At 36.4% G+C, this 70,113-nt stretch overlaps 7 protein-coding genes and 1 long non-coding RNA gene across 47 annotated transcripts; 3 read left to right on the forward strand and 5 right to left on the reverse strand.

Moving 5' to 3' along the window:
* The first annotated feature begins 5,560 nt into the window (after positions 1-5,560).
* On the forward strand, positions 5,561-9,678 carry LOC112287057 (uncharacterized). Of its 3 annotated transcripts, none has more exons than XM_090253195.1 (4): positions 5,589-6,249; positions 6,805-7,201; positions 7,735-7,810; positions 8,472-9,678. In XM_090253195.1, exons 2-4 carry the CDS (start codon positions 7,178-7,180, stop codon positions 9,494-9,496), a joined length of 1,125 nt encoding a protein of 374 aa, XP_090109321.1. In that variant the 5' UTR covers positions 5,589-6,249; positions 6,805-7,177; the 3' UTR covers positions 9,497-9,678. The 3 variants fall into 3 exon arrangements, with proteins under 3 accessions (XP_024385448.1, XP_090109321.1, XP_090109319.1); XM_090253193.1 differs by having other exon boundaries at positions 5,650-6,249; positions 7,020-7,201; XM_024529680.3 differs by lacking the exon at positions 6,805-7,201 and having other exon boundaries at positions 5,561-6,249.
* An 804-nt stretch (positions 9,679-10,482) lies between these two features.
* LOC112287066 (uncharacterized) lies at positions 10,483-14,227 on the reverse strand. Its single transcript, XM_024529700.3, has 10 exons — positions 13,629-14,227; positions 13,434-13,505; positions 13,212-13,304; positions 12,805-12,886; positions 12,458-12,514; positions 12,125-12,189; positions 11,707-11,802; positions 11,510-11,596; positions 11,293-11,373; positions 10,483-11,074 (listed from the first exon to the last, which is right to left on the reverse strand). Exons 1-10 carry the CDS (start codon positions 13,728-13,730, stop codon positions 10,556-10,558), a joined length of 1,254 nt encoding a protein of 417 aa, XP_024385468.1. The 5' UTR covers positions 13,731-14,227; the 3' UTR covers positions 10,483-10,555.
* Positions 14,228-14,305: 78 nt separating this feature from the next.
* Positions 14,306-18,748, forward strand: LOC112287077 (uncharacterized). The gene is made up of 11 exons (XM_024529721.2): positions 14,306-14,702; positions 15,053-15,083; positions 15,521-15,534; positions 15,724-15,774; positions 15,926-15,995; positions 16,323-16,389; positions 16,586-16,653; positions 16,949-17,072; positions 17,296-17,335; positions 17,655-17,722; positions 18,143-18,748. The coding sequence occupies exons 1-11, from the start codon at positions 14,445-14,447 to the stop codon at positions 18,156-18,158; spliced, it is 807 nt and encodes a 268-aa protein (XP_024385489.1). The 5' UTR covers positions 14,306-14,444; the 3' UTR covers positions 18,159-18,748.
* Positions 18,749-20,446: 1,698 nt separating this feature from the next.
* LOC112287084 (protein yippee-like At5g53940) lies at positions 20,447-23,442 on the reverse strand. 2 transcript variants are annotated; one of them, XM_024529751.3, is made up of 6 exons: positions 23,307-23,442; positions 21,979-22,203; positions 21,765-21,808; positions 21,299-21,407; positions 21,023-21,078; positions 20,447-20,845 (listed from the first exon to the last, which is right to left on the reverse strand). In XM_024529751.3, the coding sequence occupies exons 2-6, from the start codon at positions 22,072-22,074 to the stop codon at positions 20,767-20,769; spliced, it is 384 nt and encodes a 127-aa protein (XP_024385519.1). In that variant the 5' UTR covers positions 22,075-22,203; positions 23,307-23,442; the 3' UTR covers positions 20,447-20,766. The 2 variants fall into 2 exon arrangements, with proteins under 2 accessions (XP_024385519.1, XP_024385511.1); XM_024529743.3 differs by having other exon boundaries at positions 21,973-22,203.
* Positions 23,443-25,277: 1,835 nt separating this feature from the next.
* LOC112283865 (uncharacterized) lies at positions 25,278-37,377 on the reverse strand. Of its 36 annotated transcripts, XR_016504854.1 has the most exons (22): positions 37,046-37,377; positions 35,577-35,712; positions 35,227-35,344; positions 34,707-34,793; positions 34,418-34,542; positions 33,982-34,062; positions 33,451-33,627; positions 33,144-33,213; positions 32,657-32,829; positions 32,285-32,449; positions 32,037-32,108; positions 31,813-31,875; positions 31,219-31,588; positions 30,940-31,014; positions 30,433-30,536; positions 29,838-30,164; positions 28,815-29,309; positions 28,410-28,532; positions 27,943-28,107; positions 26,571-26,692; positions 25,995-26,102; positions 25,278-25,568 (listed from the first exon to the last, which is right to left on the reverse strand). XR_016504854.1 is itself a non-coding variant. In XM_090253271.1 (21 exons), exons 1-21 carry the CDS (start codon positions 37,048-37,050, stop codon positions 26,576-26,578), a joined length of 2,838 nt encoding a protein of 945 aa, XP_090109397.1. In that variant the 5' UTR covers positions 37,051-37,377; the 3' UTR covers positions 26,239-26,575. The 36 variants fall into 36 exon arrangements, 31 of the variants coding, with proteins under 31 accessions (XP_090109345.1, XP_090109397.1, XP_090109396.1 ...); XR_012218285.2 differs by having other exon boundaries at positions 29,838-30,167; positions 30,940-31,588; XR_016504811.1 differs by having other exon boundaries at positions 25,995-26,124; positions 29,838-30,167; positions 30,940-31,588.
* Positions 37,378-38,396: 1,019 nt separating this feature from the next.
* Positions 38,397-40,084, reverse strand: LOC112283922 (uncharacterized). The gene is made up of 3 exons (XM_024523329.3): positions 39,791-40,084; positions 38,933-39,151; positions 38,397-38,720 (listed from the first exon to the last, which is right to left on the reverse strand). The coding sequence occupies exons 1-3, from the start codon at positions 39,969-39,971 to the stop codon at positions 38,584-38,586; spliced, it is 537 nt and encodes a 178-aa protein (XP_024379097.1). The 5' UTR covers positions 39,972-40,084; the 3' UTR covers positions 38,397-38,583.
* Positions 40,085-40,722: 638 nt separating this feature from the next.
* Positions 40,723-42,091, forward strand: LOC112283918 (uncharacterized). Its single transcript, XM_024523316.3, has one exon. The coding sequence runs from the start codon at positions 40,949-40,951 to the stop codon at positions 41,891-41,893; it is 945 nt and encodes a 314-aa protein (XP_024379084.1). The 5' UTR covers positions 40,723-40,948; the 3' UTR covers positions 41,894-42,091.
* A 6,317-nt stretch (positions 42,092-48,408) lies between these two features.
* On the reverse strand, positions 48,409-52,197 carry LOC112278874 (uncharacterized). 2 transcript variants are annotated; one of them, XR_002968813.3, is made up of 3 exons: positions 50,182-50,481; positions 49,726-49,859; positions 48,409-49,507 (listed from the first exon to the last, which is right to left on the reverse strand). It is a non-coding gene; the product is annotated as an uncharacterized LOC112278874 (long non-coding RNA). The 2 variants fall into 2 exon arrangements; XR_002968812.3 differs by having other exon boundaries at positions 48,409-49,859; positions 50,182-52,197.
* Between the last annotated feature and the right edge of the window lie 17,916 nt (positions 52,198-70,113).

Consider the following 70,113-nt stretch of genomic DNA (forward strand, 5'->3'; position numbering starts at 1 on the left):
AAGGTAAAATAAGCCATTTAAAATATCCATAGTGCGTACAAAAGGCTATTTTTTTTATATCTTCTTTTGTAATAGGTCTTTGCCAATAGTCACTCCAAAGGTCCAATTTGCTAAAAATGATTGCATCTCAAAGTTGGTCAAAAAGAACATCTATGCATGAAAGTCAATATATATTTTTAATATTTTGTTTATTGAAGCCTTAATAGTCAATACAAAGCCAAAGTCTACCATTCTTTTTGAATACAAAAAGTACAAGTGCTCTTTTTGGTGATGTACTTTCTCAAATGAGGCCTTTTTTTAAGAATTCATCCAATGTCTTTTTTAGCTCTTTTAATTTACTTGATACTAGGTAATAAATTAGCAAACTTTTCAGTTTAGCTCCAAGCAATAATTGTATTTGGAAGGAAGTACCTCAATCAAGTTGCATATCGTGAAGTAAGTCGATTGGAAAGATATTTTAATATTCATGTATGGCTTGCTTTACTTTTTCTACTCTTTTGGTTGACTTTTCTACCATTGATGCAAGATTTGGAATGACCATATACATATATATCAATTGCTTATGTTGTATTTGCTTCTTTATAAAGGTCATTCTTATAAATAAGCCTTTAACTATAGATTATTTTTCTACCTCACTTGATGTAGAGGTACAAAAAGTCACCTTGCGTTTACCATCTTTGAAGGATATTGTCCTTGCTAGCTAATCAATTTGCTTATTTTCCACCTCTAGCCATAGCATATCAATGATACATTGTATCTGAGCTTTATTATCTTGAACTTCGCTCTTAATGCATAGGTGTCATTCAATCTCAAGATTTCTTCCTTACATGTCTCATTTAATATGTTCTCTTAGTCATCTACTAGATATATACTCTTTCCTTGGATCACCTTGATTTTAATTCCAAATCGATTGGCAATCCTAGTTGAGATGCAATTTTTTGTAGACGTGCAATCTATAAGTACTCGACATGGCTATCATCTTATTTGACATATTAGATATACAAGTCAATCCTTTTAATAGTTATCTAAAACTATACCATTTGTCTTTAACTTATAACTTTTATTCCTATTATTAGCCCTTGGTGTTTTTATTGGAAAGCCCTATTTCCTTGCTTCATTTTGTTATCAACTTGGTGAGTCTTGAGATTATGAATCTGCTTTGATTTATTTGCCTTTATAAAGTAGCTATGTGGCCTAAAAAGTACTATATCTGAGTCTCTATCTAAAATTTTTTTGTTATATCTTCCATGCTTCAATTTCTTTATTAAACGTTGCTATTGTAATGCCTTCTCTCCTTCAAGTAGATTTCTTAAAAATAGCTTGTAGTAGCGCCAAAACAATACTTAATGTGACTACAACAATTAATCTCAAATTAATGATAGCTATCAACATACTACCAAAGAATAGACTAACACTTACTTTGATATTAATCAAACAAGGCTAGATTATCTCTAAGATGTAATATTCTTCTAATCTATAGCAATATGAATCCTGTCATAATATAGGACAGTATAAATCAGAGCAAAGTTAATTAAATTGAAACATAAAAGGTAGAATAGAACAAAAGAAAATAGAACAAAATTGAACAAAAAAGTACAAAATCAAACTTTACTAAAAAAAGGAATTGAAGCCATACTTGATCCAATATTCAAATGGCCCTAGCTAGTCCTATTTATACTTTATTCAACCATCTTGGAACTTTCTAGAATATCCTTAATGATGGATCCCACTTAAATAACTGCCCTAAGCCCTTTTTAGAATGTTCTATGATTGATCTCATATAAACCACCAACTTAGTCCCAATTCTAGAAACTTCTAGAAAGTTCTCAAACATGGCTCTAAGTATCTATCTCTATATGTCAGCAATACAAATATCCTATCTATATTTCGTTACACCAATGCTTGGTTGAAGCAACATTTATTTTGACACAATATTCATATCCTTCAAATTACATTTTAACTTCTGGAAGGAAGAAATTTTTTTCTATTGAAATAATTGCACCTTTTAAATTACAAATTGTCCAAAATTTGGGTGTATTACAAATATTGAATGTTTGTCTTTTAATATTTGAGCAAATTCACAATTTATTTGCCAACACCACCTAAGTAAGAGCATTGATCTTTAAAACCTCTATTATTCGATCATCTCACATCTTAGTCCTTCTCTTGATTCATCTCACATCCACAATCTTGTCATATCAATATTACCTTTATAATTGCTATGCACTCTATAATACATGGATTTGTTAATATTCAATTCACACATCTATATGGTCAATATTCAATTTCATACTATGTTATTCCATCTCGATACTTCTACTTCTAAAGAGGTGCATTATTTATAACATTGGATTAATAAAGATGCTTTGCGCTATTCGTGATGTCCTACTATATTTTTTATATAAATGCCCAATATCATAGCAAGAACTATTGGCATATCATTCAAATCATACTACATATTCTATATGCCCTTGGATACCATACATAGGCAAATTAATTTTGCTTCATTTATCTAAAATTTGGAACTGCTCTCAAAAATCCTTCTTCTATTAATATTCTTTTGAATAATTCAAAGTCATTAGTTGGAGAACTAGCAAAATCTTACCATCCAATAGCATGCAACTCAAAAGATGTAAGTATTGTAGCAAAGAAAGCATGGCTTTAACCAAGTACTGGAATGCTATTCTAAGAAATAACTTTTTAAATGACAAAAATCAATGAAACAAAATCTATAATGTAAAATGCCAAAAAGGCGAGCGAAGATATAATTGTAAGTGATATCATTAAAGCACACAATTTATATTCTATATGAAGATAAAATAAGTAATGGAATCTATGAAAATTGATGTATCTTTGTCATATTAGTAATATCTTATTATATTTGGGGATATATTTGCTATTATAAAAAATATAAAGAATATATTTGTTATTATCAAGAATGCAAAGATATTTTAAATATTTTAGTATATTTAATATATATATATATATATAATAGTTTATGAAACATGACTAATCTATCTCAAGTGTCCAAGATCCTTCTAATCCACAATAATATAAAACTTCATCATAAGGTAGGACAAATTGGATCAAAATAAAACTAAACAAAACTAAACAGAATGAGATATGGAAGACAAAATTGAACAACCAAAATTAGAACAAAACATAACAAAACAAGAAGATACAAAATCCAATTGTATTAAGAAAAAAGTTCAAAGCCATACCTAACCAGATGCCTCCAAAAAGCCCTGGCTAGTCTTATTTATACTTTGTTCTATCACCTAGGACTTTCTAGAATGTTCCTAGGTGGTGGATTTTACTTAGATAAATGTCTTAAATTCCTTCTAGAAGATTCTATGGTAGTTCCCACCTTGATAACTATCCTAAGCTTTTTCTAAAAGATTCTATGGTGGACCCTATATAAATAACCGCCCTAAATTCTTTCTAAAATATTCTACAATGCATCCTGCCTAGTCTACTAACCTAATCTCAATTCTAAAAACTTCTACAGTTCTAACTATCTATCCCTATGTGTCAATAATACAAATATCTTATCTATACCTTGTTACAATTTATCTTAATTTTAATACAAGATAAAATTATTATATTTCTATTCTTACAAACAATAATATAATTATCTCTTTTTATGTCTTCTCAAGCTTATTTGTAGGATGTTGCCAATGCTATTATCAAGCCTTCAAATAACTTGTACTTGTTGTTTGTGACTATTAGATATAAGACTTTAAATTTTTTATATCAAAAATAATATATTATATATAACATCTTTTTTATCAAGAACATATGAAAATGCTTCAAAGTCTTATAAGATAGAGATAAAATTTATAATGTTTTCAAATTCTATCAAATATTATGCCATGAAACAAATAAAATGTTTAAATTATGATATAGAACTTTTAGAAAATAATATTGTTTAAGATTCTAGCTACATTATCTTAAATGTATTTTAGTTTCTTCTTTTGATGTAGTTCCTTCTTTTGTAATTAAAATCTTTGTTATGAGACTAAATCCTTATCATTTGATAGGCCAACAAACTATTATAATTATAAAATAAGATTATAAATCTTTAATTTATTGATATTTCTATGAATCAACATTTAAATGGCTCATACACACTACACTTGAAAGTCTTAATTAATATTAATCTTAAAATGCATATTAAAGAAGAAATTATAACTTTGATTATTATATTTTATGGTATAATCAATACAAAAAAAAATTGTCAAACAATTTAAATTATAATTACATCAAATTATCCATGTAAGTGCAAACAAGAATAAAACAATGCAAAGAAATAAATTATGGTATAAAAAAAGTTGACAACTTTGCTAAACTATCAAAACTTCAAAAAAATTATATAAAAAAATAATAATATTCAACAACTTTTTATGTAAATGATTTGGTAGATGGACAAAGACAAAGTAAGTAATAGGCCATAAACAACAAAGAAGAACTTAAAGAGTTACTTTTTACAATGACAAGTGAGCATAATAATGAATCATAAGGTTGGCTTACAGAAAAAGGGTGTGCAAACATAATATCCATTTTAAATGTAACATTGAAAAAAAATACATATTTAGATTTTGGCATAGAAGATATTTGAAGGCAGACAAATATAGAGGTATTAGCTATTGGCCTTCAATTTTGAAACATTTAATATTTTTAATGGAACCATTTAATAATATAATAATAACTAGTTTATTATAAATAATATTAGTTTATTAGATAAAACAACTATTTTTGTGTTTTATAAATTAAGTAATATAAGTTATTTGCTCATGTACTAAGTATATGTATATAATAATAAAACACACATATATTAATTGTAAGCTAAATCTATCAAATCTTTTGTCAAACTTTTATTGTATAATATTTTAATAAGCCACAAGTTAATAATAATAATATTAATTATTCATTAAATATATGTCTATATTAGATTATCATATTTATTTAATTAAAAAAATGATGTTATATTTTTTTATCAAAATATAAATATATCTTATATATATGACATTCGAAATAATATTAATTTTTATTTTTATTTATTTTTCTTGATTTTTATAAAGTAAAAAAATACAAAATAAATTATTAACTTATATTTATGTTGTTAAATAATGTATTATTTTATTTACTTTGCAATATGTATTAAGTGTATACTTATAGAGTATTAATTCTCTCTATATACAATTGTATTATAGTATTTATTACATAAGTTTCAACCAATTTGTTAGGAACTATTCCTATAGTTGAATTTTTGTATATAGCCAAAAATCCTAAGATAAGTTTGAGTTGATTCTCACAAAAAAAAATAAAAAATAAAAAATAAACAAAAAAAAGAAGCAATAAAACAAAATAAAACAAACAAACAAACAATATAATAAAATAAATTCCCAACAAATAATATTATTTTGAATAAATTTTTTACTGGATCACTTTTATTGTTTGGAATTGGTGGCCCAATGATGTAACAATAGAGGCATTTTACGGGTTATTCTATCAAGCCCTAGAAATATGTTGCATGTGGCCACATAGAAAACCCTAAGTTGTTGCATGTGGCCACATAGAAAACCCTAAGTTGTTGCATGTGGCTACAAAGAAGGCATGGAGAGGTGGTTTAGCGTGGATATGTTAAAGAGCGGGCTCCCTCCGTTTGCTTTTCAGGTTTGCAAATATAAACGTGGAGAGAGCGAGCGGGAGGCGTGGGAGCGTCGTTGTAGATTTAGATTCTAGGGTTTCGTCGAAACCCAGAAAACACCGTGAGCTTCTTGCTAAATTCCGTGGTGGGTGCGATGCATCTACCGACTCTGTCGCGATCCATCGACTGATCGTTGCTTTTACAGCTGTTATTGTGGTGGGTTTTATTTGTTGAAAGCACTGCGAGTGAGCGGAAGAGGCGGGCGGAAAGTAAAGCATAGCAACGGAGATGGGGAAAGAGTTGTATTTCATCGGAGCAGAGTAGGAGATTGGGGAGCAGAATTCTTTAGGATTACTGCGGTGGAATGTGTTTTTGAGATGGCTGCTTCAAACTCGCTTTCGAATGGGCGCGCCGTGCACCGTCGCAATGGATTTGGCGCTGGTGGTGCGAGCCAGAACCACAAGGCCATGTCATTGTTTCAGTGTCAACCGGAGTATCATCAGGACTGTGCGCGATTGTATAGCAACGATAACTGCGGGGATGTCAAGCAGTTTCGGGGGAACTTTATGAACTCTAAAGATGCCAGTCGTCGGAAGAGGGTACGTTGGTCTATTCTCTGTATTGGTGGTAGTGGCATCTACTGTGGCATTGTTTGTTCGACATGCGGTGAGTAGTCGAGATCTATTCGGTGGTGGCCCGGGTTGGCCACTTCAGGGTGTCTAAGTGGCGTTGATGTATTGATCTACTCGTTCTCGGAACATTTGGTGTACATTGGCTTTCTAGTTCGCATGTCTTGGAACTAGGTGTGGATTCTTAATTCTACGTGATTCACTCGTCATGTAGAAAATTTTGGAGCCTCTGTTTGTGTGTGTCACCGAATTTGACCTCGTCCGCTAACAGTAGTTTGTGTTTTGAATGGTGTTGGCAAGGGTCAGTGTGTGAATGGTCTAGTATATGTGTGCACATGCACTTGCATCTGCATTTGTTCTGGATGAAAAATTTGCGTTGGATTTCGAGTTGGTTTCCATATTACTGTGTGGTGTCTAGTGTGACTTCCACTAAAGTCCCTCGCTAGTACCCTTCCACGTGGACGTGGAAACTTTTTTGACAGATTTTCACCAAGGTACTCGTGAACTTGTACCTGTCTGTAGCAGATATGCGTAACGTGAGGGTTTTCTCGAAGTCACGATTCTGGAGATCTTTCCTGTGGGTTTCCGTTTGTTAATCATGTACATAATGTACGGAATTTACCAGAGAAAGAAAGCCGTGTTAAGAATAATTAAGCCAACATGGTTATTTACAGTCCAATGAATATTGAGGCTTACTGAAGTGTTTGGTGCGCCCATATTTTTGGCTGTCCGTCCTTTAGGAGTTGTGGTAGCCATTTCTATCAGCAACATGGTGTGCTTCACGAAGTGCGCAAGCATACGAAGACGCGGATTGGAGGAAGGGTACGGATATGAGGAGACGTAGGTGTCTTGCTCCGTCCTCCTCACGTTCGCTCAGGATCAAGTATAGCGGCGTGATATGTGTTTTAAGTTTCATGACGAGGTAGGAAGTACATCGAGCTTTTTAAGTCCGGTCTAAGTTTTCGCGGCTTATTTTCAATTTTACTGATTTTGACTTGAATAGATATTATTTTCTATTCGCATGTTTTGTTCTTCGTGCATTGTCCTTTTTTCCAGCTAATCTCGGCCTCTAGTTAGGTCGTAATACGTGGGTAGTTTTTTCTATATTCTTGTCCCTTGATCGATTGCGATGACATGTCGATTGGTATGTGCACGGTTCAGTCTGGTTTGGGGTTGTATTCCCTTAAGCACCACAGGATCTACCTGAAACTGCAATAAACACTTTTAAGGTTATTTTCTTGGGAGCTGAGAAAGAGGATGACTTAATTCGACTCTCAATTGGAACTTCACTAGTATCTTTTTCTGGATTCCCAGTCTTCGGTAGTTCTTGCGACAGCAGAGTTAGAAGTTGGTGAACGTAGGCGTGTCGGCCTCAGTAGAATGATTTGATAAGGTTTATCCCCTCCGAGCTCTTCAAGTCTTAAGACGATACTGAGAGATGATGCATGTGTTCAGGGAAATCGGTCCCCCAAATTGAAGCAGTGTAAGCTGGACGCCCGCAGGGAACAGTGGTTGTCACAGTGTTCACAAGGTAGCTCTTTTTGCATGTAGAGCTATTCAAGAGTGCATTTCGAAACTAAAAAGATATGATTGATAGTGTTTTTTGCTTGGTCTTGTGGATCAGTCTTGTTTTTTCGACTTAGGAGTATTGTGCGTGGAATATGTCTTTTCTCTTGTCACGTCGTAGACGGTCTGTGCTTCTCAATAATCGTGTCTTCAATTTATATCTGCTCACTTTTCGCTGTGTCTGTAGCCATGAAGTTTTAGAGCTAGACATGTTCATTATTCTATTTATATGCCTGGCACCGGTAGAAGCGGCCGTTCAAATAAACCACCTTGTCTCTTACTTCAGTCTGTTGAGCAAATCACATGTACACTTAACCTACCTTCAGATATCTTACATCCCAGATATCAGTAGTAGGTTATGCATGAATGTATGGATTGTTCAATAAATTACACTACAAGAATCATCCGTTTGGTTATGTCTTCGGCAGGTCGTTTGTGCATGGTGATGCCTTCGCTTTTAATAATGGGAACAATACCTTCAAACGTCGAGGATCACTATGAGTGGCTTACTTAGCAATGTTGCTAATATTTTCATGTTTTTCATGTAACGGCAGGCTAGCAAACTGGCCGTGAGTTTTCTGCTTTACTGAACTATGACTTGGATATATCCTTGATGCTTATATCAGAGAGGCAAGGGAAGGCCGGAAAGCAGCAACAAAATGATCTATCACATTATCGAAATTGCGTGCACCATCCCAAGGCAGAGGATGGAGAGTGCATGGCGCAAGAAAGGGCGTGTCCATCAGGACATTCCCGAAGCCAAAGCTTAGGTTCGATTGGATCTGTGAGTGAACGAACACTTACTGGTTCACTTGTCACGCACTCGCGGACTTCAATCATTGGTTTGATAAACGAAGTCAAGGATCTTAAAGAGGTTCCGGCAAGGAGGAATGGTGTTTCGTGCAGGTCATCACAGCATTTTGGAGACGAAGAACTGGATGAAGGAATTGGACATAAGCAGAGCCTAAAGTATCGGCGTTCAAGTAGTGATGCAAGCAAGTTAAGATCGAATAGCTCGTGTGCAAGTAACAGCTGCACAGGAAGTGACTCCGAAGACAATGACGAGTCACATGATGTGAACGATGCCTGGGAGTCTGCTTTTGACGCGTTGCATATACAGAGTTCCCTATATCGATCTGAAGGATCCCACAAATGTCCTGGTTCTGATCGAACTCTGCGTAGTGAAGGAAAAGAGCAGCATGACAGAAAGCAAAATGGTGCTTATCATTACCACACGCAGCATGGCCAATCAAAACATGAGTACAAGTACAAAAATTCCAGTCTGGGAAGTAGGAGAGGGAATGGAGGAAGGGCTTGGCGTTCTGATGATGTTTCTCGACCCCCAACTTTGCCGACGCTTGCCGAGCGGCATAAGCACCCAACACACGCTAACAACCACCACCAAGGATGGGGTAATGGGAACAAGTGGGGGAATCGACCAGCGTCGCCATCTTATTGCCCTATATGTACAGAGGAACTTGATATGACTGACTCATCATACATGCCCTGCCCTTGTGGCTTTCAATTGTGCCTGTTCTGCTACCACAGAATCGCATCTGATGATGGGCGTTGCCCGGGCTGTAGAAAGGCCTATAACACTGATGTGGCTGTTCAGGTGTCACGGTCTTCTGCTGTTTGGCTACATGTTTGATTAATGCAGTAGGGTACATTCTTCTCTCATAGAATGACAGAAGGATTAAATAATGTTTTAGGTCCCTATCATATAATGATACTAGTGTGCTCATATCGGTGTAGCAAAGGTTTCTGTGGTAAGAAGCATTGCATATGCGAATATGGTATATACTTGTCCGGCTAGTTGCCTTGAACAAATAATTTTTGTTTGTCTGTTTGTTTTTGTTTTGTTTGTTTTTGTTTTTGTTTTGTTTTGTTTTGTTTTTTTTTCGCGAACTGGAGCTGCTTTCTGTCAGAATAGCGTAAGGCATGCAGCTGATTTGGAAAGTATACCCTAAGTACATCGACATATTCAAACCATGAGTAAACATGTTTGCCTTAAATATTTAACAGTTTTTGTTTTGAAGTTATTTTCACAAATCTCTTCAAGAAAAATGGGAGATATACCAAGTTTTGTTTAAGGGTCAGATTACAACTTTCAATAGTAGGCGTACATGAGTACTTCTTTATTGTACTGCCGCCGGTGAGTATGTAACCACCACACGCGACCAATCAGACTAATTCAGCTAACATCTGCAGTTATCCAATTCACAGCATGCAACTTATGGAATGACACTCAACCCACTGAAATGCTGTGAAAAAATACAAAAGGAAAGAGAGAAACGTGATAAAGCTCTGTCAACAGGTAGTTTTCAATCACAACCGTATGGGGTAAGTACCCTGCACACTCCCACACTCACTCTAATATGTCGTGGCTAATCGAGGGTGCACTGATACGAAATACTGAAAAAATAGTACACAACCCAGGTCCAGTCTACTTGAAAGCTGTAAAGAACCTGTTGTACATTACCAGGAAAAAGAAAAACGCATATATGATCAAATACCTAAACTTGCATGAGGGCTAAAGAATTACCTGGACGTATACTCGAACACAAGCTTAAAAATGCCTAATACTAGAAGCTGAGCTACGAAACACCACATGGTAATGCAAAGTTATATCAAGGATGCGAATGAAAAAATCCGATTCCACCAGGAAATCCTCGTTAATATGTTTAGTGCTCGTGTGACAAGAGATAACCTATTTCTTTTTCAATGCCCATCTGGAATAAGATGCGGATAGCTGCTTGACTACTGGAGCTTCGACTGTTACATTAGGCGTGTCCCAGCTTGAGGGACCTCCTGTTCCAATCTCGGGCTCCTTCAACAGAGTCAAAGCCTCAATTCCCCGTTTCCTCTTCCACACACCCACCGGCGCTTTCTTGGCCTCTATGACGGCAATCACACCGGAGTCTTGATGAGTATCTGATGCTTTTTTCGTCTCTATGGGATATGTCTGGATCAACTCTACAAATGATTTGCCTGGTGAATCTTCATCTTGCATCTCTTTTTGTGCTCGTGACTCTTGCTCTTTAGGTTTGACTTCAGTGGGTTTCATCTTCTTTGCTTTGGTTTGATTTGTAATCGTCGTTAAATTGGCTTTTGCAACAGGTTCATCGCTTGCCTTTGAGGTCTTCTCTTCTCCGTATTTCCGTCTCACTTTTCCAGGGACAAGAGGGTGTCCATCTAAAATTTGCAGAGTTGGAACAAGATTTTTCAACTGTGCCACATACAGGGCTCAGTCTTTAAGACGTAATCCAAAGCAGAAAGTTTGATATAATTATGTAAATGAACAGGGTATTCAATATCCTCAGTGAAACGCTTACTGTCCCAGGCCAAATAGAAAGAAGCAACAGTAAACATACAAAAATTCCAAAAAGCAGGGCCCTTAAAAATTGGATGACATCCTTTGGAACAAAAAACAAAGATCAACTTTACCTCTTGCTCATAATCCGGTACAGAGCAGATAGGGCTTCCACGTAGATTTAAGTTGGATAGACTATGCAAAGATTTGAGTACCTGCTTCCATGTAAGGGCCAAACGTTAAGTGCTTTTACGCTATTGCTGTGTACAGCCGTGCAAGGTCAACATCAGGGGAAGCCTGGTCTAGGAGGTAACAAATAGTCAAAAAGCTCATCGTCAAATTCTATAATACCTGAAGGCTTTGCCAATTTTGCAAGTTGTTGTTGCCAAGGTCGAGTATACGAAGCCTACCGTTCCTTTCTATCTCCTTGGGCAGATCCTGATGAGCAAGAGATTGTCCAGAAAAATGACTTCCGGCGTATATTCAGGGCCAGCATAATCAAAGATCGTAATTAAAAGCTTTTCCTACCATTCAAAAAATAGGCATACCGATAGTTGATTATGAGCAAGCCGCAGTTCTTCCAGTGCAACACATCGCTTCAACGATGCTCCTAGCACCTGAATTTTACAATGCGATACCGAAAGCTGGAGACAGGAAACATAACAATCTTCAAATTAGAGTCCATATAAACTTAGCATCATCAACATGCAATCAACTACTTTCAATAATCACTGAGAATGTCAGAACCCTACATGTATAGACAAAATTATAACCAGAATAACCATATGCAGCGAAGAGACCATCATCCCTAATCAAGTTTAGATATGAAATTTGCATACGAAAGTTCGATCACTGCCAAGAAAGATACAACCGAATTATCTCATAAAATACTAGCATACATTCTGCATGTCTAACTTTGGACACCTAAATGCAATCACAGGAAGGATGTAGCAGATCCATGATTACCTTCGTCAACTCTAATTGCTTGTTCAAGGATTTCCCCAATTCTCGGATCGGGTTATGTGACAACACTGTCCAATAAACAATGCAACTCATCAGTCATTGCATTGTTGACTACTCTGTTGCCTATGACATCTCATTTCACCAGAAGAGCCATTTAGCAAAGAAAATTAGTTGACTTGAGCGCTAGGATATCATTGGTTTATTCGTTGTTGAATATTAAATCAAGTTATACAATTATTTAATGTACTCTGAGTAAGCTCGAGCAAAGGAAGACGCCATTGAGTAATATACTTTGATAGAAAAAATAGAGGGCGTCACGACACAGCAAGGTCGCACCTATGGTATTCAACTTGACAAGGTTATCGAAACGAGTGACACGTGTAATCTCGTTGTCTGCATCACAAACGTAATAATAATTAGAAATACGGATAATAACTACAAGCACAAATATGACTGATCTTCGTTCTACGATCGAACGCACGCATTTAGACATATACAAAACTAGTTCATTAGTCCTTTATTTGGACAAAGCAGCGCACAGTTAGAAGAGCTATGATCATTTAACATCAAGGAAAAGACTATCTTTTAAACCCACTGCTCTCCCCCCTACAATTCTAAGTTTCCCTGAGCCCAGATTTGCGAACACTCACGACCCAGATATGTTGTAGAGATAGGAAACTCACTATTCAGAATAAGTGCCCGCAATTCTACGAGGTTCAAAATCTCAGAGACAGAAGTAAGAGCATTGCGGCTGGCATTTAGCACCTTCACCCATCCATCAGTACACACATGATAACCAGCAGAATTTCGAAATTATGAAAAGTCTAGCCACACTAAGCCATCATTTGTGAAATAAGAGTAAGAGTTTGAGTGAATAGCAACGGCATGATGTTACTCAATATGTCACTTCCAACATGCTACATTCCTCAAAACTATATCACCAAACCCAAGCTTTCAATGCTAAATGGATCAGGCACAGAAATTCGAGCTCTCGTATAGTTCTTAACATTGCCCCAAGAAAGAAGTATCGACATACTAGACTAGAGTCCAAGAAAACGAACAACTTGGAAGATAGAGAAAGAGAACATACTGTAAGTTTAGAGAGGGTCTCGACCCCCTTCAGACTAGTCAGTCCATTGCCTGCAACTGACAACCATTTCAAATTGGTGCACATGGATATACTCTGCACCGCCCCAAGCGATGTGCACATCAGGTTAGACTTCGGTAAAACCGCGATTAGCTACAGCTGTTTTAACGACACAATGAGCGCAATGGAGTTGTGGAAAAAACAGAAAAGGCAAACATCACTCACCTCAAGATTGGTGATGCTGTTTCCCGAGATATCCAACCGCGATAACTTCTCGCAAGCATCAATACCTGATATCTGATACGATAAGGATCCAGTAAGCTTCTTGTCGCAGAATGATACCGAAAAAGACACTAGGAAAACTAACTTCCGTAACCACCAAGACCTTCCGCAATGAGACTCCACTCCCAAATCAATTACCTCATGAAAATAGCGATTCGGAACAGTAAGCGTCTCGATGGTGGCTAAGTCGCGACCGTCATTGAGGGCAGAAATTAACGCAGCTGTGAGGCGCACCATCATGACAATGGTAGACGCAATGAAGAAAGTCCACCCTAAAACCTAAAAATCAAAACCCAAAACCCTAAGCTCTAAACCCACACCATCGAACCAACTTCTTAGCCAGCTTCAAGTCGGTAGTTAACTCTGTAACGTCTATAAAGTGGCCACGTCCAGCGATCCCAGCATTCTGCAACAACAAATCTCCCAAAGACGTGCTGCTTCAATGTACTAACCTACAGTTACACGTTACACGCCGTCGCCTCTTCCAACAAAGATGGATAACAGTCCAAAATTAATCGCCGAACCATCGCCGAACGATCAAGCACCAAAATCACGAACTGTATAAAAACTCCTGGTGAATGCCTTCAGTGATAAAACAAAAATCAAACATCGAGACGCAGCTTTCACATGTGTGTCACACTTGATTGAATATGAATGCCTTCACTGGGCAATCCTTGCAAGTCCACAGTGAAACCAAGAGATACGGAACACAGATGATACACCTCAGAAATCCGTGAGAAGGAACGAGTGGGAGGTCAAGCTGAGGGATGAAAATCGTTTAAAGGGCACAAGCTGCGAAAAGCTGCGGGACCCTAAACCCTCTCATGAAACTGAGCTGGGCAGCGGGCAGCCCTCGACGGTGCCGGAGCGATTTCCGACTGGTGCATTGTCGGGGACACAAGACAGCGGCATTGCATTTGTCTCTGGTACGTGGGTGTTAACTAGGTCAAGAAGATGATGCAGCGCTACAGATTGTTGGCGCGGGCTGTACAACGAGGTGCGCGAGAGTATGGGCTACCTCCCTCGTCGTCTCCGCAGATTGCACCAGGATTTTTGCGATCTCCATCCAATTTGCAATTATGGCGGGCGCTTTGGAGTCTTGTGAGGGACGGTATGTCAGAATCGAGGAATTGTTTTGCTATCTGCAGCGACGCTTTGAGGGGCGGAGGCTTGAGGCAGCAAGTTCGACACGCGAAAGTGAACGGCTCAGAGGTACAATCATGTTATCTTATTTTATTTTATTTGTATGTTTTTGAACGCGAAGATGAAGAGGCTCCTTGAATGTGTTCTTGTTACTCCTTGTTGAGGATTTCATGAAGGTACCCAAACGAATCCTCACCAAATCAATGCATTTGGGTCTACATTGTTGTTCTTGTGTTAGCTTGCACCTTCAAATGCCACTCTTCTTCCTTCATATTTGTCATTGAACATTTTGAAAGACCTAGGTAGTAGTTATGCGTTGAGGCCTTAGAAATTGAAATTCAGTGAGCCAAGCATATATATTCAATTCCCTGAAAGTCATTTATATATCCCGCTGTGACAAAACTGTGGTATGCACTCAGGTCAAGCAAGGGAATGTCATTGAGCGCAAAGGTGAGCAGGTTTTCGTTTCCAATCTGGTGATTGATCTCCTGAACGCCCAGCATGGTTTCCTATGAAGTGATCTGACTTCCTTGATAGTTTTGAGTCCAGAGCTAGGGGTTTAAGAAATTCTGGGCTTAAAAGTGTACGTGCTTGTGAGGATTTATTCGGTTACCTAAGGTTTTTGATAAATAAGTCCTACGTAACTCTGATATCCTCTAAGCGCACCTAAATATTTACTTCTTAGTATAGTCCTCCCATATTTGTCACACATTCGCATGTCCCCACTGAATGAAGCATGCCATGCTGTTCTTTGCAAATCATGTGATGCATTGGAATTGCTCCTTGTGTTTGCTCCATATGCACGTGATTATTTGGTTCTCGTCGTTTCTGGGCTTGTTGAGCAAGGCTGATGGACATATCCTTATGGTGTTTTACTATCTTGGCAGGACGCATTTATCAGGTATGACTCTCCTCACTGAAATTTGAAGTCGTTTAGCCAGTTTGAGCACAGCCTATAATCTTCTGTTTAGATTTCCTGACCCCATGGTTCCAAGATCAGTATGCAATGTATTTCTTCTTCTGTGTCTCCCGCATTAATAGATTTAAGGTATTTTGAAGGCGACTGGTAAAAGGTGTGACTTGTATATAGGTACTGAAAACTCAACATACCCAACAAGGTCGAGGTGGAGCAACTATCCAGGTGAAACGTGCTCTAAGGTTTTGGGTCCTGTTCTTTTGCTGACATCATATCTGGTTTAGGGGGACGTGTAATTGATACTCGCAGTTGTTTTCCATTAATAAAGCCATAGCGTGTACTTTGTCGGCCCTCGTCACTTACTGTTTTCAAACAGGTGGAGCTTCGGGACGTGCAAAGTGGGCTGAAATTAACTGAAAGATTCCGAACATCAGAATCTATTGAAAGTACGTGAATGTTCTAATCTCTTTAAAATCAAATAGTCATCAAATGTTTCTTCCAATGATTAGGGTTAGACATTGACGATGAAAAAAGAATACTTTGGAACCACATTGTGTGTTAAATTTGGTTGGTTTGTCGAGATTACTTCGGTGGTTTACTGAGTGTTTTATTTAGTTGCTTCCATTGTTTAACAATGTCAGGCTATTACATCATTAGAGTTGGTGAAATGTGCTCTTAGTTTGCCGTACTAAGGTCAATAAAGACGTTTCAAGCTTAGTTTCACATTGCTGGTTTTTTACTGAATTATTCAATCTTCTTTTATTGTGGTGCAGGAGTGTTCGTGGACGAGAAAGCCTACACTTTCTTGTACATGGAAGGTTCTAGTGTTGTTTTGATGGAGTGAGTCTACCATTTCTCATCTGAAAGAAATTGCATTTTCCTGAACAAAGAAATGGACGCTCAATTTTTTGAATAGAGATATTTCTGTCCAGTCAATTTTACGTATTTACATTATTTTTGTGCTTTGTAACCATGCTTAGTAGGAGTCGATACATTGCTATTTACCCATCTGATTGCAACTTGTTGCAATTTGCAGCCCAAAAACTTTTGATCAATTAGAACTCTCGAAGGACATGCTAGGTAGTGGAGCTGCCTACCTATCTGGTACGTATTGGTCGCTTTTGATAACAATTTCGTTTTCGTAAGTTCTCTATTTTGAATGATTGCAGTTAAAGCTTCGGTTGCAGAAGTAGCCTGCTGCGCTGAAATAGGTTTGAGATCTAAGGAGATCGTTTTGTGGTATTCCTACTCAATTGCTGGGATTGATATAGATGAGTCTGGAAAGTGTTAGCTATGTGGTTATCAATTAGAAGTTTCTGGACAGATAGCTTCGGATGTTTCTTGTTTTCACCATCACATTGCAATTTTGTCTGAGCATAATGTATTCCTTGCGGAGCAGATGGAATGGAGGTGATGGTTCAGCAATACAACGGCCAGCCTTTTTCCGCGACTGTTCCACCGAAGGTCACTTGCACTGTTGCAGAAGCAGAGCCATACTTCAAAGGCCAATCCGCAACACCTACGTGAGCAAATTTAGGCCTACCTGTTTTTTAAGCATTCTTTGACCATGAAAATGCAACCAAATTTTTTACGGCTTCTCTAACAGAATAATTATCTTATTTTATTATCAAGAATTTACTGAGCCTAAAATTTGAAACATATACACAGAAGGGTTATGCAGTCTTGTTTTGCCTCTTCGGGTTGAGGTTTTGACATGTCTTAATAATCTTACTACAATTGTTACAGGTACAAGCGCATTATATTGGAGAATGGTCAGACGATTCTGGTAAGCCATTACTACCCGTACTCACTTTCCTTCTTTTTAGTGGTATTCTGAGTGCTATTAAGTGATTGGATATTCTGAGTGCTATTAAAGGAGCTTTATATAAGATGTACAGTACGATGTAATTAATCCATGTCAATTGCATATCGCTAGACATCAAGTGGCCTAGTTTAATGCATCTCAGGTTGCAGTCATCGTGCCCATTCATTTAGGCGGATTATATCTCTCTCAAAAACTACAGTTTTTGTTCAAGTGGAGTAGAATATATGGCGGTAGTGCTCAAAGAACTTCTTTGTTTATGGCGTGTTTACGTAATTTGCAGGCACCGTCATTTATTACTGCAGGAGATCAAGTAGTTATTGATACAGCGGAGAATACCTACATAACTAGGTGCGTGTTCAGGCCATCCATTCTGCGCTAAATTATTTTGTGGTTGAAGATCTTGACTCTTCCTTGGTTTTGTACTCTCTTAGCCTTAGCCGGCAACTTCTGATGTCATGGTGAAGAATAAGATTCATTTTATCACGAGTCTAGTCTGTGTCTTGTATACATTGAATGCACGGAAATACTATCCAATTCCTGAGATCTTTTATGTGATTGAATTTTTCTTTGGAATCCTGTATATATAATTTTTTGCTTCAAACTAGTAAAAGAACATTTCATTTCTAATTCCTTATTAATTCATTTCAAATTCTGAGTCCGATAATGCACTATGTGACCCTAATGTAACCATGCTTGCTTTTATACCTTCAATTGTCTAATCCCAAAACAAAACGTCAAGATCATAACATATTCTTTTGTGTAAAACAGAAGCAAGGAAAAATAGAGAAGTGCAAAACAGCGAAGAGTAGCACATGATCTAACAAGAGTGTTGCACCGGAAACGGTAGAAATAGGTCCATTACGTGTTTCAGGTATTTGACCCCTGAGAACCTTTTCGAGTACGCTGACAATTCATCGTCCTTGCTGGGAACTAGAGAAATCAAACCTTGGTGAATACTATACACCTAAGTGAGTCGATCCTTTTCCATTGCATCAATGATTGGAGCACAGGGGTTTGGTAGCTGTTACTTATACGAGGTGTCTAAAACGTTGTCTTCTTACATATGTGTAGCGTCTCGTTGAAAGCTAGGCGTTCATGCATAGGATACGTCGAGGCCATTTTAGACTTGATAGCCTGGATCCTTACTAGCACGGTCATTAAATTTTCATAGTCAGCAGGTCGATGGTTTATTTTAGGTTGTGCTTTCGAATTTCGCTTCTACGATTTTCCTCCACCTCCATAAAAGAAAAATGAAAATAAAACCGGCCACCCTTCTCGGAGAAGTAGCTTTGGGTGCTTCGAGTTTTACGTCAAGCCTCGTATGTTAGGCTGGTTTAATAATTTATACAATGCCTCCGGTTATTGCCTGGTCAACCATCTTTTGGTAATGTTTGAGCATTTTGGAGACTTGACACAACTGAACCAAAATACCTGGAAATGCCATCTCAGGGGTTCAAATATTGGATAAGTAAAGAACAGCATTGGTAATCCTGATGTGGATTTAATGGAGTAATTGTTTTGTATCTTCACCCTGTTAAGGATGGGGTCTCTGTTGAAGGGAAGTTCCATTACAAAAAATGTGTATTTGAATATCTTCTGTATGAAGTTTGTGTCTAAACAGAGGTTTCTGGGTGTGCTTTTAAAGTAGCACTGATGTGGTAAAGAACCACAAACGTGTTTTGAAATTTCGTTTAATGGGTTTTGATATTCCTACAAAATGTAACCAAATCATTGTTTGTACACAAATTTGGGGAAGTTGGAATAAAAATTCAATTCCATTAAATGTTAAAGTTGGGAAATCAATGCATTTTGTTAATCTAAATGTTACGACTGATTGTTAACTGAACTAAATTTTGATGTACCAATAAATTTGGGCCATATTCTATTTCGGAGTGTAAAAGAAAATTATTAATAATCAAAAATTCTCTCACTAAAATGGCTTAAATATCTGAAACTAATTTGCAAATTTAAGGTTATTTTCTTTTTTTTCTTTTTATTTTTTTCTTTTCTTAACATCCTTAATTCATGAATTGAATTTAACTCTTTACACATTTCTCAGACAGATGCAAATTAGAACAGACTGTTTTAAAACCACATGAAAAATAATACACTTTTAAGATGGGAGAAATTGTACTCAAATCATGTTTCATTCAGTTTTTGCTGTTACACAAGTGACAAATTTCAAAATCACTTGTTTAAAGCAGTTTGGGTCTTAGTCAAGGAGTTCAACCAAGAGACACAGGGTGGTGCTACAAGCCTCCCGGAGCAACATCGTGCAGAGGTGCGGTGCCGAGGGGAATTCTGGACGTAGGACAGTAAGTGTAATACTTTTTTACCATAATAATACTACTAAAAATGCTGATTTTAAATTTAAAACAAATTCTTTTGTACATTTATAAGAAATTGTTCGTTAAGGTGGAAGATTTTATTTATTTTGGAGTTTCAGTTACAATTTTAATTTGGTTCAATTGGTGACTCTACTCACTTTTACTAGCTCCAAATGCGAAGACTTCGAAACAGTGCATTCAGGAAGAGGTCACTGGTGTTTAACTTTTGTACAGTTACCGTTTAAAATGGGCTTCTAAGTATAATAATCCACTTATAAATGATGCTCAAGATATGCTTGTCTCTAACATAAAAACATGAAGTCAGGTTTGAAATTCATTAGAACAACACATTAACCTCTTGTACCCATAACACACATCTGTACTGAGAGGAAGTGACAAATGTTAGTGGAAATGACCTACACCTCATGGACGGATGGGTAAACACACAAATTGTTTGGTACTTGATGATCACACCTCAGAAAAGTCTACAAATGACATTGATAGAATCTTTGCACTAAGTCAATATGACACTCGGAAGCTTTGAAGCCAACACTAATGCATGTCCAAAGAAAATATTCATACGTCACGAGGGTCGATAATCAGAAACAAGCTCTGTAAATTCTGGAAACACAATCATGGATCCGAGGTCACATGCTGTGTCACTATTGCACCCATTCGGGAGTACCAGAACATCGACACAGAAATTCAGAGCAAGTCGAGACTTGCCTTCAACACTCTATAACAGTTATAAGTAAAAAATTAGAAAATATTTACATTAATTTTAAAGGAGTAGCTCCAGTGAATAGGACACATAGGCTCTCGGGAGTTTGTACATGACACACCAAACCAAAAAAAGCTAGTAAACCGATCTAGTATTTGTAGACTCTGGGAACAGGCATGCTGCAACCAGAGGATAAAGAAGACGGAAATAGGGGACCAGTGTAGAGACTTTAAGACAAGTAAAACTAAAACATGCTAAAACCACCAAGCTGAAGCCACCATCCACCCACTGCAAAGTATTCACACCTTTAACCTAAGCCATTGGCTGGATAAGCAGAACATTTTCTACTCATTGTCTGCATCACTGTCCACTTCGTGGGCATCCAAATAGAAGCTGGCTCCATCCCCATCGATCATCTTAGCCCTGGATGACCACCACTTCATTGTTAAACAAAAGCAACAACTGAGTCTACTAAATCTTTGCGGAAATAAGATGTGCAACATGCCACTGCGGATGTAAAGCGAAAGACGTCATGATATACAAATATGCGATGTACAAAATAAGACCTCCAGAAACATATAATAAGGTTAGAAGTTATACCGTTCCAGAATGAATTTGCCCTCTTTATATTTCTGACTTTTTTCGAAGGCTGATTCCTGCTCATATCAAATATCCACATACATGAACTAAAACAGAACTGCCAAGCGCGCTCTCGGTTCTATAGAAATAAATAATTAAACTCATTTTATACCAATTTAACCAACATTTGTTTAACCGTGGAAATCCTAGTAGGAGCAGATTGAGGTACAACAGAATCAATAAGATTTTGGAGTATGTGGTAACAGGTGTTCAAATATTGATTACATAGTTACTTACATATTTCCAGCCCACGACCTGCTGACAACAATTGCAGCAGATGTCTGCCACAGTGTGTTTGCCTGTGGTCATCAGGCGATCTTCTTGTGGCCCGAGTGAAACATTCACCCTGTACATCATGACACACCATCAGGCTTTAGAAAATTTCACAATGAGCCAGCAATCAAAGTGTGACCAAACAAAGGAAGTCAAAAAAATAAATCTTGAAACGATTCCTTCATCAATGAGGAATCAAAGTTATCCAATCAAAACTGCAGCGTGTCAACATGTTTGCCCCGACCAAACCGCTTGCTCAACACATTAATCATCGCTCCCCTCTACAGTTCCTCTATTGTCCAAGTGGGATTCAGTAAGCATTTCAAATGGTATCCGAACTAGAAGGCAATCGTATTCAGGAGACGGAAGCTCAGTTGTTCAATGCAACAACCTCACCAAAGTCGATTTTCAGTCAGGGTGAGACAATTACACTGTATTGAAGAGGTAGGCCTTCCCATGTCGACAGTGGAATGACTACACAGGATAAGAAACAAGGGGGTTTTTAATTAGCTGAATCGCCTAAATACTCATTTGTTAATCACGTCGAAACCAAACGCGTATCTTTCGGTTGCGTGCCATACCACAAAGACAAACAAACTATGATTGGCTGCACTTAGGTTGCGATGCTTGAAATTTACCATTACCTTCGAGACCAGCTCGTCGCATTGGGCCAAGTGACTGCGGCAATACCGGCAACTATAGACGCGGCCGTCGAGCTGAATCAAGTATAGCCTACCCATACTCAAATCCTCTGGTTTTGATTTCTACAATTATAGAACAAATGAACTTAACCTCGTCGTGTTATATTCCGTGAGGAATTCATCCAGTCGCACTTTAATCACCTTGCCATCCCTAATTCATGCATTCACCTGCATTCACGAAGACCAGTTTAAAAGTACTTCCAAACATACTTCCACAACAAATACAGGCACTACTTGTCAAGTACATCCCCACGAAGAGGTGGAAATAGAATCCTTTGACATCTGGAATACGTTACGGATAGTTGATGATACGTCACAGTCAATTTAAGTACAAGAAGCCACAGCAGAAATCACCACATAGTCAAATATGGATTCTAAAACACTATTGAAATTTCTCGCCCTTAGTGAACCAAATCCCCGGCCCTGGTCTTAAACCATGTTAATTTCGCCAGAATACACAATTTCCAACCCTATAAGCTTATTCTACCAGATCATTCATGATCTACGAGAGTCTTCAATTTCAACCATTTTCAAACCATCCGTTCCTTCACAAAACTGTTTGAAATTCGGGAATAACTCAACATAGACAATGATAATAATGTGACGAGGTTTGGTTCTAAACATCACTGAAGTTGAACTCAGCAAACGAGAACACCTTACAACCAGCAAAGAAAATTAAATTTTCTAACCATCGAGAATGACAAACTTGACACCACCGGCATTGCAAAAGATGCAGCCAAGGACTAATGATGGCACTACAACAGAGAAGACCGTAAAAAGCACATTCCAGTAGAATAAACCCTCGGGATCAACCAACCCAAGGACGGGGCCTTAACCCAGCACATCCTCAAACAACCCACCGAATTGACAATAGCCTCAGCCATACCGCACAAAAGAAACAACACAGAAAAATCCCCCTCGCCATTTATCGCAATCCATCTCACAGAGAAAACAGCAACTCCTCAAAAATGCATGCAACTAAACTACAAATCCGACCAACAAAAGCACACAAGGACACGCACAACAACACAAATTAGAAAAAAGATTTTTTTTCAAAAACACTAAAAACAAATTGGCAATTCGATCCGGAGGCCAAGTTATACACCCCAACACAGTCCCAAACTCAACCTTCTCACCCGGAAGCGCCAAATTCAAGTCCGAAAACGCAATACAGCCACACTTAACCTTCATATAACCACCAGAAACCAACGCACCAAACAGAAAACCACCCCAACAAAGGCGAGAAAAAACAGTGACATCATCGCGCCAACCTGACCACAGCAGGTAGGAAAGAAGGCTCCGAAGCAACCCTGCTCGCAATTGCGTCAAATTCCGAAGCCCCCCAACTGCAACGAAATCGAAAGCCTGTGAAGCCCAATCTTCCTCCGATGCCGAATCCTCTTCTACTCCTCCCTCTCTCTCTGACTTGCCCCGCCCCCCGCTGGCTATAGCATGCGGCTCTTCTATCATCCATCCAGAGGAGGTTTGTTCATATTATGGATGGATGTCTTGAGGATGAGCATGAGGGCAGCGGATTAAGGAGGGGCGAAACGTGGGTGGGGGTAGCCGTGGGGAAACGTGACCGTGTCTATTTCCGTGTCGTATCCCAGGGGGTCGAGGATAGACTTCGCCCGCACCCGCGCCCGGTCCGGCCCGGCCCGGGCGGGTTTTGTGGTTTGGGTTTCTGGATGAATTGAACAGGAATGTGGAAAAGTTCTTCATAAGAATAAAAGTTGAAGTAAAATTTTATAAGGGGGTAGAAGTAAAAAGAAGAAGAAGGTTGTGTTTGATAACCGAGCTATTTTTACTCTCATCCTTTTTCTAGCCCTTGCCCCTCATTGTAGCATTATTTTATGTTTTTTTTTTTTTTGTTTGATTTTATTTTTTTTCTAACTATGTGGGTTTAAATAATATTTTTACTTCATAATGTAGAATAATATTAATATATTTAAATAATATTATTATTACTATTAATAATTGAAACAAAAGATTTCAAATTTCTATAAAAAAACCATCTTTTTAGTGGGACTTATTGCAAATTCTATAAATAAAACATTATTTATACTCTCACAATAAAATAAACTCTTTTATCTTTTTTTCTCACAATCTTTTCTTAACTTCATCAAACTCCTTGATTAGCTTCCTCAAATATAAATCTAACCAAGTAATATTTTTTTAATTTCAACTAATCACAAGTTTTAATAATTGTGACCTCTTTCCTACTCCCCTAAGTGTAAAGACCTCATAAATTACATATATTTTGACCTTTAAAAGACATGATTGTATGAAAAAATTATATTAGTATTAATAATATACCAACAAGCAATTTTTGATTAAAATGTTTTGGAATAAATCATCTCAATACATTAACAATGGACTAATTGACACAGACATACACAGATACTCTAATAAATACCTACATGATTAGGTAGAAGTAAATAAAAGTAGATAAAAGTAGATTAATTTCATAAGACCTTCTAAAATAGATTCCTAAAAGCTTCATAGATGTTTCTTTGACTTTATAGATATATATATATATATATATATATATTTGTAGTTGATTTGTAGGTTAGAAACTTGGTCAACAAGTTAACCATGTATTGGTAGCTTGTGGAAGAAGTTTATTAAACGGCACACACATAAAAAAACTTGCCTTGTAAGTTTAGATATGTGTCTTGCAAAGTCAATACATTTTTGAGGTCTTATAGGACATTGCTACATAGCTGTTAGTTAAGAGTATATATGGAGGCAAGAGTGAAGCCTTCTTTACTCTTATCAATACTTTTCTAGTCCTTAGTCATGTTCCAAAACTTTCTAGTTTTTAAATTTTTGGCAATAGCCATTCTAATTCAATATTATTTCATTTTTGAATAACTTTCTAGTTCTTTTTAATGACTCAAAAATGTATTGAGGATTTCCTTTTTTTGAGATTGATGTCCTTGACACTAATTTTGCATCACATATCTGCAAAATAACATCCAATAATAGATTCAACTAAGTAGATTTTTTGTTCTAAGATCCTAAACTAAATTGCACAAAAAAGTTCTAACTCAACTCATCTCTTAAGTATGTAATTAAATTGCATGCCATTTTGGTATTAGTCAAAATGCAATATAAAAATTGTAGAGATAGTGTTGGTGATGAAAGTACACTCCACTTTTAAAGTAGATATAGGATAGCAGAAATATAGGATAGCAGAAATATAGGATAGCAGAAATAAGCATTCCAGAACTAGAACAGAGTTCAAAAAGTGTACTAAGGTTGCACTATTAGAAGGTTGTACAATTTTAGGCAAAAATCTAATGAAGAATTTCCTGTCATATGAAGACGTTACTCTTACAACTAAAAGTTGGCATAACCCCTCTGATGAACATCATGATCAAAAGCATCCTAAAATCCAAGTTTGATGTTTCAGACGAAGATGTGTCTGGATGTTGGAACAAATACGGTATCTTCTCAAGAGCTGAAAGGAACGGATCTACAATGACGTCCTAAATGGGTGGCGGAGCCATCAAATGTTCTTCCTTGGTATCCTGTCACAACCATTGAACACAGCAAAAATGTCTTGACAGTGGCAATACATGCACTAGAAATCACAAAACTAACTGCAAAAGTGTCAGGAATTTATTCGTGGTGTGAAACAAAGTCATGACGCAGGAGTTGCAGCGAAATCTTACGACGAAAACTTAAGATTCTTAGTTAATTTCATTGTCAGCATGTTTGCTAAGCACAAAGTTGCCTCCAACCTCCCTTGAAATGACCTACAGACTGCCCATATCATGAGAACATGGCTTATCCTTAAGGTTATGATTCGCAAGTTCTGCACGTTGCTTGGGTACAAGGTGTTGAAGTTGTTTGCAACAACACACTTCCACATCACAAAAGATCCGATTCTGATCCGATTGTCTCCAGCAAAGCCCAAGAACTATACTAATCATCACCATTCGGCATGCGCTTACTTGAGGCTGAAGCTGGAGCTGATGGAAGACCTAAATCTCCTAGAACTGGAGATTTGTCCATGAAATGCACGTAACACCAATGTCAGGCATCCTCGACAAGTCCATGACCTGAAATACCACCTCAGTAAATCTGCACAGTTTGTGAAAAATCAACAAACCTTCTGATGGAGTTCAAGGAAGCGCTACATCACAAACAAGAATTGTAAATTATTGTACGGGTACTGGGGGCGATAAAATTTACGTATTTCGTAGTAAAATTGTGGTGAAAGTATATAATGTAGCACTGATACATGTAAACCAAAACACCAAACTCCATGAGCACTATCCATTTAGTTTGTTGTTACCTACAAATTTTAACAAGTTGGAAATGGTTCGTATTGCACTCTATCGAAATAAACAAAGTCTGGTCTTGGATGGAACTGTAGGCTCATAAGAACCAAAGCCTAAACTAATCTGAGGAGCATAATTATAAAGGAATCACATGAAAACGTCTAATCCACCCCCTTGGAATTAATAGAACATGAAGAAAACGCCTACAACCCACATGAGAAATTTCTTGTGGTTAACATCTACAACCTGCATTAAGAATGTTGCATACAATCAGATTCACTCTCCATCTGGCTCCGCTGGCGTCTGCGAGGATTGGCCGAAGATTCGGGCAGAATGTGGGAAGCGGGAGCCATCGCCAAAATCCGGGTCTGCTGCCACGCGTGCAGCCAGGTCATTGAACAGCACAACCAAGTAGGCCTGCCATCAGCAGGACGCACCCATCCATTAGGGTATACCAGCCTATAACCGGACGAGAGACTAATACTGACAGGATCTATGCTGCTTTACTACAGTAAGTTCAAGTTGCGAGTACATAGTCTTAGCATTTTGATAACAGGGCACCAGAATTTTCCATCTCAAGAATTCTTCAAAACGTCTGAATAATGGTCATGTGATCAAGTCATATAAGTATTATATCTCATCCCATTCTCTATGCATATCAATGATAAAAGGCTTCAAACTACTGTCCGGATATAGGCCAATATACCCACAATTGTTCACACAAAACAGAAGAAACGAGTGCACCATAAAACAAGTACGTCTTACGAAAACCAAGCAACAAGCTCCAATATTCCTCTAAGCATGTGCGTCATAAGACTACGCAGGTTTCAGCAAACCCTGTGATAGCCAAATTCATACTGAAAAAAATGGTGTGTTCGCTTAAGACAAAGACAGCAAAACGAAGCATCTAGGCATGCTGGTGCTAAGATAAGCAGTTCATGCGACATTTTATTTCACTACTTCGTTACAAAATCAAAACCGTTCTATACCATACAGTCTACAAATTTAGGTCTCATGGTAAATCCGAGAAAACAGGAAAGTGGGGAAACATTCTCTTCCTCGATTAATAAAATATTCCTCGTATGGTAAGAATAAATCGTGCTTTTAATGGAAGAGCGATTGCCAACAAGGTTGTTTACGTTATTGACTGTTCACGTCCTACACCTTAAAACCCAAACAAAAATCGACAGAAAAACGATTGACAAGCATTCGCGTTCACGTTCAATAGAAAAAGAAATAAAATAGCTGCAGGTTGTATCACTCCACCTAGCTTTACGATGCAGGTTAAGAGTGCAGAGTGCAGCATGCAGACCGTACTGTCGTTTCATCGACATCATTAACAACTCGCAGACATTATTCAAACATACATACTCAAAGCTATCTCACCATTTAACCTCAAGGACAGACTATCCAATTAAGGGAAATGAAGCATTCGTTCTTCATCACGTCACACAATCAATTTTCAGAACTTTGCTGCTAGAGTATGGGGCAAAGCATGATGCAACACTCTAGCTGCTCGTTCATGTACCAGAATGTGAACGTGCAAACCAATCGCATTTTAACCGTAAGCCGAATGATTTGACTACGGTTCCTCGTCCAAGATGAAGATTTGACGTACCTCAGCAAGCCCGTCAACTCTTACTACTTGTTGAGCTAGATCATCTGCACCGACAGTTCCATTATTGCCTGAAATCTCTGCACTTGCAGCACCAGCCAGATCTCGAAGAAGAATTTCTGCCGATCCTCCATCCTCAAGATTTTCTGCTGCTGACTCCACTGCAGTCTGCATAACATCTCTCCAAAACATGTTACTAAATCATATAACCACTGTGTTTCACAATAATCAGTGACAAGATTGCGATAAATTTCAAGACGGCGGTTTTGACCGCTGAATATTAAGTAAAATTTCAAGCTAGCCACCTATATCATATAGATCTCAATTTCGGACACCGATTTCAACCTCTGCTGAAACGAAATATCATACGCAGTAAATGAACATAGCACATAATAGATAAGACATGAATCAGCTGAGCATCTCTAAATCTTGGTTAATTGAGAAAAGTCGGCTTCAGATAAGTCACAAACTTTTTGCCGTTTTGCAGCAGGCGTCCCACGACGGTAAACATCACTAAATGGACGCTGAGGAGGCATTGACTGTTGAGCCTCTTCATCAGCTGCAATTGTCTCAGTCCAATCAGCTACTTCCTCCTGCGATTACGTAACGAAAAAAGTGTTAAATACTTGGCTGTATTATGATAAAAAGACTTAGGCGGTTAACTTCCCACTAATTTCCACCCTTGGCTAGGTAGACAACCACGACTCACTATTCACTTATTGTGATTGCAGTGATCGGGTTTTACTCGGCAGTGGATTGAGCAAGGAAAACCGGGGACCTCGGTCGTGCAATGCTTATTACTACTGTAAAGTCACAGCTATGTTAAAGATAGTGAAGACACAAATTAACACTCATTGATGAGCATTATCGATTACCTGTGATAGAGCATCTTGCCATCTTTCAGTCTCAGATGGCTGAGAAGTGGTCCCCCTAGCTCCACCATCACTTGTTCTAGTACTAGTGCCTGCTACAGACCCAGGAAAAGATGCTGAAGATCCTCCGCCCAGCATTTGGGTAACTACAGGCATCATGTGTTGCAACATCCCTGACAAATCTAGGCCACCAGTTGCAGGTCCACGGTGTGCTCCATCCCCTCCATCACCATCACCAACCCCCTGCATGACTTGTTGGACAAGATTCTCCACGACAGGGCTCCTCATAAGTTGTCCTATAATACCTGGGCCCCCTTGCAGCCGATCACCACCTCCTACTGCTCTCACCAGATTGCCAAGGGAAGGCAAAGCGATGTTATTTCTTTGGTTTATTTCATCTGCCAAATCTCTTTGTGCTAAAAGGTTCTGCAAAGCGTCCTGCCCTGCTTGTCGCTGTTCATCTTGACTGGACTGTTGTGCCTGCCGCCGCCTTCTAACCTGCATACATCATGTGCTACTTGTCAGTTAGATAGAAAAAACTAAACCTATGAAAAGGTTTGCGCACGGCAGCAAAACTGTGCATGATTGGACAAACAACTCAGTTACAATGAGATTGAATTTGGAATAGTAAAGTTGTTGAAATCATCACGATCATCTGCTTCATTCTATGCTGATCCTAAAGATCATGCTACGCAAAAGAATCTCAAATCTCTTCGTATGAACACATTTTCCCGCGTTCGACCTCTCAGAATTTGACTTTCCTCCTTTCAACTCACGTAGACGTGAAAACTAACATATAGTGCAATTCTCTATCAAATCATCTAAGCTTCAGAACGGATCAACACTAGCTCACAAAGAAAAGCACCAGAGATATAAGAAACCGAGCGAGGAACTTTGTCACAGTCACTATTAACATAACTTTTCTATCAGAGTTCACGCTGGCGCGCACTGATCTGAAATTGCAGCACATGGCTACAAAAAACCATCACCTCCACATCAAACAACCAGAAATATGTGTTCACTCACCCTTGCAAGAGGCTGAAGACCCCCAAGCCCAAGTCCAATCGGTGCAGAGGCGGGTACATCCGAAGATCCCCCGCCAGGGCCACCACTAACACTCGCTCTTAACGCCTGTCCTTGAGGAGCAGAATGATCACTCGACCCTGGTCTCTCATCATCGCCGCTCACCTGATCAGTCACCATGCTCGTCACTCCAGATTCAAGAGTTGGCTCAACAACCCTCCCATTTGACAACTCTCTCTCAGCCTGGGTATCTTCTGTGAGCCCAGCATCAGTATCTGTTTCTCTTTCGGTTGCATCTGGTCTTTGCTGCTGCTGAGTTTCGGAATTGGGCTGCTAAACAAATCACGTCAAATTACTTCAAGTTTTTTCTCATCTACCACGTCATGAGCACCAGCAATCATGTAATCTTTGAAACTGTAGTGCACTACCCCACTCATATCTAGTAGCTGTGTCACTAGTCCATCATGCTTACGAGGTGCCTTTACCTTTAGTATCGAGCTCAAGGCTTTGCAATTAGTAACAACCATCGAGCGAGTCACTTCATAAACCACATAAACATAAGTTTTTGCATCCTCAACAAGGGGTGTAAGGATTGAACCTGCTGAAGTGATGTTGAAGCCCCTGGCTGTTGTAGTGCACCAGCTAAATGTTGCAACAGAGGTCCCAAAGAATTCATAAGATCTACAGCATCACCTTCACTTCCTGTTAACAAGCGAAAGGATCCCATGAAGATCTCAAGAGCCCATCTAGCCTGATCTTAGGCTACGTTCGTAGCTTAGACACGGAATAAACTAGTCAAAGGGACCAACTTAGAAGTATGTTAACTCCCGTTAACTTACCTTCCAAAGCCAATGAATTGAGACGTAAAAGAAGCTGATTATGTTGTTAATGTTAGAACTAGGTCTGTTTGACTTAAATATGTACAAATCACACAAGAGTAAAGCCTTAGATAAATACTGAAGGGAACAACAGAACCTTGGCGAGGCATGTCCAGAAAAGAAATTGCAAATAAAGGCAATTATTACCTTAACAGACCATATCACAAAGCTATATCGCAAAACTACATGTAAGCAGACACTAGAATCAAAGAAAAGGAAGAGCATACCTGGTGTATTGCGACTTGCTTGATCCGTTTGCCTGGACTGATCAGTGGATGTTGGTGGTACAGGATTCGCTGCAGCTGGAACAGGTGTATCATTTGGAGAATTAGAAACTGGCCGGACAAAAAATTGTTGTTGAAACCTCGAAACCAATGGATCCACAGTATTGCCAGAAGGAGGATGAACACCCCCACGAAAGCGAACAGGAACCACTCGCACAGCTCCAGTCTCATCAACAGTCATAAGAGCGCCTTGCATTCCAGAGGGGCCAGGAGGCGCGCTACCTGGAGCTTGATTGGCCCCGTCAGCAGCTTCATTTCTGGGGCGGTTCGGACGAGCAGATCCGCCCACATCATTAGGTGCCGCACCGCTTTGAGGTGCAATCAAATGGTCTGCCCGCTCTAAAAATTGCCGCAGAGTAGAGCCAGCGCCACCAGCAGGTATGCGAACAAGTTCTTCATGTGAGAATTGTCTCGGAGCAGAGTTAAGGGAGGAAGAGGGAACAGCAATAAGAGCTCCAGGATCGCTTGTATGGATATGTACGTGAATACTTCTAGAGACCCCAGGTACACCAGGTGATGGACCTAACGTACCAGGAGGTGATGGAAGAGCTGTTCCAACGGCCAATCCACCTGCTGTCTGTGGTGGTAAAGCCTGCAAAAGATGAACTAGTCAGATAAAAAAACTTTGTCTATAAACTAAGCCAGTATCCCATTGTCCTTATCCTTTCGCTCGATCCTTGAAACAAATCATCACTTACATTAATGAAATATAAACACACCAAATTCGTCGATTGAACAATCCCTTCCAGGATCTTTTAGTCATCACTTTAAAATGCAGTACAATTTCTTTTCCCATTCTTCGAATCCATGACTTACAAAATTGTGACGATGTGTGCGAGACAGATCAAAGACTTGTCGAAAAGAAGCAAGATTTGAACCCTGCAAGTTATACATTATTTAAGAAAAAAACAAGAAAAAACAGCCAAAGGCATGATAGTCCAAATAAGATGCTTCTGTGTCCGTATAGACTTCATAATGGCCATTTCAGCCACGAAAAGAACACAACTCAAATGGTAATCTCAAGCGGTAGATGTACAAACCTGAACCATCATCGGATTGGGTCCTGTGGGGGAGATGAAAATAGCTGGCCCGGAATTGACTACAGACTCGCTCTGGAACACAAAAGCAGAAGAGCCTCAACATTGCATCCAACCTTGGAACAGTTACCGATTTGCGAATAGAGACAGATCATACACGACAGTCTAGAAGACGCCTGTTCATACTGACTAAGAACAGATAAGACTACTCGAGTAAAAATATGTGCCGTAAGAATGTGAAGAAAACTTACAGGAGATTGACCCATACGGAGGGACAACGTAGCCCGGCCCAGCTCTAAAAGGAGAGCCCCTATCTGCTGCATTAAATTACCATCATGATATGCTGTGTGTTGTACATCTTCTCGTGCGGCAGCGTCCAACATCGTTGGCTCGTTTTCCAATCGACTGGCAAGACGCTGGCAAGAATAGTTTCAAGCAACTGAGAATCCGTAATTTTTATCGTAAAACATTCTAGAAAATACAAACGTGAAGATGTTAGTACACAAAAATTAATCAAAAGTAGACTACAGATCTAAGCAAATTTTACTAATCTAAACCGAAGGACATACGTCAACAGCAATGATGCAAGGAAAGTAATGAGTAAATAAAATGACAAGACTTACAGAAAGCGCAGAGCTAGCCTGGTCACGCAATAAATTATCCACTCGATTCACAAGGGCTCCTAAGGCAGCAGGTGAAGCTCCTCGTTGAGGTTCCTCTCCACTACGACGAACATCGGTAGCAGCCCTCACTTCCGTGCCGCCATTGTCACTAACATTGGAAGTTCGCGCCGACTCTGCGGCATTGCAAAAGAGTTCCGAAATTCTATCTCAAATAACCCAAAAGTCACAAATTCACGCAGATTAAAGGGTTTTCGCAAATACAAGTATATATACGTCAAATATACTAAAGACAACTGCAGCTACCGACCTGCACGTACAATCAAATTTCTCAAAACCCCAAAAGAATGAGCACATGATTTTAAAGATTTTAGTATAAACAAGCCCGATAAATCTTATATCCGGCAGTGGAAATAAAGTGTTCTCAAAATGCCTATGGATCTGATTACGAATACTGTAAGGACTGTTCAGGAACTGCAAAAGGGATTACCTTCTGAAGCAAAAGACTGCTCCAAACGGTCCAAGTACTGGGACATGGTTGTCAAAGCGTCAGGGACAACCTGAAAATAATTTAGAAGTAACAACGTACAAGGAATTATTGACTGCACCCAATCCCAACATGACAAGGTTTAATTGTCCAGAACAATAGACTCATAATTCCTCAGACTTCAAAGTGACTAATAATTATACGAAAAGGAATGCCACACGCATCTACTCCAACTACATTCCGGTCAAGCGAAACATATTAAATGGGCATATAAATGAAAAATGACACAGTTACAAAATGGATAGCTTACCACAGGAGCCTGAACCACACGAATAGGAGTTAGACCAGCACCTCCAGTAGTATTAGAAGGGATTCCATACAATGCGTCAATCTGCAATTCTAGCTCACGGACACCCGTGTCCTGGTCACTCGCACCATTTCTGTCGGGTGCACCGGCATGAACTCCTGTTGGGGTTGGTAACACCCCCTGCGATAGCACGCAGAAAAAAGTAAAAGCTAACGATTAAAAAATCACCCGAACTATAACAATCTACTCATCTTCAAATGTGGCTACAAAAATTAAGTCTATATGTTATACCCTGTATGGGCAGAAAATCGACGGCTTACATTTATCGACTACAAACACGAGCTGTCATTCATAAATGACAGTTACTGTGTTTAGCACGGTGTGAAACTTTCCAACGTTAAATCAGAAAAGGACCCGCAAGAAGTATGTCATTGTTCATCACAATCTTGTTGTCTAGCAAAGGACCACAGGTCTAAGAGGGAAGGACTTGAAAATTATGTGTTGACATCCTGAAAGCCACATGAAAAAACTTACTGTGGAAGAGTTGTTTCCTGTGCTGCCTTGCGAAGGAACATTACCGTGTAATCCGATTGAACTGATGACTGCATTTAAAATCTGCATTTAAGATCCAAAACTGTAAGCTTATCACCTCTTTGAAACACGATAACATAAAAAATTATGAAAATATTAACGTCTTTGGTGCTTCCAAAGCGAGAATCCGATCAGAAGGAGTGAAAAAGTACGAATAATGCAGAGACAGCCTTCAAGATGAAATACAATGAATAAAAACACCAGTTCTTGGACAGGAGAAAGTAAACTTATACAACCCCATTAGATTAAGCCAGTTCGAATATAGAAAACAAGAGCCCACAGCGGAGTGCATTAAAAAAAATAGATTAGTTTTTTTTAATAATTTAATTAGTTTAAACAGTAAAAGTAAAAAATAAAAACCATCATTCTTACGACCTACCCGATTCAAGTCAGGTAATTGCCCTTCACCATTATCTGGAAAGTTGATAGTTCCCATTAGAAGACTGTGTGAAACGTGACCAGACCTGTTCCCTGATGATGGCAAACCTGTTTCTCCCTGACCACCTGTAAGAAGAGCATTACTTGCATCAGCTTCCATCAACATATGGGCAGGAAATGAGGCTCGCTTCGTACTCTATTTCCCTGACATCCAGTATGCTGCAGTCCTGAAGTAGCAAGAAACTCCTACAACAACGGCTACAATGAATAAAGAATGAATAGGGGCTAACCTTCATTGCTAGCACTGCTTTGTCCAACTCCAGAAGAAGGTGGAGGTTGCCTAGCCACCAGATGTAACGTATGTCCATCCTCAACATCTGCAAATTTGAATTAGGGAAAATACTGTTGTACTGTACAGAACACCCCAATGACAATCTAGATGACGCTCATCATCATCATATCAGGTAGGAATCAATAAAAATTTAACCTAATGCTTCTACATGACCGAACACTTGACTAAGTGCCACGATTGAACAATAGTTTAGTACGGAGGTTACTTTAATAATGCTCAGAGGATGGAAGCGGAGTTCAATTTCTGGCCTGTGGTGCCTCTAGTGATAAGCCCTAAAAAGTTAAAGAGAAATCAATTTCTTTTTGATCAAAGTGGAATCATTCGCCAGCATAGCTGGCTTCTAATTAAAAAAATTGAGATGCCCAATGTAAGAAAATAGCACTCTAATATCACCATTGTAATTATAATACTAAAAATTTGACGAAGCTGCTACACTTTTGACTAGTAAACAAGGATACTGTAGGCGGATAACAACTGGTCGTCTTTCAAGACCTTTCCTCGGCAAATCAACCGTTGATTCTCCACGGGCACTCCAGAAACAGTGGCCAGCTGTTCCTTCAATGCAGGGACTGCCACCTGCAGTTCAATGAGGATCAAAATTACATCTCAAGAAGAAAAATAATCAGACATACGGGAGCAGGAAGCGGATAAATAAAAACGTCTTCTTTCACTGCCATAACACAGAGAATACGGGTATACGTTCCGTAGCAAAGAAAGAAGTAAACCCAATAAAACTGAACACGAACTTTGAACTGAGAACTTATTGGAAACAGAAAGTAGCCTAGAACAGCTCTTTTAGAGGACTCACATTTTTGTCCACACGCAACGTATAACTTTGTGAATCCAAAGTTTTGATTCTAATCTCCACAGTTTCTCCTACGCCAGCCTCCGACTCGGGGACTGCTCCTGAACCACTGCTGCCTTCATGGTTCGCCTCCATGGCTCTTTAACGCAATCACCAACAGAGGAAAGGCAAGTCAAGTGAAACAGTTGATTGTGTGAGTAGACACCATAATAGGATGAAAAATCCAATTATGTAGACTAACCTGATTCATCAACCAAGTTTTGCGAAAGTAACTCCTGTGTCCAATGTATTGGACATTCCCTACGTAAGTAAACTGACTGAAATTAGGTAAAGCAGAAGCTATATTTTGAGAACTGAGGAGTTACATATCAGTGACGTGGACAATCCAAAGGTCACCAGTCGCAACGAAGAAAACTCCTAGAAAAACGCCTTGTAATACTCTAACACGACTTTACGTACGACTTTCCTCCTCGCAAATCATAAACATGGAGAAAAACTACCAAATTAAAGAGCAAAAGACTCAAAAATAAATTGCAGGTGAACTCAGTGGAATAGAGGAATCCAACACGGTTGCTGAAGTTTAATTATTAGATTCGTCATTTTTTCTAAGCTCAACCTTACTTTGTTGTTCTGAAGTAACGCATAAACCAATATAATCCAAACCAAGGTAACAAGAAGCATTACGGTTGCCTTTGATCTTCAACCCCGAGTCAGAAAATTCGGGATACGAGGAGTTAAAGCAATCGCCTGCCTCTCACAAGCAAATTGAAGCTGAAAATGCTGTAAAGCTGATTGAATAGGAATGATTCGGTACACTGCTCAATTTTTATTAAATTAACCCTGTGAGGAAGCCACCTGAGATGTTCTTGTGTCTTCACGATCAGCGGGCACCGTCGCCCTGAACAAAACTTCCAGCAAGAACCGACCCCTCTCAAATTCGTGGACACTTTCACCGGGCGAAATCTCAAACCCTAGGTTGACAAAAAAGAAACTAACTAGGCAACACAAATAAATCCAACGATTTGACGTTCGGCTGGTTCCCACTGACACGCCAATGACTTAACCTAAATTGAGCCCTACATAACTGGAAAGACAAGGAGTCTACAGGCTATGAAGATGGAGCCATTTCTTAAACCATCCGACGCCCGAGTGGGGAAAGAAACAATTCTGAACAATTCTGAAGTACATTATCCGTCTGTTCGCACACGGTGTAGTGCGTGCAAACCGAGACCTCCCAGAAGTAAAATCGCCCGAGGCTTAACTTAACCCACTACATGGAACGCCACGCCAGCAAGCCAATTCGCAATTACGAAGCGCAAACACTCAGCCCTAAATAAATACGACAATCTCTCACAGTCTAGATCACACAGCATGTGACTTGATCCGAATCACGTCGGTGCCAGACAAGTCCCAGAAAACAAAAAAAACAAAAAAACAAACCCAAACACAAACAAAACGACCAGGAGACATACCTCATACCTGCTTCCTACATGCAACGTGAGAGGCGATGGTGTAGAGCTGTTCGTTCAAAGCGGAATCCTCCTCCGACAGGGAAAGAAGTAAGAGGGATGGAGGGAAAGGGGAGGGAGCACCGCAGTATAAAAATCGGGTGTTCTAGAAGCAAGGAGGAGGACGAAGAAGAAGAAGAGGTGCCGAGGTGAGGACGAAACACGGAAGGAAGGAAAGCAGGAGGGTGTTGTTGCATCCCTGTCATCCAGTCTCCCTACTGTGAGACAGAACCCACAACGTCGAGGAGCACACCAACCAACGAACCAGCCAACGAACGTGAGCCTGGTTCTGCGGATCTGTGTGTTCTTCTCTCTAGTTCCGGCAGCTTCTGGAATATATATGTTGCACGCTTCGTCATAAATAGTATTGTTGACTTGGATCTAATGAAGGGAGCTTGTCATCAGTGCCAGCTATCCTCTTTCGATGTGGACTTCAGATTGACTTAGACGAATTCAGGGTTCGTGGCCTCAAAAATTTGTCATTCCAAACCTGTTGAGTTTTACATTCAAGGAGATTTGAAGCTATGAAGTTACTCCGCTAATGTACAAAATCAACATGTTGCAAATTGTGGATATGCAAAGCAGACGTCTCTGACAAGTTAAAAATCATTTTTATCTCATTTTCGTTACAAAAATCATCATTTTTACATTCTTCGACCGTGCCATTTTTTTTTTAATACATGTAGTTCACAACTATCATATTTAAAAAAAAAAAATTAAAAAATAATGTTTGTGAAAAAACTTTTTTTTTCCCTTCCCAACTTGAAGAAAAAGCCTGAATACGTCTACCGTATCGGAATAAAACAAGTAGATTTTAGCATCGTTGGTTTCTCAACAAAATGTTTTTCAGATTCACAAATTTCTCAACAACAGTCTCTTATGATCCACCCATTGGATGGTGCTTACTTTTGGTTCAATTATGACAAGCTCCGGGTTCAGTACATTTAATAGTCATTCTCACGACCCCCCCCCCCTCGTAGTTCAATCCTCTCCTGTACTTCAATTTGCTACTCCACTAACAGACGCCACAGGACGTCACAAGACGTAAATGGGAAAGATGAGCTCGTTTGAGGTTGTCCGGGATCAAGGCTATGAGACACTTAAGCACCAAGGGTAGCAATATAAAATGCACAGTATCTTCCGCAATAAATAATATCAAACTGATTGTTCCTTCTACAGGAACTGCTGTGGTTTCAAGCAAGATGCACACAATATCCTCCAATATCTCAAAACATTCGGAAAACCATACTAACGCATGCACAATCACAACAAAGCTGAGCAACACACGCAACTCCCAAACAACTACGAGGGGAAAGGACAAGAAAAAACGCCCAGGTCTACTTGGAAGGAAAGAAAAACCTTCCCACATTACATGTGATACACCTTACGTGCACCTGTTTGTGCACAGAGTTTAATTATTTGAGATCTGCACTTCAATAAATAAATCTCTTAATGGCGATAAGGAAATATACCTGCATTCTATTTACTATGAACACAATGACCTAAGCCGCAAATGATTTTCCGCAACCACAGGTTGATGATGCATTCGGATTACTAAAAGCGAAGCCTCCTCCAATTAGAGCGTCGCTGTAGTCCAACTGCATCCCATACAGGAACAACAGGCTCTTGGGATCGCATACTGAAAAACAGCAACACAGACGTCAGTATCCATGTGATTTCGTTTAAACAACACGTAAAAACACGCGATTCCAAAAACAGGAGAATGTACGCTACAGCACACATTTAATCCTAAAATGTTTCAAAGTTTGGATGAATATCTGCTCAAGAACAAGCAGTGGGACTTTATCTGAAAGAGGGAATAGCGGTGATCCAAGGAGCAACAAGGCATACCCATTTTAAAACTCTCGTAATCGATAATTGAATCATCTGATCGAACGTTAGAAGTCTCTTCAAAGTCCATCACGTACGACATCCCTGAGCAACCACCCTGTCGAACTCCCACACGTAGACACAATTCCTTGTCTTGACTGGCCCTTAATTTCTTCAGATGACTCAATGCTTTCTCGGTAAGCGTGATTGCAGGCGCAACACCAGACAGTGAGGCAGTCCCTGCGAGCAAATGATGATATGAGCAATCGTGTAACTGGTTAGCAAGGTGGAAGAAACTATCACTGCCATATGACCATGAAATGTGTGCACCAACCCACTAAGATTGAAAACACAAGAAAAAACCTGAATAAAAATTATTCCAAACTCATAAACAGATCAGATTGTATTTACAATGCCAACAAACTACACATTCCACTACAATACGTAACTCATTGATAATCCTACAAAACCCTAAATGTATGTATCATCGATGTTAAGGAACTGAAGGTCCACGGAGGCGTACATATTTACTCGTACACTTTCCCCAAACCATGTCACAACACAATCCTTATTAACTTTTCCAACACATTCTTTCCTAGTGGTTGGTGTGTCAACGCCAACTCCAAAACAATTGGTAGCTTGAAACTCCAACAAATCTATCGACTCTCCTCCATTTTCCAAACCAGTACGTGGGACACCAAGAAAAAAGACAATCCACACCTCAATTGTGATCAAACCCGGACAGGAAACCTGACCTAACCAGAACTGGCTCCCCACCAAATCCAACCATGCGAATCCAAACCCACGAAAGGCGTTCGACCTACAAATTGAACACACCCAGAAAATAAATAAATAAAATAAAATAAAATAAAAACTAACCAGGTTCCGCAGCTTGAACGAAGAATAGGTTGCGCTTCTTGCGCGAGGTCATCATAGCCACCGATGCAGAAGGAATGGCGAGGATCACCCTACAAGAGGCTGGTTGGGGCTGGGCCACCCTCGCAGCGGCAGCAGACGAAGCCCAGGTGGTCGTCAGCATGGTCGACGCAAGAGCTGCCATCGGGCAATAGAATCACGCAGCAATTGAGGGCTGCGCTGTTGTGCTCCGTAAGTCCGCGTGGATGATTCACACGACGAAGTTCTTCGGGTGAAACCTATCGACCAAATGGTGCTGCTATTACAACATGGGAAGAAGAAGACGAAGAAGAAGAAGATATGGGGTACCCCACCAACACTCCCCATTCGCTGAACCCCACCTTCCCAAATCCTTGGGTCCACGTCCACTTCCACTCTCGACGGGTCGCTATATATATATATATATTTTTCAATAAATCACGGGTTCATGGGAACCCGTCATCACTACATAGTTACAAGTGTTTGCTGATTTGTATGCATTCGTTAATTTGAGGACGAAACCTGAAATAGTAGGTCGAAGAACCCTGAGTTATTTGGTGCAATGAGTTTGAGTTACGCCATAGCAATGTGTTGAATGAATATGTATACATATATATTGTCGTGATGTAGCATCATCTATTTGGGGAGTAATGAATATGTAAAGAAAGAGGAATAGTAAGGTTTAGTTGTGATCTTACATTCAGGGTTTCGTTTCAATTTTTGATATTTGGCTTTGATTCGAATAAAAAAGGCTGGAATTTGATTAAAATGAGGTTACTTGCGTTGAAGGGGTTTAAGATACACAAAGTTCTGAGGTCGAAGCAAACCCCCCTATCGCCGTGGATGAACGAGAACAACAACAACAACAAGCATGGATGGATGAATGAGGCGAGTCCCTCATGTCGCACAGTGGCGATCCCGAGTTTCGTCTTCGTTGCCTGCGCTCCTCGCCGAATCGCGAGTTCGACCCTGTTGCGCATGAATCCGCGTTGGAGCCCCTCGATCTGTCGAAGGCTTGTAGGAATCTAGGCTTTACAGCAGCTGGGTTGCGTTGCATTGCGCCATTGTCGCAGAATTGGTGGTGGGTGGACGAAGATGAGCGCGACCAGAGCGTGAGGAAACAGGTAGAGGTGCTTTTGTATCATGGCGGATAAGCCCGCGCGGGCGCTCGTTTGCTACGGCGATGGCCTCATGCCTGCCGTGAAACCTCATCACGCGCATCTTCATCAGCTGGCTGTGTCGGGATCCTGTGGCTTTTTGGCCTTGCGATCCCTTCCGGATGACGAGTCTCGCCCTGTTTTGGAGCTGGCGCAGCTGCTTGATGTTTATGATGTGTACTCGGAGACGGCGTGTAAGGAGGATCTTGCCTCAGGGAATGGCAGTGCGGGCGCTGAGTTGAGACAGGATGATTTGTTGCCGAGTATGGCAGAGAGGTTTATGGGTACGAAGGCCACGTTTATTGCAAATTCCAAGTCTGCTGTGGCGTTGGGTCGGCGATGTGGATTTGCCACGGACTGTCTTGCAGAGGACGGCAGTAGCAGCTTGCCTGATGCTAGTGCTACGGCATCGAAAGCTCTAGGGTTGTTGGGATTTGATGAATCGAGCGACGCGAAGGAGATGAACGAGTTAGTGTTTTTGCATCTGGATGCGGATAATGGGACCTCTGCCGAATGCGGGATAGAATTTTTGGACTCCTTGGTTGGTTCTGTACAGGACGCATCGAAAGAAGGGACGAGCGCATATGGTCGTCTTTTTTTTGTGGTAGTATTAGGGTACGGGGATGCCAAGGCTAATCTAGGAGACGCTGTTCCAAGCATTAAATCCAAAGAGAAGTTATCAGTTGAGCTCGCATCTCTGCGGCCGCGCCAGAGCTATACCATGAAAACGGGAAAACCCGTGGAAGGAGTCAGGGAGGAGTATCCGTTATTGGCTGTGTACAACCAAGTGGCGGTGACTCGTCGTGATGAAGTCGAACGCTTCATGTTTGAGGACTTCCAGAACCGGGCAGGAAACCTTGCGATGCTGGTGGATCGGTTTCTTTACGAAGTGGCGTTCAAGTTGTGGAAGGCGCCGAAATATGGAGCTTGAATTACATAAAGGACATGAAGTGTTAGATGAAATTGTTTATCAACTGATTCGAACAGCTGAGAGTCTTCCAATGGAAGTTGGACCGATCTGATCGATTCTTCATTATCTCCACAGCTTTGTTACTGTACTTGGAGTACATGATTGTACTAAATCAGTCAAGATTATGCACAAACCGATTGAGTTTACCGCTTGATTCAATTTTGTACAAGTTTGTATGACGATGTCTCTTGAGTTGCTTCAAGTCAAAGATTGGCATGGTTTCTGTCAATTCTGGATTGCTCTGTCTTCGAAGAGCCACTGTCTTTGCACATTGTCTCAAACACTTGGGAATTGGGTAAGATGTAATAGCTCGATGCCGCACAATTATGCTGGTGTAGCAGTTTTGTATTTTTTTTCCATTCTTTGGTTTTTTGTTTGTGTTGGATGCACATGTCGACACAACTTCTGAGGATTTTCTAATGCACACAATTGTCACGAGGCGTTCACTTGTATTCTACCTAGCTCATAAAAGTGTAGGCACCAGAGATTTAGCACACACAACCGTAAATCTTCACACAGAGGGTTGAGGGTAAATTATCCATTTGCGTGCCATTGCACACTATTGGCCGTTCGGCAGAGTTAAAAATTGCTTCACTTAAGGGTAAACCAGACCTAGATTACGGGGATGATAGCAAAACTCTTGGGTCAATCAAAGTCAGTGCTTCACATGATTGCAGGCGGCCATACGAACGCAAGTCACTGTGGCTGGATTAGATTCTGGAGGTTCTGCAGGTGTTGAAGCGATGTCACCGGAAACCGGAGCACACTCATTAAAGGCTACTCGAAGGTAGGATCTTGACATACTGATACCACAATTTTTTTACATCTCCCTGCTGATTGCCAGCGATCTCGCTCTAGTTTTTGCACTATACAAGAACTGCCCGCTTTGCTTTGTTAACTTCAGAATAACACTGTGGTAGCTGCATCTAATTTAATATAAATTGAAACCTAAAAAAATTCTCTGCAGGGTGACTTCCCACAGATCCAAAGCGACACATAAACCATCCTACTCTGGCATCATGGATCAGGACACACTGGATACAACAAACTGCATGGTCTCTCGAGACCTTGCATGGCAGCAGGGATTCTGAACATTCCAGCACACAGAGGTTTGTGATTGCTGTCAAAAGCAAGAACAAACTCAAGCAGTCTCCTCAAAACATACTGGCAGTAATGTTGACGATATCGACAAACCGCCCTTGTGTCTAGGATTACAGCCTATGCCCGGCATATACTACCCGTCTGGTATGAACCCATACACAGCATATTGGTCCAGTCTTGATAATCACATCTTGTATAAGACACAAGAACTCTTACTTCCTCGGCAGTAAAGACAGAACTCCTGTAGGGGAGACACCGAGTTACTTGAGATTAGTCATTGTGTTCTTTCGTGTCACTGTGAATACCTTGAGTAGTGCAGTTGTGGTCAACATTGCGTGGTTGTAGTCAACATGGTATCAGAGCGGACAGCACAGTAGAGAGAGCGTCACTAAGAGAACTGATCATACGAAGAGGAATGGGAACGATGGATATAGTGATAGCACTGTCAAATATGCTTGCGGGACCAGAAAACTACAAATTGTGCAGGAGCACGATTTAGAGTGTACTAGAGAGAGAAGACTTGTGGGAGGTAGTGCCTCCAAATGACACAACTCCACAGGTACAAAACACAAGGACAACTACATTCGACAACAAGGCTTCATCGAACACACATCAACGATAGAATAGGATCTACAGGAAACGAATGCACTTGACGATGTAAACACCAACTCAAACACCTCAAGAAGAAGAAAACCTCAGGAGAAGGAGAACAAGAGCGATGGGCTTCATCAGACTCGATAACTGACATGATAAAGCCATACATCCTAACCATAACGGATCCTACAATTGTTTAGAAAACTCTTGCTAATCTTTATTCAACGCACACCATCGCGGATATTATGAAAATTCTTGATAAATGGGAGAACTTCCAGATGACGGATGGAATGTCAATGTCTGTATTTATGCAATATGTGTATGACCCTCTTGAACGATCTGAGAGAGATTAATTAACTACCATCCGATATAGTGGTAGTTCATTAAGTATTGAAAAACCTTCTTGCAAAGTTTGAAACATTTGTAAGAATACTGCAATCGAAGAAGGTGACTCCGACTTCAGCAAGCTTGACAAGCCGATTACATATGGAAGAGATCAAGATAAAGTTACGCGCAAAATAGAATGAAGAAGCACACTTATTGAAATTTAGAAACAACATTGAAGATAGGCATCGAATAACACTTGGATACTAAGCGTCGAGCTCATCCAACATTTTTATCGCACGATGACACCTCAGAACAAACTGCAATTTAAATCAACTTCAGAGCGGCGAGGAGAACAGTTGTCACCGGTGTGGCAAACTGGGACACATTGCCCAATTTTGTTGATCATAGGAACTGAATACGTATCAAACCAGGGTAAACAGTGGAAAAGAAACAGTGAGCAGTCACTTTCAACACCGGATGAGATCCAGAAAGCTCTACAAGTACTCTATGTGGCCTTGACACACAACAAATGAGTGGATCATCAACAATGGCGCATCGAGACACTTTTTTGAAGATCAGAATGATTTTTCAAAAATAGAAACTCCTTCTCATCGTAGCACAGTGACCATAGCGGATGGAAAAACACTCAGTGTAAGGGGGCAAGGAAATGTCAAAATTGTGGTTCAAAATAATGCAATAAATTGCCTTTGCGTCATTATTTATGTACCAGATTTAAGATAAAAATTACTATCTGTAGGTGAATATGTACAAAATACAAACCAACTATTGATTTTTGGGAAAGAACATTAATCCGATCAAGTCCACCAAAAATTGTAAAACTAGGCTACTGGGACAAGAGATCCCGATTATACAAACTCAACATGGATACGAACTCAGCCTCAATTGTATCAGCAAGTTTGAAAAACCGACGGCACCATTTATCAGCGCAAAAAATCTACACTCAAATAAAATTCAGATTAGGCATCACAAGAATGCAATGCCGTCTCCAGAACAACTCATCTACCTGTGGAACAGCCGCCTAGGCCATACGAATCAATCAACAATGCATTTGATTAAATCGAAGCACACACCAACGTCGATAGTGTGCCAATATTGCCTTGAGAGAAAACAGACACGCGAATCCATGCCCAAATTTGGAGCTAGCAGATTTGACGACAAAATTTTACTTCTACATTTCTAAATAGAATTTTAGAATAGAATAGATGTTCTATAAATTAGAATAGAATAGAATAGAAAAGAATTCTATTCAACTCTATTTTGTGTTTTAGAATAAAATAAATTTTACTTTTAAATTTCTATTCTAAAACATATGCTTTTGTTAAATTACAATGGTCAATAAAAATAAAAATTAACCAGCCAAAATTTTATCTCATTGGCCTTTACAAACAATTTATCATACAATAATATAACAATGTCAGTCTTGGTTGTAATATTGAAATTTGACATCAATATTCTAAATTATATTTTTATTGTTAAAAGCCATTTCAATATTTTATTACTTTAAGTAAGTATAGAAATTGATATCATTATAACAAACAGCAATATCACATTATTCAAGATAAAAATATTCCAATCATTAAATAATAGTAAGTTCTTGCTTATTTGAGCAAAGTTTAGTTTAAAATTACGAAATGTATTTAAAATAGATATTATATACTTATTTTCATACATATCAAAATTACTTTAGTAAATAGATATAGAAGTAGATAAAAATAAGCTAGGTGGATAATATCTCCTTCAAAAGACATCAATAAAACTTTGTGAATATGAATTGAATCTTCAAGTATCCTTTTATGAAGTATGTGGTAATAAAATTTCTTTGTAGATAATTTTTGCATTTAAAAGAGTATTATGCAAGCAAACTATTATTTGGATACTTAGCCAATAAGCATCATAGTCTTACAAAACTTCTAACTAGCCATTTTGTTTGCTAGTATAGGCAAAAAAAAGACTAAAGCCATTTTCAATTTTGTTAATATTTTTTATATTCTATTCTCAATTCAAGACTTTTTAATTCATTTGTATTTAAAAATAGTCATTCCAATATATATATATATATATATATATATAGATATATATTGTATATGAATGTATTATCTTTTAACAAGAAAATTTAAGATTAATATTTTAAATAATTCTTTGCAAGTGTAAAAGATTTTTTATTTTTATTTTTAATTATAAGAATTAAATAATATAAAAATTAAAAATATATTTAACTATAATTTGATAATAATATTTATTATAAAAATTTCTAAAAATTAAAAATTATATTGAGATTCAAATATAATATTAATTAATTGCAATATTTTTATCAAAAAAATTATAAGTATATATATGTATATATATATGTATATATATATATATATATATATATATATATAATAAATTATGAATAAAAAATCTGTAGTTAAATTAACACCTATCATAAAAAATTCCAATTAAATATTAAAAAAATATTTTAATAAAATATATATATTTTAAAAAATAGTAGAAATATTTATTTAATCAATACTATTAAAAACATATTTATTCACAAATTATATTTGATATGCATAAAAATAGCCCATCAAAAAAATTATTAAATATAGAAAAGATATTAAAATTTAGTATTTTAAATTCTAAAAATTATAGCACTCAGACTATTGAAAATACCTATGTTGATTAGATCAATTAAATGTTCGATCAAAAATTTACTAATAGTTAGATATAGAAAATAATTTTAAATTAATTTATCATTTTTATTTATATTTGGATTAAATTTATATTGATTTGATTTCACAAATAAGTTATAAATATTTTTAATCTTGTAATAGATAATTTTTTATTTTTTATTTTTTATATATGAACCAACTATTAATGAAAATATATAAGATTAAATGGTTAGAAATTTTATTATTTTAGGAGTTATAATTGCCTTATGTAATATAAAATATCAGTATTTAGTTATAAAATCAATATTTAAACTATCCAAACAAAATAAACTTTGTAGTATTTATCAAATGAATGTTGAATATGAATTTATTTGACAAAAAGTCAAAAAGTCAAAAATTCAAAAAAAATAACAACTATATCAACACTAGAATATAAAATAAGATATCTTTCAAGTTAGAGATAGCTTAAAATACCAAAGAATAATAGTTTTTTGCCTAATCTGTTCATAAAAGGTATATATGACAATAATAAGTAATAAAGAATTATAGCAATAAGAGTTTTTGAAAAAATTTATATATAATTAAAATTTAAAAGATAAAAACATAAATAGGTGAATCTTTGTAGAATCTTCTATATTATAAAATCAAGTATGAAAAGAACAACATTGTGCATCCACAACAAAGTACTTAATAATTACAAAATTAAAAATAATATTACTATAAGTTGTATTAATGTTTTTGATATCTCCACTAATATAACTAAATCACATAAAAAGTAGAAAATATTATAAGAGTTGTAATAAAATAAATCAATTTTAAAAATATTTTACTTATATCTTCAAAGCAAAACTTATTAGTAGTAATATATATATATATATATATATAATTATGAACATTCATTTTCTATTATTCTTAATAATAATAAATCTACATCTCACTTTCATAATAATAGCAAATTTATCTTTGATGGTGATAAGTTATTATTAGTCTTCTTAATTTAGTTGCATGTCCTTGGATAACATTGGGATTCACATATTTGTCTTTAAAGTATTGCTAGATGATACCATATCCAAAGAAACATTGTTGACACTTTTCAAGAGGTGTGCTTAGTATGTGCACATCATCAAATGCACTATCCACAAATACAAAAATGATAAAGAGTCCTTCGAGCTAAATCTTATAATAGCTACTAGAGCATGACATCTTAGATACCACTAAAGTAGTTTTAACAATGGTAACCAACATTATGAACCTTACCAATAAAGCCATTTGTACATACAATAATTGAAGATATAGTGTTTGAATTGGTAGATTGTATACTAATTCTTTTATCCAAGCAAAGCATACATAATAGAAATTATTGCTTCAATTAAATTCATTGTCACTTTGGACATGTTTGATATTTTTGATGAATCTACATCAAGATGTACAAGAGATATTGATCTAGTAACAATCTTCATAATGCTTAAGAAGCTAGATTTGTGTTTGTGAGCTAAATAAATCCCTACTAATTGGAAGTTTATTTTAATTCATAATAGATGAATTATTATGTAATTTTTTAGAAGTTGTAGCTATTATTCAAATCCTAATCAATCGTTCTTTACTCCTCTTAAATCAACCAAGCAATCAAGCAAAACCTCTACCACTAACTCACACATGCAATAATAAATCACAAGAAAAATTTCATGCCATAAGGCTTTCTTCCTTTTATTTAATTAAGATTCGTCTGTCAACAAAAAAACATCCAAGTATAAATCTCATCCACATATAACTTCTCATCCATATTTAAAATTCATCCTTTACTTAATTCTCATTCACTAGGAATACATCCAATTTTAACCTAATTAAATCCTAACCTAAGTTCATTTGAATCTAAACTAATATCATTCACTTCTCTCATCCAAGTGGAGATTCGTCCAATCCTAATTTCAATCTGTACCACGTTTCTTGCCACGTACGAGGTCTTCAAGGTGGTGTAGGTATCAAATCCCAATTCATTGCACAGAAGGAAAAACCAAAATTGAACGCAATGCGGAGGGCCAGCGTCCATAGTTCATCTAGTACTTTGCTCCAGCTGTTGCCATTCCGATCCTCCCAATCTCCCAACACGCTCCTCTCGCAAAAGTGCACCTGGAGTCAAAACCAGCTACCGTAGCTTCTTGTTCGAGCAGACCACAGCAACGTCATCAATCCCACCGGTTCACCAGCCGAGCAACAAGTTCCTTTCTTCGGATAAATCTTCCACGACTAAATCGCAATCTCCTTCGCTGCCCTGAGTGCATTGATAGTTCCCAAAGCTCACACAAGGTCCGCTTTCAGGGCATTGCAAGTTAGTTGCAACCCTTATTCACTAAACACCAAGCCTTCAAGTGATATACTAGAGGACCACAACTGCTATAAAAACCAGCAACCCAACCACGTGGTGAAATGACTTAACTTCGCCTGCAATCTTTTGATGTAGCTTTCAAAAGCCTCTTCATAGAACATCATCTGCAAACCCGGCAACAGCATTGGACACGTATGCTGCGGAAAACCATGTACGAAAGGGCAAGGCCTCACCTATCGCCATTATTCAGGAATAATTCTCAATGAATCAATTTCTTCGTTACTAGCAATAAGTAGAATTTCCAGATGAAACTAGAACAATACTATCAGACACTTAGACAGGGAGGAGGAGTGGGTTGTGTGGTGCTCGAAAATCATGAAGCATAAGTATGAACATTCTCTTCAAGTACTACTTGATGGAAAAAGTGGACAAAATCACTTCCAAAATTGTCGAATAGAGAACTCTAGCATACTTCATGAGAAAATACACTGATGCTACATCTGCCATGCGCTAAAACTCCAGCTCCGCCTTGAAAATGCGCCACAAATTCTCGTCCTGAAAAGAGAGAGCAACAGACTCAATCTATGACCGCTTCGCTCGCATTTGCAGCAACAGCGCAACAATAAGACGGCAAATCTCTCTTTAGACAAACATTCTTAATCCTTCCTAGCTCCCGTTCTATCTTTCGATCAGCAGTAGAGCAACGTCACGAAATGTCTACTAAAATTGCAATCCTGAGCTCGGCATCTCCATCACCAACAGCACTAGAAAACCTGTGCAAACAGTCCTGCTTGGGATCTCCACATAGAGGAGGGAAGTTCTGGGCTTGGAATCCACTCAGATTGGGCGCCCTAGAGATGAGGATCTCGGTGTAGTACGTCCCGTTCCTTGCAAGCTCGAGTTGAACCTGAACGTCGCGGCCACGGATCTATCAAAAACTAGAGTAGAGAGTAGCAGCCGTCAATAACAATAGAATCACTTCCAATCCCAAGACACCTTCCACCAAGCTCTTCAACTTCATGTTTTTAATAGAGCACGAGCAACTAGCAACAAGGAGCCACGCCAAACCGTAGGACTGATGCCGTAGAACCGAATAACAGCCCCGGCTAGCGCCTCCTTTCTTGAATCGCACCGCAGCAAGGAAATTCAATACAAGTTGCCACCGCCGATGCACAATATAGAATTACAAAAAACGAGACCTAGGAGGCAATGTAGTTAATAACACACACCCCAATAGCAAGGGAGGCCTTGCAACACCGCCGCAACAACCACTAGAGAGCATCCAGTGCTGCAAATGAACATCAGTTCCGACCACGTCGACTTGTGGAGGGCGACGCCCACTCTCGAATGTCAACGCCTCCCAGCCAAACAATACCGGATAGGAGCTCCACGCCGATCAGTGGAACACAGGATGCTGCACCGCAGCACTTCAACAAAATGAAGAGAAACGCCGTAGCCATACACTCACCTGAGCGAGAAACACCAAAATTCTCGGAGTTCTCTCACTGGATCACAAAACAAAAAAAATAAAATAAAAAAAATGAGAGAAAGCCCAAAATGCGGCCGGGGTCCTGAACAACCCCTGATCCCCGTGGCCTCCTCCAAGAGATCCGGCCGGCATTCATCTGGCCGGAAAAGATACTTTCTGGTTTTTTCTTTCCCTTTTTCTTTTTTCTTTTTTTCTTAGCTCCTCTACTCTTCTTTTCAGTTTTGCTTTTCTCCTCCCTACTCTTTCTTTCTGCTTTTCTTTTCTTTCCCCACTCTCAACCTTTTTCTTTTCTATTCCATAGGTCTTGGAGAACTTCTAAAGAAATCATAAAAAGATGATAAAGAAATCATAAAGGGATGTAAAGAAATCTAATAGAAAATAAAAAACAACCTTAAAAAAATATTAAAGAAATCTATAAGAATTTTGAAGAAATCTTTCATGAAATTCTAAAAAAAATCTAAAAAAAGCTAAAAGAAACCTTAAAAAATAAAAAAATCTATAATAATCTTAAAGAAATTCTTTAGAAATCCTAAAGCAACTTTACAAAAACTCTAAATCATAAACCAACTCTAAATAGATCCTAAATCCTAAATCAATTCTAATTATATTCTAAATTCTAAATCAAATCTTAATCAAATTCTAAATCCTAAATCAAATTCTAATTAAAACCTAATAAAATCTAATCAATTCAAATTAATCCCTGAGAAATTTTAGACTCTCAATATCTATTCATTAAACTATTAATCTTGCTTAAAATTTTATATACCTCTTTATTTCTTAATTAATAATAAGTACAATAAATTTGAAAAAAATTAAATTTATGAAATAAGAAAAAAACGTCATAATCCACTCAAAGTATACTTATATCTTCAAAGCAACTTCCAATCTATAGATGGGTTATGCTTTTTCAACCAGGAAAGACCAAGAATAATAGAATTTGATGGGGTTCTAATAATATTGAAAATAATATGACTACTATGGCCCTTAAACATCACTTCTATAGGTTCTGATTCATGGGTGATACTACCAGACAATAAAGGTCGTCCATCTATGTCCTTAACGAAAATAGGTTTGGATTTTTGTACTAAAGGGATCTTATGATGCTTTGCAAATTCTTCATCTAAGAAACAAGCAGATGCTCTTGAATCTAATAATGCTAAGGTTCTCAGTTTCTGAGGGCCAATAAGCAAAGAGATTGTAAAACAAAGGGTAGGTTGAGCGGAAAGAAAAGAACCTAGTTGTTGTTGCAATATTTCACTGTTCTGTCGCACGGTTCCTATTGTGGCGAGGCATCCTCATTTTCCTGAATAAACGTGCCCCTAGTCTTGACAATACGTCAATTTTTCTTCTTGGGGCAGTTTCCAATTTTGTGGCCTTCTTCACTGCAATACAAGCATAGACCTTCCTCCATACACCGCTTTTTTTCTTCTAGAGTAAAGGATTTGACACGTACTGCATAAATTTACATATCTTCTACCTCTGAATGTAAATTCAAGCTGCTTGCCGACATAGTTGGGACGTGGCAAACTGTATGTTATCTTGAACGTTGGTCTTAGCGACGTTGGAATAGGTGATTATCGTACTTCACAACTTGGCTAATAACTTCATTGAGCGTTTGCAGATCTAGAAGAGTTAACAGCAAATCCTTCACATCATCCTTTAAATCCCAATAGAATTGACTCATCAACGCTTCTTCGTCCCAATTGATGTCGCATGCTAATTGCTTGAAGTCCGATGCATAGACTGATGAAGAGCGCATCCCTTGTTGTAGTGACCAGATCTTTCTTGTAGCCCATCGAACCTTGTCGTGTTCACCAAATGCTTCTGCAAACGCCTCCAAAAAGGTTTCAAAGTTGTTTAGTATGGACGATCGTTTCTCAAACAAAGGAGCAAACCATGATAGAGCTTGTCCTGTAAGTAAGGTTCCAACAAGCCCAACACGTGACTCCTCCGTTAGATAGCGTTCGGGCTGTAAAATTATTATCAACCTGATTTGATTGACGAATCCTTGAAACTTGGAACGCGTACCATCAAACTTGTTCGGAAGGCTAACTCGGGGCTCCTTATGTTGTAGAACCAGCGGTGCTTATCGAACTTGAGGCAAAGTTGCTTCTCCAAGTGTTGAAGTTTGAGGCTGGTGCAACCTAGATTGTGCCATCCCAGATGTTCCATCATTATGAAGCCTTGCCATGACTCCTTCAATCTCTACAGCTCTTTGCGATAACATAGCGAGGGCATTCATGATAGCATCTAACTTGGACTCCGAACTTTCTGTCATACTAATGTCTTGGCCCCCGGCCATTCTAAGAGAAGGACAGAAATGACTCTACAAGAAGACAATATTGGTTTAGAGGAGGGTACTCCACAACCTCTAAAATGCCTTAAGAGCTTCAAGAAAAGGGATAATCCACTCTCTCCAAGAAGAATAAGACTCCAATATTGTAACAAAAAAAATATCAGTTTAGAGGAGGGTAATCCGCAACCTCTAAAATGCTAGTACACTTCTAAGCAGAGGGGTAATCTACACTCTAATAAAGAAGAAACTAGCTCTGATATCTGAGGTGAGTGAAGTCTCGACAAACTGTCAAGGACACAGAAATACAGATTCGAGATCTAACAAGAAGTTCAAGAAGAACTGGCAAGAACTAGATTAATCAGATGAGAACAATACCAAAGAGGTGAGCTAGAGCTCCAAGAGATGTGTTGTCGAGACTGAAGAACTCTTCAGCCTTGATTCCAATATATACTCCTATTTAGGAAGCTTTTCAAGCAACTTCTATCAACGAGGAAGCTTCTAGAAGGTTCCAGAGACTTGCTTCTAGAAGGTTCTAGAAACTTATCTCTAGAAGGTTCTAAGGACTATGTCCCTAATATCTTCTACTAACTAAGAAGCTTCTAGAAGGTTCCAGAAACTTGCTTCTAGAAGGTTCTAGAAACTTGCTTCTAGAAGGTTCTAGAAACTTGTCTCTAGAAGGTTCTAAGGATTATGTCCCTAACAAATTCTCACTCTTAGATATATACTTGGGATCATTATTCTATTAGAAAATGAAACTTGTTGTCACGAATATACTCATAATTACATATACAAATAGGTAGAAATAAGTAAAAGGAGGTAAATGTAAGTTAATTCTATAGTATTTGATATGATAGCTTCCTAAAAGCTTCATAGATGCTGCTTTGACTTCATAGGTATCTTTAATTGACTTTTTGGATTAGAAACGTGGTCAACAAGTTGGCCATGTGCCACACATGTTGTTAGCTTGAAGACTAAGCTAACTCTGTGGTCCACACGTAGAAAAACTTGCCTTGTAAATCAAGGCATGTATCCTACGAAGTCAACACATATTGGAGGTCCTATATAACATCGCCATGTAGCCACTAGTTAGATAGTATATATAGAGACAAGAGTAAAGCCTTCTTCACTCTTGTCAACTCCTTTCTTGCTTCTAGTCTAGTTTCAAGGGTCTCTAGTTTTCTTGTCTTTTGGCAATAGCCATTCTAGTTTCTCTTTCAATATACATACTTGTTTATTTATATTTTGTTACCTTTCTTTGAGTGAAGGCTCACTTGTCTGAATTGCTTTTTCATCAAGTTTTTTTCCTTGACAGATTGATAAGAGTACACCTACAATATCAGAGCTTTATCTAATCTTGATTAAGAGTGGATTATCCCTTTTTCTTGATAAGATATAAGCATATTAGAAGTTACGGATTACCTTCTTCTAAATTGATATTGTCTTTAGTATTTTCTTTGTTCTCAAGTCCTATCTTCTATTTGTCTTGAGCAATATTAGACATCTTCTCTTTTTTAAGTGTTATCATGATAGAACTTGTTGAAATGAAGAGTGCAATGGCACAAATACAAGAGCAATTGAGAAAGTTAATGCTTGCGATGCATCAACTCAATTTACCACCACAAGGAGCAACAAGATTGGCAGGAAGTGAAGATATAGAAATGGTTGGAGCTGCTTCAACATCTACACCAAATCATGTCCTTTCTCCTATGGTGGAACACCCTTCCAATATTAGAGAACCAAGAATTATTCTATCCGAGAAGTTTGATGGTACCAGATCCAAGTTTTGAGGATTTATCAATCAAGTGTAACTTGTGATTGAACTTCAATCCCAAAGCTATCCATCTCCTGGATCGCAAGTTAAATTCATTGATATGCTTCTTTCAAGTTCAGCATTATCGTTGTTTTCATCTTTTCTTGAACGACGAGATCTAATATTGGATAATCTAGAGACTTTTTTAGTGAAGTTTCGATCTATGTATGAAGAATATGATGCAATTTGTGTTGCAACCAATAAGATCCATATTTTACGACAAGGCAATCGATCACTAACGTTGTATGCTTCACAATTTTCACAACTTGTAACTGATATCAAGTGAGATGATGCTGCACTTATTAGCCAATTTTTCTACGGATTACAATATGAGGTAAAAAAATTAATGCTCAACTTACTTGATCCTCAAACATTGAGTCAAGCAATTGACTTTGCTGTGAAGTGCGACAATTATCTTTTTGAATTTCGATCTGAGAACCATACAAGTGGACCTCAATGTTACTATAATTCAATAACAATACCAACACGTCTTCAACACATACATTCAAAAATAGAGGATATACAAATTAATACAGTACGTTTTAAACCTCTTACTGAGCAAGAAAAGACTCGTCGTCATCAAGAAGGATTATGTTTATATTGTGGAAAACCAAAAGACACTGCTCAACATTGTCCAAAGAAATGACTCAACCACAAAATGAAGAGTATGGCTGTCAAAGAAGACAATATGTTGGAAAATGATATTAACTAGCTACAATAGGGATCGTGTGGCTGGAAACTTGCACAACATCTAATAAAGGTCATATTCTCTCTTCAGAGCCATCTCCTTGTTTTACATTAAATGTTATTTTAGGACCTAAACATTACAAAGCCTCTGCCTTGTTAGATTCAACGTATTTTTTAAATGAAGAATTTATTAAAAGACATAGCATATCTTTAGTAAAGAAAACTAAACTTATTCATGTAGAAGTCATAGATGGTCATCCATTGTCTTCTGGAGATATTACTCACAAAATCCTTCCTATAGAAGTAATAATCAATGGTCATAATAACTTTGTAGTATTTAATATCATTAAATCTCCCTCTAATCCAGTCATTTTAGGTTTATCGTGATTAAAAAAATACAACCCTCAAATAGATTGTATTTTCCAAACTCTTACTTTCTCTAAAAGTATAACTAATAGTGTAGTTGATCAAGTAGAGAGTCATAAGCCTAGTTCAATTAAACTCATGTTTATAGGTGCAAAAGCTTTCTTGCATGCTGTTATGAAAGAATCACCATATATTATTTATGCCACACTTATTTCTACTGGTGGAAAGACTTCAAGTGGCATTCCAAGCCAATATCAAGAATTTCAAGATATATTTGAAAAAAAAAAATGCGGATATACTCCCAGAGCATCGTCCCTATGATTGCTCAATTGACCTTCAAGAAAGAGCACAACCGCCATTTGGACCAATCTACAGTCTATCACAAAATGAGTTGACTGAACTCAAGGAGTATATTGAAGAAAATCTAGCTAAGAATTTTATACGCCATTCTAAATCTCCGGCAGGAGCTCCAATTCTATTTGTGAAGAAAAAAGATGGATCATTGCGAATGTGTATTGATTATTGAGGACTCAATAAAATTACCATCAAGAACACATATCTACTTCCTTTAATATCTAGACTTCTTGATCAGTTGAATTAAGTTAAGATCTATACAAAAATAGATCTCTCGGAAGCATACAATCTAATATGCATCAAAGAAGGAGATGAATGGAAGACTGTGTTTTGAACTAAGTATGAACATTTTGAATACAACATCATGCCTTTTGGACTTACAAATGCACCAGTAGCTTTTCAACATCTAATGAATGATATTTTTTGAGAGTTTTTGGACGATTTTGTGGTCTGTTATCTAGACGACATCTTCATCAATTCTAAGAATCCAGAAGAACATGAACTTCATGTTCGTCATGTGTTACAAAAATTAAGAGATGCAGGACTCTGTGCCAAGATAGAAAAGTGTGTATTCTACACTACTCAAGTCGATTTCTTAGGTTACATCATTTCAAATGATGGACTTATGATGGATCCTAAGAAAGTTCAAACTATTATAGATTGAAAGATCTCAAAAACGGTAAGAGATGTCCAATATTTTTTGGGATTTGCGAACTACTATCGGATCTTCATCAAAGACTTCTCTCGAGTTGCAGCTCCACTTATATGTTTGACTTGTAAAGACAAACTCCAATGGAATCAAGAAGTGGAAGCTACTTTTGAATCTTTAAAGATAATGTTTGTTTCTGCACCAATCTTGTATCGTGTTGATTTTTTTAAAGCATTCTTTATAAAAACAAATGCATCAAACTTTGCTCTAGGTGCGATTTTGTCATAAATGGGAACAGATGACAAATTTCATCGAGTAGCCTTTCATTCAAGAAAATTCTCAGTAGCAGAAATCAATTATGCGATCTATCATAAAGAACTTCTTGCAGTTGTGGATTCTTTTCAAGAATGGTGTCATTATCTAGAAGGCGCTTCCAATCTAATCACTATATATACGAATCACAAGAACCTTGAGTATTTCATATCAACACGCATATTAAATTATCGTTAAGCTTTTTGGAGCATGTCTTTATTAAGATTTGAATTCAACATCACTTATCGGCCAAGAAAATAACAAGGTTTGTCCAATGCCTTGTCTAGACGTTCTTATCTTGCACCAAAAGAAGGAGATGCAGCTTTTGAGCAACAAAGAACAGTTCTCTTGAAGCCGGAGTAATTTCATCTTCGAGTAATAAAATCAACATTGATTATTGATTTAACTTTTCTCAAGCAAGTCCAATTAAGTATGTCTTCAGACCCTCTTATTCATGATATCAAGAATAATTCTTCTAAATCTCATGATCCCTTTAAATTCGAGTTCAAAAACAACCTATTCTATTTTGAAGGATGCCTATATGTTCTAGAAAGAGAAGTACGTTTACATGTTCTTTAAGCTCGTCACGACTTTCCAGCAGCAAGACATTTTGGATACAATAAGACTTTGGAGCTGATATCTAGGGATTTTTGGTGGCCTCAAATATGGAAGGCAGTCAAAGTTTTTGTACAATCATGTGATGTTTGTTCAAGATCAAAAATTCCTCATCATTGACCTTTTGGATTTCTTCAGCCATTATCCATTCCAGAACAACCATGGTCTTCTATTTCTATGGACTTCATCACGGATCTTCATATCTCAAGTTCTTATGACTCTATATTTGTGATAGTAGATCGTTTTACCAAGATGGCACATTTTGTACCATATACAAAATCTATCACAAGTAAAGAAACAGCTAAGCTCTTTCTTGATAATATCTATCACTATCATGGATTATCCAAGGATATTATATCAGATAGGGGAACTCAATTTGTATGAAGATTTTGACAAAATCTTTTCAAGATTCTAAAAGTGGATATAAAACTTTCTTCATCATTCCATCCTCAAACTGATGGACAAACGGAGCCTGTTAATCAAGTTTTGGAGCAATATTTAAGATATATCATCAACTACCAATAAGATGTTTGGACAATTCTTTTGCCATTGGCAGAGTTTGCTTACAATAATAAAGTACATTCTTCTACAAAATAAATACCTTTCTTTGCTAATTATGATTATCATCCACGACTTGATACTTTTGACTTTTTAAAAGTTGATAATCCTGTTGCAAAAGATTTGGCGATTCATTTGTCAGAGCTATATGCAATGATGAAGGCGCAATTAAAAGAGACTCAAGAACAACAAAAGGTCAATGTGGATGTCTATCAAAATGAACAACCACCATTCCACTTAGGTGATAAGATATAGATACTTCATCATAACATCAAGACCACTCATCCTTGTGACAAGTTGGACTATCGAAGGTTTAGACTATTTTTTATTTCTGCACAAATCAATCTAGTTGTATATCGTTTACATCTATCAGAGTCAATGAGAAATCCATCCAGTATTCCATGTGTCTCTTCTTGAACCATACAAGAGAGTGGACATAGCAAGAAGACAATAAGTTCCACCTCCTCTTATAGAAGTGGATAATAATGAAGAATTTGAAGTAGAAGAAGTCTTAGATTCAAGGCGACGCTGAAATAAATTAGAATATCTTGTCTATTGGCACGGATATGAAATTAATAAACGATTATGGGAGCCAGTAAAAAATCTTGCAAATGCAGTAAAGATAGTGGAGGCTTTTCATCAATGACATCCATCAAAATCAAGATGAAAACCTTTTTTATAAAAGAAACAACATCTAGGCAAGATAATATTCTACTTTCAATCCTTGTTTGTAGCTTCTTTGTAGTTGTGATGCTCAAAAGATGGAAAACCAACAACCAACGGATTCGACTGAAGAGCCTTCATTTTCTAACCTACCAAATGAGGCATTACGATTGACACAACTTTCAAGATGACACAATCAAGATGAAGATCTTCAAGAACGACATGTTCTTCCTCAAATAGATGGTGAGCTACAATGCATTTGGTATCACGACTTGGGAAGGGACTCTTGATGTTTGGTGATTTTGCTAGAGATAAGAACAACTCCTGATGGTGTTCCAAATATTCTATTTGAAGGAAGTTATGAAGGCCTCAACAATGATCAAATAACTAGGTGGTCTTTCTGCTTTGGTGTGAGACAATACTGATGGTTGAGAGGTCCTATCAATCATCTTCGAAGAGAACAAAGATCAGAGTATGTGGCGAATAGAATTTGTCGCATCATAGATTTTTTCAACATATGATGATTGCTCCTCATAGAACTCGTCCCTAGAAGGGGGGGGTAATGTCATGGACATACTCATAATTACATATACAAATAGATAGAAGTAAATAAAAGGAGGTAAAAGTAAGTTAATTCTATAGTATTTGATATGAAAGCTTTCTAGAAGCTTTATAGACGCTGCTTTGACTTCATGGGTGTCTTTAATTGATTTTTTAGATTAGAAACGTGGTCAATAAGTTGGCTATGTGCCACACATGTTGTTAGCTTGAAGACCAAGCTAATTATGTGGTCCACATGTAGAAAAACTTGCCTTGTAAGTCAAGGCATGTGTCCTACAAAGTCAATACATATTGGAGGTCCTATAGAACGTCGCCATGTAGCCCCTAGTTAGATAGTATATATAGATACAAGTGTGAAGCCTTCTTCACTCTTGTCAACTCTTTTCTTGCTTCCAGTCTAATTTCAAGGGTCTCTAGTTTTCTTGTCTTTTGGCAATAGCCATTCTAGTTTCTCTTTCAATATATATACTTATTTATTTATATTTTGTTACCTTTCTTTCAGTGAAGGCTCACTTGTTTGAATTACTTTTTCATTGAGTTCTTGTCCTTGACACTTGTAGAATTTAAATTATATATATAGACTATGTAAATCAACTCTTATTCTAAAATCTCTTTGTATATATATTGATCCATTCTTCTCAATCTTATACATCATACCACAGCCATTTAGAGTCATGCAATTCTCCCTCATTACTCCTTCACCTCTAAAATTAATTGTTTATTATACCATTCTAATACTAATATTTTGCTTGTAATAAAATCAATAATAATTACAACTAATGGAAAAAAAATTGTTGACTTTTGTTTCATTAGAGAATGTTATAAAATTTCAATTATTATTAATTCAATGACTATGATATTTAACAAATTTTGATCTTTTCTTAATTTGACAAGGTGTAAGCTTTGGTTTCTTCTGCCTTACTTTGCATTTCAAAATTACTTTACATAACACTCTCTCTATAGTACTATCACTATTATAAATATTAAACTCTTCATTTAAATAATTTTAAACTTTATGTGTAGTTTTCTTGCCATGGTTGGTGATTTCTTTCAAACAAGTCATTCAATTAGCTGCATTATATATCTTTGGACTACTACCAAAACTATAATTTATATCACTTATATCAATCAAACTTTGCTTATAAAATTGTACCCTCTAACTTTAAAATACTATCAAAGATATATATATTTATTCCAATAATTACCTATATAATTAGATAGAAGTAAATAAAAATAGATTAATTTCATAACATCTTTTAGAGAAGCTTTTTAAAAGATTCATAGAGATGATTTTGACTTTATACATGTTTGCAATTGATTGGTAGATTAGAAACTTGATCAATAAGTTAATCACATACCACACATGTTGATAGCTTATAAAATAAGCTAAGTATGTAGTGTACATATAGAAAACTTGCCTTGTAAGTTAGCATATGTGTCTAACAAAGTCAATATGTATAGGAGGTCCTGTAAAATATTGCCTTGTAGCTCTTAATTAGATAGTATATATAGAGGTAAGAGTGAAGCCTTCTTCACTCTTCTCAATACTTTTCTAATCTTTAATCTTGTTTTAAAACTTTCTAGTCTTCTTGTCTTTGGAAATAGCCATTCATGTTTAATATTATATCAACTTTAACTGATTATGCAGTCATTTTGAATGACACAAGAGTATCTTGATCTTTTAATTTTTTAAGATTTATATTCTTGAAAATTTGATAAGAATGCTAAATTATTGTTCTTATCTTGTTTTAGAAATAAGTGGATTAATCCATTTCTATTGTTGTATTTTGAATATTACAAACTAATTATCTTTAAACAAATAATTTAATTTTTTAACATTAATTTTTTTCTAAAAGATAGTGAATTATCTTTCTTTGTAGAAATTTTTATTTGATATTAGAAGTTGCAAACTACCTTCTTCTAATTTAAAATTTTGAATTTTTAAAAATTATCTATAAAAAAATAATTATGGATGTTATTCTTAGCAAAAGTGAGAATAAATTTGTAACTATTGTAGATCTTTATAAGCTTATCAATACTTTAAGAATAAAAATCTTACATATTTTTAATGTAAATTATAGAGGTATTGTTTCTACACATGTAGAAGAAGTCCAAAGCATATACCAAAAAGTTGTGTAGTTGAAAGAAGTAGGTAGATTAGCTTTACAACAAAATTTAAGAAGTCTCTTTTTTACAAATAGAAGTGAGGCAAGGATTAATGTGAGTCATCAAATTATCTTATTAGTTTTTTTAAGATAAAAAGATGTATTTAAATTACTTAAAACTATAATACATAAAAAATTAGAATATTAGTTGTAAAATTGGAGTCTTTATAAGTCTTAGATGTAATTATCTTAATTGACTTAGTATTTTTATTTATTATTGAATATCAAGGATTATTTATTGAGATCAATATTTATATTGGTCTTATATCTATATATATTATTTATTAAAAAAATAATTATAAATTTTAGTTAATAATTAATGATTTATTTCATGTCTTTTTAGTTATTTATATAAAAAATAAGATTTGTAGTTGATTTAAATTGATTTTATTATTATAAAATATGAAAAGTAGGAATATATAGCTTTAAATTCATATTTTTATTATAAAAATATTATAAGAGTTTTTAGAATTTATTTAGAATTTATTTTTAAAAAATTAGAAATTTTTAGAGCAATTTTCAAGACTTTGATAAAAATGAGTTTTACCACCTTGGAAGATATGGAGCAAGATTTGAAGGCCACTCAAGGTTGCTGGGCTAATTGAATGTTTTTAAATACCATGGTGAAGTTAAAAAATATAAAAATAATAATTTTACTAATAGAAAATAGGAGGACCAGTAATTAGTATAATCTTTATAAGAAGAGAGGTGCACAAGTTCTATATGGATTGTAGCACCTTGAAGGTAGTTAGGAAGATAAGACTAATGCCTCGTGGCCTCTCTAAGACACTCAAAACTTGTGAGCCTTGGTGAGACTCAAATTCTTAATCTCTTAAGTAAGTTATTCTTCAGATAAAAATTATTCACTTAATATTTTATGTATTTACTTGTTATTTTTAAATCCTCATAACTTACTCATAGTAATTTGGATTTATATGAATCTTATACCATTAAAAATTAAAAAAAATTAAATTTCTAAAAATATATTTTCTATTTTCTATTTTTTACTTTTTATTGGATAAAAAATTAGAAAACAAACTATGTTTAGTTTTGTGGTATAAAATTGCTTGATTGCACTTATTTCACTTGTTTTTGTGTTGTACTTCTTTTATTTTTATTCTTGCTACTTCTACTTTACACCATCAATTAATTTTTTTTTTAATTGAAGCCATCTTATAATTTGAATTAAGGAGTGGAATTTACCTTCATATTTTGATGCATTTGTAGAGAGGTGGTGCTTCTAATTATATGAGTGAATGTGAAGTGAGTTAATTGTAATTGACCTTTTATTTGGATTTTTTAAGTAAACATTTTAAATCTGTTTTCTATCATTGATAAGTCTTCTATCTTTCTTCATTATTATTATTGACAAATTTCTTCGAATTGTATAGTCAATAGATATTTTTAAAAAATAAAAATAAAAATTATAGTTACATAGAGAGTGATTTGCTCTTAGGTTTTCATCAATCAATTTTTATGTATTTTTTATTTCACTTTAAAACTTTATGAAGTTGTATATCTTAATATTAAATTTCTGAAAAGCTATCACATGTTTGAATTGGACTAATATTGAAATTTTAGTATATTTTTGACTAAAAAGGGATCCACCACCTTGATAGTTTTATATATTCTATGTTTGAAAAGGTATTTTTTAGTCCTTATTGACTATTTTAAATTAAATTAGTTTAAAATAGAAGCACTTGAAGGATAATCTTAAAGTGGTATAATTTTCTTTGAAATTACATACAATTTTAATTTTTGGTGATTTTTGGAATGAAAAAGAAGCTTAGAAGTTCTATGGGTTCATCATCAAGGATAAAGCTCATCTTCAAGGATCCTTAATATTCGTCCTCGTAACTTTTCAAGTTCATGGCCTTTCTCTAGTGGTAGGAGGATTTAATTAATCCTTCTATCTCTCGTATCATTTTTTTTTATCTTTGTGAATTTCTAATTGAAAGATTTTTTTTAGTGGTAGAGAGATTTAATCACTCCTTCTATCTCTTACATCCATCCTATTCAAAAAAAAAGTTGTATGGTAGGAGCTTAAGAATAATCTCAAGAAAATTCTTCATCAACAAGAAATGAAAAGAGCTGCAAGTTTAAGTCATAAATCTAAGGCGAATATTCAATTCAACAACTTTCATTGAATTTTAATTTATTTTGCTAACAAAAATTATGATTTGAGGAGAAGGAGCTTAGAAAGAAAGAATAGTGGCATTAATAATTTGTAAATAAGTAAGTCCTTGAATCCTTATCAATTATTTGTTTTTTTTGAAATTTTAGAAAATTCCTTGAATACAAGGAACAAAATCTAGGAATTGGAGGGTAGAACTTAAAAGAAAGATGTAAAAAGAGATAATCTTCTAAACCTTCTTATAGATTTTTTCATATGAGATCAATAGAGCCTTAAAAACTTTTGCTATTTCAATCCAAAAATAATTTTTCAAACCATTTAGTTTGAATCAAATAAGGAAAAACCATGTTGAAAATTCTTTAACTTGTACCAAGTTGGCTGGAGATGCAATTAAGTAAATCCTTCTTTAATGTGGTGTGATTATCTTGCAAAGAATAATTTTTGTTCCATACTCAATTATTATTAATTGTTGTAATAGATAGTTTTCTAATAGTCTTGTTATAAAAGGGCAAGAAAAAAGAAGAGCTTTGGCTTTTTGTTGTCGTGGTATAAAATTCTTTTTCAAAATTAAGATTGCTTATGATTACTCTTACAAATGTTAGTTTCATACAACAATTAAAGTCAAAAATAGTCTTTTTTGGTGTGATACTCAAGTAAACATTCTTCCTTAAGTTTTTTTTTTTTTTTTTTTTTTTTTTTTAATTTTTCTTTCTTGTTGGAAGGTGCTTTAAATAGATTATAAGTGGAGGAGCCAAAAACTAAATTATTATGAATTGATAGATAAAATTATATTAAGTTGAATGGTAAGTTGATAGTTGTATAGATACAGCATTCAACTAGATTTAGGCAATCCAATCTATCACCAATCATAAAAAATTTGAAATCAGCTATCAAGAAAAATAAACCAAAGACCAAAAAATGACAGACTCAAAATAAAAAAATTTGTACCTTCAATATTATAAGATATTTTTATCTTAAATCCAATTGAAGCAAATCTAGACAATGGAATTGGAGGAGATGGATTGAAATCTAATTTTTCTAATTTATTTGTAGAGATAAATCAAGAGAAAAAATAATCAACACCTCCTTCTCTTCTAATAGAATGCAGTATAGAAACTAATTCCAATCTTATATCCATCAACTCCTTAATTCAACCAAGTAGTTTGCCAATTATAATTTCTAAAGATTTACAAGCAACTCCTATGCCTCACAACCTCCTTATAATTAAAGAAACTAGAAATAATGATCCATTGGCATATGTGGAAAGATTCATAGAACTTCTTATAATATGTTCAATTACCAATCCAAGTTATTACCTTCTATGGTTTTGAAAGATGGAGCTTACAAATGGTATAGAAACCACCTCTTCAAACTTTTAAAAATGGAGATATATTCATGAGAGTATTTTTAAAAAAATTTAAATTAGAAGTAGGGCAAAGTAACTTCTTCATAGCCCTCTCTTCTTTGAAATAAGGAAAAGAAGAAAAAATCATTGAATATATTTAGTGATTTGAATTAATAATAATCTAATTTACAGGAATCCTTTTTTTAGATGATATCTTCACATAATTTTTATTTAAATATTTAATTATGAAGCAATAATTTGGAAGATCCCAAAAGATAGACTTCATCATTTAGAAGATGCTTAAATTTTTTTTCAAATAGTCAAAAATATTGAAAAGCAATAAGAGCAAATATGAAGAAAGAAAGACTATAGAATTTCCAATTTCATTCTTATATATGCTCAAAATATAGGAAATTCTCAAAGACATTTGTATGAGCTTGTGGAAATTCAATTTCAATCCATAAATCATTACTCATCATCCTTAAAGATTAGACCATCTTCTATTCTTTTTAAATTGAAATATCTAAAAGATAGGAATAGATAGAAGGAAGATTCTAAGATTGAGTCTTTCTAATCCAATAGAGATTTCAATATGAATTTTTTATGTAAATAAAAGCTATACAAGAATAAATAACTTTTTTTTAATTAAGAATCAAAATTCAAATCAAGTTCTACTTCTCATAAAATTTGATAGGTATACTTCAGGATTTTGGTGCATTAAGTGCAAACAATCTAGTAGGCATACTTCAAGGCTAGTCAATTTTGTTCAAACTAATAAAACTACCATCAAAATCAAAGAAGGCAATAATCATATATTCTACCTTGTAGAAACCAAGGTATAGTGGGTTCCAATTCCAAATTCCAACCTCAAAAAAATACTGTACAAGGCTTTGAAAACTAGGAACAACAACAAGAGGTGAACCACCTTTGCGGAAAAAACCATCTATCAAATAGTTGTTGGATAGAAAAAAGATTATTATATAAAAATTGTAAAAATAAACTATCTTAAAAATATATGTAAATAGCTTGACAAGGTAGTTCTTTAAAAATTTTCACAAAAGAATTATCAGCAATAAGTGCAAGATCATTTGAAGGAGGCAAGAATCTCAAATTTGGATAATACCTTAAGACCTCCTAATTTGTTTCATAGTTGTGATTTCTCAGATCTAATACCCTTTCTTAAGTTTAAATAGATAAAGAAGGTTTATTCCATAAATCATTGGCCAACCTTAGTATGGTAAACAAAACAGTAGCCAAAATTCTTAAGATATAAAGTATTTGGAAATACCAATCAAGAAATAAGGTTTTCAATCCATTTAAGATCAATTGTCGTCTTCTTACACACATTATATCTTTCATAAGGAAGTTCTTAGTAAGATTAAAAGACTTCTTAATATGCCAACTTTGGCAATTATGACGAGATCTAGATATACTAGCCTTCTTTCTTTGATTTCAATAGAAAATAAGAATAATTAAAAAGATTCGTTTTACTTCTCTGATTTAAATAAAGTCACAAAAGAGGCAATAGATAGTGTGAAAAAATCAAGACAAGTACTCTATAATTTAGAATCTACTACTACTTCAAAAACCAAGATAATAAAAGAGAAAATCCTTATGGAGGAATTTCCTTCTACAAAAGAATAAAAAGGTTGTAGGATTCGAGAATCAGAATGTGATATTTTAATATCCTTAAAAAAAGATGATTAAAGGGAGTCTTAAGATTTTTAGAAAGACTTGAAAAAAATCAAAGCAGATATAACTATTGCTTAATTTTTAGAAGTGTCTCCAAAAATAAAAAGAGTTTTTAAAACAAACATACATATTAAAAGATGTCTAAGATCTAAAAAAAAATCCAAACTCATGTAAGTATAATTCAAGAGGTATAAAAAGTCAAGGCAATTGAATTAAAGATCTCAATAGTTAACAAGTTCATTTATTACATAATCATAGATGAAAATAGTGGATTAAATATAATGTCTTTACAAACAATAGAGAAGTTGGGCCTTAATATAATTGGCCCTTCTCTTTATATAATTAATATGGATAATCAAAAATTGATTGAGGTGGAAAAAAATTCCATATTATTTATGGTCTATCAAAAATTCTTATAAAAATCTTCATTCAACTTCAAGAATTATTAATAAAAAGAATTTCCACCAATTCTTATGATGATAAAATTCACATTCATCAACCTAAAGAGGAATTGAAAAAGAAAATAATATTTCTTAATTTGGGAGAAAATAAGTGGACTCAATCCAAGATAGTAAAATCTACTATACTCAATTGCATGGACCTTGGATTATATGATTGAGAAGATGATGGAGAATTTATCTAATAATTAGTAAAATATCCTACTTTAAATATAAATGAAGTAATGACTATCAATTTTATAGAAAGTTTTGCTACTTGACAAAATGATGAAGTAAACATAGAGTTAGCAACATTAGTAGATGATATAAAAAATAAAGACATCTTTGGATTGAACTTTGATGGTATTGAAAGTTAAGAATTAGAGGATATAATTGAAGAGATTGACCTTAATCTCCATCTACAATTTAAACAAAATTTCAATGGCCTTAGGGCTGAAATTGATATGGCTATCTATCCACAAATCTAAAATAATTAATATAGAAGTTCTACAAAACAAGTTCATATACACAACCTTAACTACAAACTAATAGACGTTGTCATGATGTAACACAGATAACAAGTGAAAAGGTGAAAAAAATATCATGTTTTGAGGATCTCACTTCAAAAATATTGTAGCAAATTATCTTGGAAAAATAGATATTAGTCAAAGGGTAGAAAAATTAAAGGTGCTAATGCTGCCTTTTTGCAAATTATGCTTCTATTTACTTTGTAAGGCCATAAATAGGACAAAAATAGGTAGATTAGAAAAATAAAGAATATAGGCATATGTAAGGAGGAGTTAGGAGTGCAAATTAGTAAAAATTACCTCAAGAAGACGAAAGTTGATACCCGAAGAGGACCGGTTATGAACCTGGGTCGAAATCAGACCCTGAGGCACAAAACCGCGCTCTGACGGTGACTCAAGGACTCTTTGGCAGATCGGAGAGTGAGGTTTGATAGAAGATTGGATAGGGTTTCTATGGGTGTTGGTTTTGGATGATTTGGATCTATATTGACTTTGTAATAGCTTTGCAAAGTCAAAGTTTGTTTTGGATGACTTGGATTTTATGAAATAAAATAGGGTTTATATTTTGGGTGATTTCAAGAGTTTTGTAAGAGATCTACGGGTGAAATTTTGTGGGTTTATGTTTATAGTTGTTTTCAATATTTGTTGTGAATTTGAGCTCGATCTAACGGTTGAATTGAAGGATATTGAGGTTTAAGTAGGTCAAGATTTCAGAAAGTAGAATTTTAGGTCTAGTGAGGGTTTTTAGGATTTCTTGCAATATACTAGTTGAATTGGAACGAAACTTGCGTGAGAGGATATAAGACTTGTTTTTCTATGTGTATGAGAATTTTGAGATCAATCGAACGGTGTAAAGGAGAGATATTGGCTCTGGAAGATTGGCATCAAGATTGGAGAAGGAGGCCGGCCAATACCTGAGCACATTTTTGAGGATATCGTCAATTTGGTAACTCCGATCCTTATCAATTTTTTTTTATACTTGTTTTTAACTTATTTTTTTAGAAGTGTGCAAAATTTGAGTTAAGATCAACGGTTTATTCATTAGTTATTGAGGTTTAAATCTGTTGTAGGAATTATTAGGATTTGGTTTAAGATTTGGTTTGGAGTTTAGGATTTGGATTAGGGTTTGATTTTGGGTTTAGGATTTGGTTAGGGTTTGGTTTAGGGTTTGGTTAGGATTTAGTTTAGGGTTTAGGATTTGGATTAGGATTTGATTTAGGATTTAGGATTTAGGATTTGGATAGGGTTTGATTTAGGATTTAGGATTTGATTAGGATTTGATTTAGGATTTAAGGTTTGAATTAGGGTTTGATTTAGGGTTTGATTTAGGGTTTAGGATTTTATTAGGATTTAAGATTCAATTATTTTGGCTTAAAGTTTGAATGAAGTTCAATAGGATTTTAACTAGAATTAAATTAAGATTGAATTGAGATGTATTTGAATGACATTTGTGTTCTTTCTAATATTTCTTTTAAAATTCCTATTGTTTGTTTGAAATTTCTTTGAGGTTTTTTTGAATTTGATTAAGCTTTTTTAGCATTATTATAGTCTAATTAGAGAATTTTTAGTATTCTATTAGAATTAGAATTTTTTTATTGCAATTTCCATTCTTCCTTCCACAACCAGGTGTCCGGAGCATTCTCAAGCCAGACTTCACGTATTATGACAACGTATATTTGGAGTATAAAGATTTAAAACTCATCAAAGTCGGAAGTCAATTGATAGATGATGAGTTGATAAGTTATAAATCATTAATTGTAGGTTATAGGGACATATTTGCATGGTCTTAAAAGGATCTTAAGGACATACCTCTAGAAGTAGCCCAACACAGAATCTCTTTCCTTTCTAATTCAATTCCTGTTAGGGAAAAAAAAAATCTCAAGGTTCAAGCAATTGTTAAGGCAAAATTAAAAAACTCCTCTAAGCTATATTTATTTAACTTGTAGAGATCACGGATTGGATTTTACCTATAGTATTAGAAAAAAATAAATAAAAAAAAATAAAAAACTTTGAGTATGTATAAACTATAGAAAAATTAACAAGTATATTTAGAAGGATCATTTTCCTCTACCATTTATTAATACCATTTTAGAAGAAGTGGTAGGTCATAAACTTTATACATTTATGGATGAATATCCAAGATACAATCAAATATCCATAGCCCAAGAAAACCACCATAAAACTACTTTTATTAAACTTTGAGGCACCTTCATCTATGTAGTCATGCCTTTTGGACTTTGCAATGCTCTTATAGCATTTCAAAGAGCAATATTATATGTCTTTTTAGATCTACTATACAAACCAATGATAGTTTTTATTGATGATTTTAGCACCTAGTCTTCTAATACAACATATCATAATTGTGTAAGGTCTAGTCTTCAAAGGTGTAGAAAAGCTTGGATAGCATTAAATTCTGACAAAATATTCTTAGCACTTAAAAAGAGAGTCCTACTAAGATATGTAGTATCAAAAAAGGGTAGGAAACCTGATCTCAAAAAAAT

This window comes from Physcomitrium patens, chromosome 1, assembly GCF_059467195.1.
Source record: "Physcomitrium patens ecotype Gransden chromosome 1, ASM5946719v1, whole genome shotgun sequence".
Taxonomy (NCBI): Eukaryota; Viridiplantae; Streptophyta; class Bryopsida; order Funariales; family Funariaceae; genus Physcomitrium; species Physcomitrium patens.

Coding starts and splice junctions, on each gene's coding strand:
- LOC112283865 (XM_024523260.3), bottom strand. Junction 35,345..35,576: donor CGTTGCGTGTGGACAAAAAT/GTGAGTCCTCTA, acceptor ATTGAACTGCAG/GTGGCAGTCCCTGCATTGAA. Junction 34,543..34,706: donor AAGCAGTGCTAGCAATGAAG/GTTAGCCCCTAT, acceptor CTCTTCTTACAG/GTGGTCAGGGAGAAACAGGT.
- LOC112287057 (XM_024529680.3), top strand. CDS start 6,028: ATGGCTGCTTCAAACTCGCTTTCGAATGGGCGCGCCGTGCACCGTCGC. Junction 6,250..7,734: donor ATGCCAGTCGTCGGAAGAGG/GTACGTTGGTCT, acceptor GCATGTGTTCAG/GGAAATCGGTCCCCCAAATT. Junction 7,811..8,471: donor GTTGTCACAGTGTTCACAAG/GTAGCTCTTTTT, acceptor TGCTTATATCAG/AGAGGCAAGGGAAGGCCGGA.
- LOC112287077 (XM_024529721.2), top strand. CDS start 14,445: ATGATGCAGCGCTACAGATTGTTGGCGCGGGCTGTACAACGAGGTGCG. Junction 16,654..16,948: donor TGGAGCTGCCTACCTATCTG/GTACGTATTGGT, acceptor CTTGCGGAGCAG/ATGGAATGGAGGTGATGGTT. Junction 17,073..17,295: donor GGCCAATCCGCAACACCTAC/GTGAGCAAATTT, acceptor CAATTGTTACAG/GTACAAGCGCATTATATTGG.
- LOC112287084 (XM_024529743.3), bottom strand. CDS start 22,074: ATGGGTAGGCTATACTTGATTCAGCTCGACGGCCGCGTCTATAGTTGC. Junction 21,809..21,972: donor AGCTGGTCTCGAAGGTAATG/GTAAATTTCAAG, acceptor TATCCTGTGTAG/TCATTCCACTGTCGACATGG. Junction 21,408..21,764: donor GCCTACCTCTTCAATACAGT/GTAATTGTCTCA, acceptor CATGATGTACAG/GGTGAATGTTTCACTCGGGC.
- LOC112283918 (XM_024523316.3), top strand. CDS start 40,949: ATGGCGGATAAGCCCGCGCGGGCGCTCGTTTGCTACGGCGATGGCCTC.
- LOC112283922 (XM_024523329.3), bottom strand. CDS start 39,971: ATGGCAGCTCTTGCGTCGACCATGCTGACGACCACCTGGGCTTCGTCT. Junction 39,152..39,790: donor CGTTCAAGCTGCGGAACCTG/GTTAGTTTTTAT, acceptor ATTTGCTCGCAG/GGACTGCCTCACTGTCTGGT. Junction 38,721..38,932: donor TTACGAGAGTTTTAAAATGG/GTATGCCTTGTT, acceptor GCTGTTTTTCAG/TATGCGATCCCAAGAGCCTG.
- LOC112287066 (XM_024529700.3), bottom strand. CDS start 13,730: ATGATGGTGCGCCTCACAGCTGCGTTAATTTCTGCCCTCAATGACGGT. Junction 11,374..11,509: donor AAAATTGGCAAAGCCTTCAG/GTATTATAGAAT, acceptor ACATGGAAGCAG/GTACTCAAATCTTTGCATAG. Junction 11,075..11,292: donor TACCGGATTATGAGCAAGAG/GTAAAGTTGATC, acceptor TATGTGGCACAG/TTGAAAAATCTTGTTCCAAC.